Source organism: Papaver somniferum, chromosome 7 (assembly GCF_003573695.1).
Source record: "Papaver somniferum cultivar HN1 chromosome 7, ASM357369v1, whole genome shotgun sequence".
In the NCBI taxonomy this organism is placed as follows: domain Eukaryota; kingdom Viridiplantae; phylum Streptophyta; class Magnoliopsida; order Ranunculales; family Papaveraceae; genus Papaver; species Papaver somniferum.
Genome location: NC_039364.1, coordinates 167,946,940 through 168,019,028, shown reverse-complemented (window position 1 = coordinate 168,019,028; position 72,089 = coordinate 167,946,940). Strand labels below are relative to the sequence as shown.

Here is a 72,089-nt window from a genome sequence, read left to right as displayed (position 1 = left end):
ATAATAGATGAAGAAGCTCATGTCAAGATGAAGTGTTGTAATCACGGAGGATGCATCCATGAAAAGCAGACCCATCCAAATGTTGAAAACGTGTTTTGAAGCACTAATACTAAGATGGACCTCTGGGAGGACTTCCACGACCTCCTTGATCCTTACATATATGTGCAAGAGAATTCAGGTCATCTCAAGCCTTAGGTGCGCATGTAAAACGTGGATGGAGCTAAAAATAAAAAAAAAATGATTCTCCAGTTGCTCATTGTAGTCCCAAACATCGTGTTGTGGTCGTTGTAATTGTATTATGTCGAATATATCTTCCATCCAACGAAATTGATCAGAACATCTTAGAGAGAGTTGCAGAACTACAGAAACATGATTTCTATCTCTAATTCGAAAGAAAACATGATTCATATAAGAGAGAAAAAACCACCATTTCAATTTGATTACTTCTAGATTTGATTATTTTTAGTTAGTTTCATTATTCTTTTGATGTTAGATTTAATTATTTTAAATTTTATTTACTACTTTTAATATATATTAGCATTTTTAGGGTTTTTCTATTTTAATTACCTATATTTTATTATTTTATACTTTTTCTGTACAAAATATATCTAGGCCCGTGCAGAGCACGGGCGCAATAACTAGTCAATATTGATAACATTTTAGAAAACTTCCAAATGATTCAATCTTGGATTATCACTTGGTTCTCTTCATATGGTAACAACAATTCTATATTATGCTTGAGTGATGCAAATTATGTTTGCAGACTAATGTGTACAATGTGGTACATATGGAAGGATATGTGTTCACTAATCTTTCAAGGAACAAAACCTAATGTGCAAAGTTCTATTACTAGAATTCAAAATCTTATAAATATCTGCTCTAAATGCAATGTATCTTGAAAAAGGATTATTGTAATATTACGGTCTAAGAAATAAAATTCTTTTTAGTATCATATTAAGCTCTAAAAGACCAAGGTGATACTATTTGAGCTAAAAAAAACACTAGCCACATTATTTGGCACACATAAAAACCATATCGAGTAAAATTGAAACAAAAACCCCATTTTCATTTAAAATTTTTAAATTTAGTTCTTATTAATTTTTATAATCCCGATCATGCCATGCACTGTATATATCTTTCTTCTCATCTCGTTTCATAGTTTCATATCTTTTTTCTTCTCCCCTATCACCAGTAACTCCTCCGACCGTCGCATCACCACTAAACCACTATTTCTAGATCTGCCAGGAACACCTCGGTCTTTTCCTACTCATCCCTCACCAACACTTCCTTTTGTTTTTCCATATTACCATTTCAGATCGCCACCAACATCACCTCCGCCGCCACAAAACCCGCCAACACCTCAGTCTCTTCCTCTTCCTCCCCTACAATCATCACTAGAAGCATCTCATCTTTCTACTCTGATAGCACCACCAAATCCCCTACCATGCCCCGATCCTTTACCAACAACTGCTTTCTCCTGATTGCTCTCATGGAGGAGATGAACCATCGATGGCGATTGGGATTCAAGTTCATCTGCTTGTTTTGGGAGAAACAATGAATTCAAAAATGGTAATTTGAAGTTTTTAAGTATTATTTTTTTTATCATTTTACTAGTTTTTTAATTGAATTTGAAACCAGATCTCGTTTTGTTGGAAATTTTGTTGGTTTTGATTCTTGAGTATTTGATATTTTTAGGTTAGTTTACAAGTTATGGACAAAATTGGGGACAATATATTTATGTGGTTACCTTGGTAACATTGGGGTTATAAAACATTTGGGGAATTTGATGTGTTTAGGTTAGCTTACAAGTTATTTTTTGTCTTTTGCATGTGGATTTATGTTGCAGGATAAGGTATTGATGCAACGACTACGAGAGTGTGAACACAAATTGGGGCGTTTATTGCCACTAGATGACTCCAATGGTAGATCTCTCCGGCTTCAATCAAAGGTCAAATAATTAGAGAGGTAAATTATCTTAAACATCGGAATTTTGATGACAAAGGTCTTTTATGCATCTAGATAATGTAACAAGAAGGGTTGGCTTCTATTTACAGTGTTACAAACTGGAAAGGAAGTAAAGGTTTATGTGTATGCTTCTTTTATTGTTATTGTTAAAACATTTGCCCTAATATGATTATGTTAGTGTTTCATTTTGTTGAAACTAATTTTGGTTTCATCTAATTTTTGTTAGTTTTTGTCGACAAAACCAATCTTTTTGGTGAGATGATTATTTTGTTTTGCTGAAAGCAGATTTGGTTTCATCTATTTTTATTTCTTGCTTTCGAGTTTATGTCGATGAAACCAATCTTGTTGGTTATACTTCGAACACTACAATATTAACTTAGGAGTTATTTATGGGTATTTTTGTGAAACACTACAATATTAACTTAGGAGTTATTTATGAGTATTTATGAGTTATTTAACCAAAAAAATGGAACTGCCAAAGCTTAAGAAGTGTTAAATAATTCACCAGTTTTTGAAACACTCAAGAGTACATTTATGATGAAACCAATTTCGGTTTCATCTAATTTTGGTAGAAGCGATTTTGGTTTCATCTAATTCTGTTTTATATTTTTAAACACTTCACCCATATGTTGATATTTTGGTTTCATCTAATTTTGTTTTAATTTTTTCATCTAAGTACTGATACCACATTATGGTGGTGAATGATTGAGTGACTGGTGTAGGTGGTCAGTATTGAATGAGTATTGCAATTGGCGATCGAGTCGGTAAGTGGTGATGGTGGTGATTGGGTTATTTCATTCCTTCTTATCTTAGATTAGTTAAGTGCATTTTCAGCATTATATTGTACTTGATAATTTGCCCAATTTTATGTCTCAGTAGTTTTGAGTTTTCATTGTTGGCAGGTCAAAATTGCGGCTAGAGTTCGACATACACAACAAGTACACATCTATTTAGTGGAGATGATGAAGATTTATTTTCATGAAACCAATGTTGTAGAGAAACTAATCAAGTTCCCACAGTTGAAAGGACAACTATAGTGTTTCCAAAAATCCCTTGTTATTAACCCCGATACTCCGCCACAACCAGGTCTTCCAAGTAAGAAGAAGAGAATTTTTAATACATGTTCACTTCCCAAGAACAAGATGAGAACTTGTGGTAGCTTCCATCATGTTTTGACTACCCATAACCGAAGGACATGTCATGCTCGACATATGTGAAGCCATTTCGATTACAATTCTTCGAATTTCAGTTTTAGTTTAGTTTAGACTACATACAATATGTATTTAATCTACTTTTCAGATTTCGTTTTGATGTTTGTTTTATAGTTATTTTCATTTATTCTCTTGTCTATTCTTTCTATAGTTAAACATGTTAATTTATTGCAGGTGTGTTATGTTTGTTTCATTTTTAGATTAAGTTTGGCAGAGCTTGCGGGCTTTTACAATATGTTGGAACCAAAATAGGTTTCATCATATTTTTGCTGGAACCCTTTTTGGTTTCATCGTATTTTTTACTGCTATTTTTCTTTCACATCTTTCCCAACAAAAATAGACATCATATTTTTTAGACATAATCTGTAAGGGACTTCAAACTGAAATCAATTAAATCTTTTTTTGCAGAAACTGTAATTTGTCACCATTACAATTAGTCGATAACCATTTTACAAGTAGTTTAAAATTCAACAAAAACTGAATTTGCCAAAAGAACGGTACTTTTTTTAGGTACGACATGCTAGTATTGTTCTCTTTTTTCAAGGAGAATCTTACAGGCCAGCTTTGATCTCACATTCTGCATTTTTTCTTGTTGATCATCTTGACGGCTTTCGTCTTTTTCTTTCACTCGTATTCTTTCAATAGAATTTCATAGAAAGGTTTGAAAAAGCGCTAAAATGGAGATGAATAAATAGTCGCATATATTGTCCCTCATTTTTGTATCAAAGTCTTTATTGCAGATGCTTCCGCGCAAAAATGATGCAACGAGCACCTATATGGCTCTGTTTCTCTTTTTTTTCCTGTTGTGAAACCAAAAGTAAACAATAAGCACCAACAAAATGATGAAACCATAACTAAAAAATAATGAAACCATAACAAAAAATGGTGAAACCAAATCAGGTTATATCAAGCAAACATCCAACAGAAAACACACCCAACAGATATATGTAACCACAAGTGGAGATGGTGAAACCAAATATGGTTTGATCAAAAATATGAAGACAATATAACATGCCAACAGAAAATTGTCTTCAATTTTTTACTCAAATTCGACAAGGGAAAAATGATGAAACCAAAAATGGTTTCATCAAAACTACCAGAATTAATCAACACACCAACAGTTCTGGTGGAACCAAATTCGACAAATGAAAAATGATGAAACCAAAAACGGTTTCATCAAAACTACCATAATTAAATCAACATACCAACAGTTCAGGTAGAACCAAATTCGACAAGGGAAAAATGTCGAATCCAAAAATTGTTTCATCAAAATGACCAGAATCAACCAACAACATCGAACTAGTTCTAGTGGAATTAAATCTAACAGACGGGAAATGTAAGATTTGTTCATACCGACCATTAATGAACATTAAAATACGAACAATAATAAATAATGATCTTATTATTGATCAAGCAACATGAGACAAAAGATTCGATTTACCTTTTGGAGGATTTTTAATCGTCTTCTTGAGTTGTTCATCTTTCTTTCTCTCTTGTTGAGCATTCTTCTTCACCATTTTAACCAGTTTTTATGATATTTGTTTTACTATTTTGAATTTAGGTCATAACTTGTCTCAATCTATATTTCTAGTTTCTAACAATCCATATCTGGGAAGAAAAAACGAGGTTCCAGTAGAAGAAAATAGAATCGGAAGGGAAATGAGTTTCGCATATCTATTTTTTTTTCCTAAGTGATTAAGAAAGAGAATTAGACAAAGATACGGTGGGGGTGATTTTGCTGTTTGTTTCTGGGCTAAATAGATGGAGGGGTATTGTAGACAGTTCTGGAATTTGGGGTTTTTATTCCTCTTTTATTTTGGTGGAGTTATCTTCTACAGATGTTGACAGCCTTGGGGCTTGAACGTGCGCGTTATTTTAGTATCAAAAAAAAAACCCTATAGCGCCTTTTGCAACCGTTTCATCGTGACCTGGCGTGTGGCGAGTGGGTAAAGGTGTTCAAAATTTTAATGCAATAGAACGGTAAGTCAAACCGTTTTGACCCGAGTTAACGATTTTGATTCTTGAGATATTTTGTAAAAGGGTCGGATATTTTCAGTCATATTAGGGTCTGGGTCGTAAAACATGTCGTTGATGCAGTAGGGTCATAAACTGATTTTGACCGTCTGATATGATTACTAGAATACCCTTATGAAATAGTTGAATGACCTATTACCCTAACCCAGTTAAACACTCCGCTAAACTGAGCTTTGCGGCTACATTTTGGACAGAATTTGTGGTGGCAGTTGACAGGGAAGAATTTATGTATCGGCTTTCTTGGTGGTTGAATGAGATAAGACACGGATTTCAAAGTTAAATAAGAAATTGGAGTGAATATTACATTTTGGACAGAATTTGTGGCGCAGACCACGGAGGAACAAGCTGCTGCCAAGATTCTTACAACCAAATAATGATGGCTTTAAGTGATGGAAATTCTTTTTCTTGTTTGATGAATGATTATCGTTGCCATGGTGTCTAACGCAACTGATGCTACATGCATTGGGAAGAAAACTGAGATCATTAATGGGAGGAATTAGCTAATTAAGGCACACTGAAAGGTCTCAAAGCAGAGGAGGAAACAAATTCTTTTGAATCAGTACTATAAGTTCAAGTCTCAAGTACCAAAGAAGAGTATATCAATGTTCCAATAGAATATACTAAATCATGTGTGTACAATTTTCACCTACCAAATACTTTGACTTCGATCTTCAGGTTGAAGTTGAGGATTACCGGCGACTTGAAATCCTTGCTAAACCTCCCATTGCTCCGATTAGAGAGGCGAGCAGGTGGCTTCTGATGTTGGCCGGTCATAATGGTTGCTAGAGAATAGGACTTCTTAATCCCCAGCACATCATGTGTTCGCGAAAAGGCCTGAGCCGGAAAAGAAAAGATAAACGGAAGAGATATTTTTCCTCCGGAGTCCGGGTGGAAGGAGATGGAAAGGGAGTAGAGGGTTAAATATTTTAACAGTCCATGTCAGTCGGCTAATTGTCAAGGTTTTTGGCAAAATACAAAAGTTAATTAACGATTATTTAACGGTCTTCGGTCAGTCTACGACCCAAATACATCACCCATATGTTCTAAGACCCAGATACGTTCTAAGGCTCAGATCCTAATATGATAAAAAATATACGATCCTTTTATAAAATATCTCTTGATTCTTCACCTAACAATTCTATTAATAATTCCGCGTCCATATTTGAAATTCCCCACATTTTCCATGGTGCTGCAGCTGCTGTATCCGCATGTGTGGTGTAGCTCTAAGTCTTGCCAGGTCCAAAGAGCTGTAGTTATCATCAACATCTGAATCACTAACAACCAAGAAGAAGAAGATCTCTATACACTTGTACATTTGTGATGCATGACTAATAAGAAGACACTTGTAAAGAAGACTATAACAAACAACAAAACCATAAAGTCTTGCCCACTTAAAAAGAAGAATATCCTTTGTACTTGGTCATTTTTTTTTATCAAACTCAACAGTTAACATAACACCTAGGCCAATAAAATTCAAAGTGGGAACCAATTAAAAATCTTTCAAATACTTTGAACTCTTCAATGCAATTCAACTCTTTTGTGTTGCTTATCAGCAAAGTCTATTTCTTTGAAACTTCCTCTCCGTTTTCTTCAATCTTTATCTAATACCAACAAATCTTAACTCTTAAGTATCAAACTCATTGCCTTTGAAGAACCAATTTTTAAATCTCATTTCAATCATATACCCCATTTCTCAATTATTCATCAATACAATAGATATGGAGAACAACCATAATCAACAACAATCTTTCTGGCAGTTTAGCGATCAACTCAGGGTTCAGTCATCAAACTTTGCTAATCTATCTATAAATGATAATATTTGGGGGAATTCATCATCATTTGCTTCAAAAAGGCCTGAAGAAAGAAGGAATTTTGATATTAGAGTTGGTGGTGAAAGGGTTTTATCTAATCAAAATATTAATAATAATAATTACTTGAAGCCAAAAGGATCAGATTTTAATGGGGTTAATGAAGGTTGGAAGTCTGGGAATAATAACCCATTTGGTGGAGTTGTTGGAGGAAATCAGAAGAATTTGAATATTAATGGGTTTTATCCAAAAACTGGAATCAATTACAGTAACAACATCAACAAGAATAAGGAAGAGGATTTGGTGAGTAATACAGGGAAGAAAATTAATAACAACAACAAAAATAAAGATGAGAGTAATAAAAACAGTGTTGATAAGAGATTCAAAACTCTTCCAGCAACTGAATCTCTTCCTAGAAATGAAACTGTTGGTGGGTATATCTTCGTCTGTAACAATGATACCATGGAAGAAAACCTCAAAAGACAACTCTTTGGTATCATCTCTAACTGTCTCTTTCTTATCTGATGTTCGTTTCTGATTACTTCAAATTTTATTTTACTTAGTAAACGTTTAATTGGACTAACTTCTGTTTCATTAGGGGATTTCTATTAATTGGTTTCTCTGAATTGTGTGGTTTTGTTTTAATTTTGCTACTTTGATATGAATTTCTAGGACTTCCACCAAGATACAGAGATTCAGTGAGAGCAATAACACCAGGGTTACCCCTTTTTCTTTACAACTACTCCACTCATCAACTCCATGGAATTTTTGAGGTTTGTAATTCAGTTTTCTACTTATACAGTTAAGATAGGTTTCACAAAACTATAACTAAGAATTTGATTGAATTTCACTCACTAATGACGTCTTAAAGATGTGGAATAATGCCATATGGAATCCTTAAGTTCGTCCCATATCTTCATCAAGAGACTACAGTAAGTTGACTTCGTAAAACTTTTGCTATACATCGACAAGTATTACCGAATGTTTGAACTGTAAACTAGAATTCAGTTGTACCGAACATCATTCATTCTAAACTAATGGACTTGTAAATATCATTTGATTTGAAAGATTGTAAGTTGAAACGATGATATTGATATTCAAAAGAATCAAGACACACCTAGAAGTTACACTTATCATAGAAAGGACAAGGATGTTATTCTAATTGTGTTCTAGGAGGTTTGGATAATCACTAGTAGTTGTATATAAGTAAGTCCGTTCATTTTGGGATGGATCTATCCTGGAAGATCATCCAGTGGGTTAAAGGGCTAAAGATTGTTTTTCAGAAATGGACTTTTCTAGAAAAGTGTATTTTGCATGTTTCCAGGAGTATACTTAGCGGAAACAAAATTTACATGTTCTGGGACCATTGGGAGCAGATCTTGCATGTTACTAAACCAGTATTTATCTTTTTTATTATTGTTTAGGCGGCAAGTTTTGGAGGGACGAACATTGATCCATCAGCGTGGGAGGATAAGAAATGTCCGGGTGAATCCCGTTTTCCAGCTCAGGTACATACTCCATAAATGTTTAATCGCTTGCTGCGACTTGTTTAGTATGCTCGAGAATCTTGGATAATATACTGATAGTAGCACCAAACCTTATAAGCTTCTGGACTGAAGCCCATGATATCAGAAAGCTTTATGGACGTCTTAAACAATAATTCTTATGTTAATTGTCCACCTTAAGAAAACAGAACCAGTCAATGAACTGTGCTAGCAAAATGTTATGCAATCCAGAGGATTTCTCCTAATCTTTAGTCCAAATTGAGATTTGTGATAAAACTGCACTTTGGACATATTTCTGAAACCGTTCTACTCTTTTAAGTTGCAGTTACTGATTTTATTAGAGGTACTAATATAATTTCTCCCATGTTATAGGTACGAGTAGTTACACGCAAAATCTGTGAGCCATTAGAGGAGGACTCATTCAGGCCCGTACTGCACCACTATGATGGACCCAAGTTCAGGCTAGAATTGAACATACCAGAGGTAAAGTAATACCAACATTTTACCACTTCTTATGTGATACGACCTGAGATTGCCTTGCATGCGAGTTGTGACCATCTATATGCATGTTTGTTCTCTGTCTACAGGCACTTGCCCTTTTGGATATATATTCAGACGAGAGCTCATTGAAGGAGATCCTTTCTTGAAGAGAAAATGAGTAATTTTATATATGAAAAGATGAAGGGAAATTAGATAGGTAAGAAAGTGAGACATCACACACATACAAAAGAGAAAAAGAGAAGATTAGAGAATACAGATGACGTACTAATAATACTAAATAAAGTTTGTTGTTTATGGAGTTTCAAAAGAAACTCAATGGAGGGGAAAAAGTTCACCCCACCATTGTTTCTACAGATGTGTTCGTTTGATTTCAGACATTGCTGTTCGTGTTTATATTTTGTGTGTTTAACGAAATCTTTTAATCATGTAATGTGTCTGGTTGTGTATATCGTTTGAGTTTCTGGGTATATTATAAGAACCACAAAGAAAAGCTATTCCCATATGCCTACAAGATTGGACGTTGCTTGATTGTACCAGTTGAATCTTGCACCACATCTAGCACGCGTTTTCTGGAATCTAGCATGCATTTTTATTAAATTAATGTGAAATTACATGTGGAAATGTTATGTCCATAGAGTCTATTGTTACAATAAAACTTATAGGTGGGGGAATTATATTGTCCCACGATGTTGTTGCAAGCTTCCCTATAGAGTAATTGTCTGCTGCTCGATTTGCCAGATCGTCCGCTGCTTGATTTCCTTCTCCGTAGATGTGCCTGATAGTATATTGTTGAATTTGGGTAAACCTATACTTGATTTATGCAATCTGGTTAGAAATGTACCATGGAGCGTCGGCGTCCGAGATTAGAAATCTCGTTAAGTTCTCCGAGTCTGTTTCAAATTGAATTTTTGATCATCCTCGTTCCGTTGCCGTTCTAGAATCGATGAGCATGGCCCAAGTTTTTGGTGCAAGTGCAGTGGTGATACTGAGTGGTTGTGTTATTGCTAAGATTGTACCGGCCTCCTCGTTTCGGCATATAATACATGCTCTCGTTATTTCAGGATATCCCCTTGCTGCTCCGTCAGTGTTAATTTTGATCCAATCTAAGTGGGGTTTGAGTCATCCCACGAAGATGGTTGTTGTTGTTAGTGTTGTTTGCGCTGAGTTCGGATAAGGTTGCATCCCAGGTAGTACTGGCGATAGGTGGTTTTGAGCCCATGTATATTCATGCTGGGGTTTAATGGCCATCTGCATTATATTCGTTGGATTTGGCAGTTGCTGGTGATAGACTGCACCGTTTCTAGCTATCCATAAGGAGCAAAGAAGGAAGCAAAAAACTGTGGTGACTGGGGTAGGAGCTTTTGTTTTGAGGATTAGGGAGACTGTCGTCTGATGGGGCAGTGAGGTGGGTATGCTATGAGTAGGGTTTTGGTTGTTTGTGAGATGAGCTAGTAGGAGGTTCCAGGAATCAAAGGTTGTTTGACAATGAAGTAGAATGTGACTGGACGTTTCAGGACTAGAACTGCATTGAGGACATAGGTTGGAGTTGGTGAGTTGGATGCGGTTGAGAATGTTGAGGGTTGGTAGACCCTCATTAATTGCTTTCCACAAGAAAAGTTGTACTTTTGGGGGACACGGGAGTGTCCAAAGGAAGGTAGTTGGTGGGAGAGGGTTTTGATGGGTTTGTGCAGATTCGTTGATGAAACAGTTGTATCCTGATGCCGTCGTATATTTTCCGCTTTTGGTAAAAGTCCAAATGATCTTGTCTGGTTGGTTGTTCTGTGGGATGGGAATGCTGACGATTCGTTGAATTATGGGCTGGGGAAGTAGATTCAGCCTATCTTGATTCTAGTTCCTTGTTGAGGGGTCGATGATGTCAGCAACCGGTTGAATGTGATAGCATAGGGATGGGTTAATATTGTTATTAAATTGTGGAATGCAATTTGATTGGATAGGGGTGTTTAATCCATCTCCAATTTGATGGAAGAGATGATGTTTAAAGGTTGGTATGAGCGATGCTAGTTGTCTCCATTGTGGGATGGGAGATGATGGGATGGGACGGATGTTTTAGAAAATGGGTGTCTGTTTGAGGTATTTTGCATTATATAATGTGGCTAAAATGGAGGTAGGTTTTTCGTGAATGTTCCAGATTCATTTCGTGAGAAGTGCTTTGTTGTGATCCTTGATGCTTCTGACGCTTAAACCTCCCTGAGATTTGGGTTTGTATAGCTTGTCCCTTCCTAGTGGGTGGAGTTTTGTGATAGAAGAGTCATAGCCCCAGAAGAAATTTGTTGTAATACGATCTTTTTGTTTTTTATTTTTGTGGATGTGTGTAGGAAGGGTTTGTGTTTGCATGAGGTTATTGGTTGTAGGGGTAAGGGACGATTTTATGAGTGCGAATCTGCCAGCTTGGTTTAGGCATTTAGTCATCCAACCTTTTGCCTTTCGAGTTAGGCGCTGGAGGATTGGGGCAAATATATGGCTAGAAGATCCCCTCATGTTTAAATTGCACTCCTAGGGGGGAGGGTTGATGTTGTTGGCATATTGAAGGCTTATTTTAGTTCATCCAGTTGGTGTTGTTCTAGCTTGGGGTGATGGATGATTGTAGATTTTGATGTGTTGATGTGTTGACCCGCAGAATTTCCATAAGCTTGTAGCAGATGTTTGAGTTGATTTATGCCTTCCGGAGTTGCTCTATATGTTATCAATAAGTCATCCGCGTACATGAGATGTAGTATTGGCGGGGCCTTCTGGGAAATGCGAAGCCCTTCTATCTTTTTCTGATTTTCAAGGATTGCCAAATTTGTGGATAGTATTTTCGCGCATATAATAAATATATAGGATGAAAGAGGATCTCCTTTTCTTATTCCCCTAGTTGGGGTGATGTACCCATGAGGAGTGTCATTGATATTGATTGAGTAGGTTACTGTTGATATGCACAACATAATATAATCCACGAAGGTAGATGGGAAGCCTAACCTGGTGAAAGCTTGTTTGATAAAACCCCAGTCCAAGGAGTCATAGGTTTTTTGAATATCTAGCTTAAGAGCTATTTTGGGATCTTTAGTGCAATTTGTGGTTCTGATGTAGTGAAAAAGTTCGGCAGCGATGACTATGTTGCCGTGAATGGATCTTTGTGGCACAAAGACACTCTGATATGGGCTTATCAAAAATGGGAGTAAAGGTCGTATGCATTGATTAATATCTTTGAAATGATTTTATACGTGACATTACATAGCCCTATTGGCCTAAATTGGTTTGGTTTTTAGGGGTGATCAATCTTTGAGATTAACGTGAGATTAGTATGGTTCATGAGAGGGTGAATACTAAGGGAAATAAAGAAACTTCAGACCATATCAATAATATATGGTTGGTTTGTTTCCCAAAAACTTTGAAAACTTACTGGTATATCCATCCAGTCCTGGGGGACGTTCTGATCCTATTGAGAAGATCGTCTTTTTGATCTCCACAGGGGTCACTTTGGTTGTTAGCATATTACATTGTTGAGGGGATAGCCTTGGTGATACTGCTTCAAACAAGTTTCCGTCAATTACTGTATTGGGTACAATATACTGATCTGTGAAGTGCTCAATCATGAGCTCAATAATTTCTTCCTTATCTGTAATCCAGATGTTTTGATGATCATGGAGTTGATGTATGTTGTTAAAACTTCTATGAATTGTAGCCTTGGTATGAAAGAACGTTGTGTCGCGGTCTCCCGATTAAAGCCATTGGATTATGGATCTCTGCTTCCAGTAAGTTGCGTGGAAATCAAATAGATTTGGATGTTCCATTCGGAGTTTCTTTTCTTTTTGAATCCAATTTTCCAGTTCAGTACCAGTTTGCGTTGCACATTGATGTTGGCTTCTTTGATTTTCGCGGTCGATTTTTTAATCAATGTGAGAAGGTGGCCGAAGTTCATATTATTTCATTCTGTGAGGGCTTCACTGGTTGATATGTGTTTAAGCTTTAGGTTTAAGGGTGGATCCGTGTCATGTATCTTATTGTCACACTCCCATTTAATCGCCTAAAATTTTCATGGGACATGACCGGCAATGATTGTGGTTCAGTGAATCAGCTTCACCCAAAATCATTCAGCCTTGCATACTTACATCAAAGTACGCATCTGCCTTCACTCATAAGGCTTTGCACAACGAAAGTCTTTTCTTCTTTTTCTCTAACTCTTCATGCCCCCATAAGCATAAGAGGTTCTGCCATGTACTTAATCAATTCTCACACAACACTAGCAACATAATGAACACAAAGATTACTGCAACAAACCCATTTTATTGCACTAAAAGAAGATTACAAAACTCGTCCATCACATGGACCAAAAACAGGTCATTCACCCTCTTGGTGAATGTCTAACTCTCTGAAACATGAGACTAACTCTCTCTTATGTATCCTGCTGATTTTTCCCACTCCTTGGGACTATTTATACAACAAACTCACTAGCCAAAACCGTGCACAACACTTGCACACGCATGGAACAGCCATGTGTCCCATCAGGTAGTTTCCATAACCGCCAGCTTGCTTTTCCAACTGCCACCTTTTGTGTTGTCAAGCCAACAAATGCCACACATGTTCTTGGTGGTTATGAACACTCCACATGGTTATAAACTTCATTTATAAACGTTCTATATTGTCTCACTTCATTGGAATGCTCGCAAAGCCAATAACCAGCTCCTAATCGTCACTTGAGCCGTATTGCACACTTGTTATACCATACTGGATTCTGTCTTGCACCAACGTTCAGATCTCTTGGACCTGCATGTTTATCATTCCAAACTCATGCACGGACAATCCTTATGCTTCAAACATCGATGCCATCTCCTTAAACTCACTCTAGTTACTCATGCGTCATATATGCTTCACTTCGTCAATTAGCTTGACAACAACAATGCAACTCTTGCATTACCAACTTGTTTGCATTGTTCAAGCTTTGGCCAGCCTGGAACTAATTCCATAGACTAATCCTTAGTATATTCTACATGCTTGCATCGTCCTTGAGTTTGGGCCGACTCAATTCCACGGACATGCCAACATGCCACATCGCATGTTGCATGTTGCATCTTGCAACTTTGGCTTTGTCTTGCCTCCTACTTAATGAAGCTTCATTGTGTCGGACAATAGGTTCATTACTTAGCCAAATGCATTTACAATGTAGTGCCACCCTTGCACTTCATTGGCCCTGCGGGGTTATGCCATTCTTAGCACTTGACAATCTACACAGTGTCGCGCCATCCTGGCTGCACACTGACTTGGCTCGCAACTCTGTAACGCGTAATCATTATGCGCCACTTGCATGACCGTAACAAACCTCTCCCACATATTCCTTTCAATGCCCTCGTTGAACGCAACAAAGTATACTCGTTATACTTGTTCTCTGGCCTTGTACGCTTTTGAGCCCTTCTCAGAAATCAGCAAACTTTTCTTGGCCTTTAACCTTGACACAGCTTTTATGCCTAGTACCAAATTCCATCACTTAGATTAATGCCTTGCCATTGATCCTACTGACTTGCACTATTGTTGTCACGTTGGCCTACGCTTCAACTCCCACTACAATCGCATATCAATACCCAAATGCTTTTTGTGATATATTACGCCATGCATTTTCAGAACTCCTCTGAAATTCGACAGTACTAATCTTTTGGCTAACCCTAAACCAATGGTCCTCATTCGATTGCATCAGCATCATAAATCTTTTCTCCAATCCATTCCGTTCCTAAGTGTACACGCCAAAGAGCCAACATATCACCATGATATGCATAACTCAGCTTATTGCCTTCAATTTCGACTGATGTTGCACTCTTGCAATTCAACAGGCCTTACTGTAGACTAAGTGTTCTTCAATCGTATGCGCCTACGCCAAATCATGCCATGCCTTAAGGTATGCATGCTATGATTCCATACCACTCTGGTATGCACCACAATCCATAGCCTTTGCTGTCTTCAGCAATGCAACAAAACTTACACTAGATTTGGCCTCCAAATCATATTGTAAATTACGCCTCTTAGATTTGCACCATTTGTATGCCAAAGAACCAACACCTTGATGTTCTTTGCTTGCATTGTCGCTACACCTTGATTCAAATGCATGACTTTAGCCATGACTTAGGAAACCTGGGTTTTTACGGTTGTCTCACTGGACTAGGTTCCTCCTCACGTGCCTTTGAAACCATCACTTTAAGCATCACTTGCTCTTTCAAACTGCTACGCTTTAACGTGGCGGAAAAACAACATCATGTTCTTCCTAACAATGAGTTACTCTTAACTCAAATACTTGATGGACTTACATCTTCATTCTTGCTGCGTTACTCCATGCCTTCGCTTCCAAATGCCTTCGCACTTCCACATAACTCTCAACAACAAACTCGACTATGCCACCAACTCTTCTATTTGCTTCTTTCACTTTCAGCGTCTTCTATTGCATATTTTCGCTTAATATGCTATGTAGCATCTTCCACGAGAACTAGCTTTACTTTGAACGAAAGAGGCAAGATCTTTCACTTCAAATACCTTCATTCACTACTATCTTACATAGAAAGACTTCATTTCCAACACCAAGGTCCACTCGACCCAAACTGAAAGTATACTCAAACTTGAGAAAATACTCGCGCCAACTGATTGCAACTTGTAAGACCTAACAAGCCTTGCAATACTGACCTCAACTTCGCTTTCAAACAACAAAGGAAGCGAGACAACACCTATTGTCCCCAATGTAGCAATTCACTTTTCCACACGCACTCTCCCAACTATCAACGTTCTTATGCAACTCACATAACGAAGCACTATATAATTGACACTTAGTTGAATACTCCTTTTAGACTGATGCTATCATTTTTCTTTAGCTTTCATGAAGATTTCTTCAAAAATGACCTCATGCCATTCTTATGCATCACCACTACTTTGTCCTTCTTCTCCATGCATCTACAATTTTCCTAACTTGCATCTCCAACTGCATCATGCATCTTGGCCATGCCCAAATCTCATCTGGCGCATGCTACTGTTGCATACATGCTATGCCAATTAGCACCTAAATCTTGACACAAACTTGTGCACCTTTGCACAACTGGAACAGGCTTAACTTGGTGATTCTGAGCATCTCCATAGAGCTCAGCAAAGTCATATGACTCAATAACTTCCGTGGATAAACACTTTGGACAACCTCAATAAGGCCATAACCCTTGAAAATGAGGTGCCACTTCCTACGTTCCATGAAGCAAGAATGTCGTATTCTTCTTCAAACTTGGAACTCATTTTTACTGCCCATGCACAACTGGAAACTCTTGTCTTTCCCCTTCTCCAAAATCAACTTCAGTAGCAACAATTGTTGATTTGCAGTCGACAAGAACATCCGCTTGTGGTTATGATCAAATGCAGGTCTTTGGACACCCTTGTACAAGTATATTGATCCCACTCATAAACCAGGTGCAAACACACTCCTTGTGCGCATATAGCATCAACGAATAACTCTTTGCAAACGCATGACCGTGGTGTATAGGTTTTCCCCTAACTTGCGCTTATTTCTTCACCTTTCAACAAGCTTTATGCTAGATAATAATTGGCCATCCAATTCTTCTTTTATGGCATCACATTGCCACAAACATGTTGGTTCGCAACCAGACTTTGCATTACCACCAACGTACATGCATTCGAGAGAAATAACTATAATCTTCCATCAACTGGCTACGATGAAAACACCTTCAATCTATCACATAGACATATTCTTCATCTACTTTACCACTGAAAAGGCCAATAACTTCTTTGTATTCAGGAATTTCCCCTAAAATTCCCATTACAACACGTAATGTACTCGCTACTGATAATACCACAAAGATATGCATTCCAAATGCGTAATCTTTGCATACTTGTGAGAAACATGGACCTAAACACCTGACTTGCACCATAGAAGTCAACATACTCCTTGGTTTTGTCATGACATCACTTGAAAACCCGTTTTCAATGATTCTTGCGCGTTCGTCTAACACTTTGGGTAGGAATTTTGACACCTTTGTCATAAACTTTCATGGCCTGCTGCTACTTCAAGCTTCAAGTTCATTCCAATTGATCTTTCCACACAAGACCAACTTCTTCTAGTCTCCATACTAGTGAAACCCAAACAATTCACCACTGAATTTGACAAACAAATGACACCAACTTGAGTAAAAGAGAGAAAAATCAGCAATTGTGTCCCCTAACACAGCTCTGATACTGGCTATCACACGCCCATTTAATCGCCTAAAATTTTCATGGGACATGACCGGAAATGATTGTGGTTCAGTGAATTAGCTTCACCCAAAATCATTCAGCCTTGCATACTTGCATCAAAGTACGCATCTGCCTTCACTCATAAGGCTTTGCACGACGAAAGTCTTTTCTTCTTTCTCTCTAACTCTTCATGCCCCCATAAGCATAAGAGGTTCTGTCATGTACTTAATCAATTCTCATACAACACCAGTAACATAATGAACACAAAGATTACTGCAACAAACCCATTTTATTGCACTAAAGGAAGATTACAAAACTCGTCCATCACATGGACCAAAAACAGGCCATTCACCCTCTTGGTGAATGCCTAACTCTCTCAAACATGAGACTAACCCTCTCCTATGTAGCCTACTGATTTTTCCCACTCCTTAGGACTATTTCTACAACAAACTCACTAGCCAAAACCGTGCACAACACTTGTACACGCATGGAACAGCCATGTGTCCCATCAGGTAGTTTCCACAACCGCCAGCTTGCTTTTCCAACTGCCACCTTTTGTGTTGTCAAGCCAACAAATGCCACACATGTTCTTGGTGGTTATGAACACTCCACATGGTTATAAACTTCATTTATAAACGTTCTATATTGTCTCACTTCATTGGAATGCTCGCAAAGCCAATAACCAGCTCCTAACCGTCACTTGAGCCGTATTGCACACTTGTTATACCATACTGGATTCTGTCTTGCACCAACGTTCAGATCTCTTGGCCCTGCATGTTTATCATTCCAAACTCATGCACGGACAATCCTTATGCTTCAAACATCGATGCCATCTCCTTAAACTCACTCTAGTTACTCATGCGTCATATATGCTTCACTTCGTCAATTAGCTTGACAACAACAATGCAACTCTTGCATTACCAACTTGTTTGCATTTTTCAAGCTTTGGCCAGCCTGGAACTAATTCCATAGACTAATCCTTAGTATATTCTACATGCTTGCATCGTCCTTGAGTTTGGGCCGACTCAATTCCACGGACATGCCAACATGCCACATCGCATGTTGCATGTTGCATCTTGCAACTTTGGCTTTGTCTTGCCTCCTACTTAATGAAGCTTCATTGTGTCGGACAATAGGTTCATTACTTAGCCAAATGCATTTACAATGTAGTGCCACCCTTGCACTTCATTGGCCCTGCGGGGTTATGCCATTCTTAGCACTTGACAATCTACACAGTGTCGCGCCATCCTGGCTGCACACTGACTTGGCTCGCAACTCTGTAACGCGTAATCATTATGCGCCACTTGCATGACCGTAACAAACCTCTCCCACATATTCCTTTCAATGCCCTCGTTGAACGCAACAAAGTATACTCGTTATACTTGTTCTCTGGCCTTGTACGCTTTTGAGCCCTTCTCAGAAATCAGCAAACTTTTCTTGGCCTTTAACCTTGACACAGCTTTTATGCCTAGTACCAAATTCCATCACTTAGATTAATGCCTTGCCATTGATCCTACTGACTTGCACTATTGTTGTCACGTTGGCCTACGCTTCAACTCCCACTACAATCGCATATCAATACCCAAATGCTTTTTGTGATATATTACGCCATGCATTTTCAGAACTCCTCTGAAATTCGACAGTACTAATCTTTTGGCTAACCCTAAACCAATGGTCCTCATTCGATTGCATCAGCATCATAAATCTTTTCTCCAATCCATTCCGTTCCTAAGTGTACACGCCAAACAGCCAACATATCACCATGATATGCATAACTCAGCTTATTGCCTTCAATTTCGACTGATGTTGCACTCTTGCAATTCAACAGGCCTTACTGTAGACTAAGTGTTCTTCAATCGTATGCGCCTACGCCAAATCATGCCATGCCTTAAGGTATGCATGCTATGATTCCATACCACTCTGGTATGCACCACAATCCATAGCCTTTGCTGTCTTCAGCAATGCAACAAAACTTACACTAGATTTGGCCTCCAAATCATATTGTAAATTACGCCTCTTAGATTTGCACCATTTGTATGCCAAAGAACCAACACCTTGATGTTCTTTGCTTGCATTGTCGCTACACCTTGATTCAAATGCATGACTTTAGCCATGACTTAGGAAACCTGGGTTTTTACGGTTGTCTCACTGGACTAGGTTCCTCCTCACGTGCCTTTGAAACCATCACTTTAAGCATCACTTGCTCTTTCAAACTGATACGCTTTAACGTGGCGGAAAAACAACATCATGTTCTTCCTAACAATGAGTTACTCTTAACTCAAATACTTGATGGACTTACATCTTCATTCTTGCTGCGTTACTCCATGCCTTCGCTGCCAAATGCCTTCGCACTTCCACATAACTCTCAACAACAAACTCGACTATGCCACCAACTCTTCTATTTGCTTCTTTCACTTTCAGCGTCTTCTATTGCATATTTTCGCTTAATATGCTATGTAGCATCTTCCACGAGAACTAGCTTTACTTTGAACGAAAGAGGCAAGATCTTTCACTTCAAATACCTTCATTCACTACTATCTTACATAGAGAGACTTCATTTCCAACACCAAGGTCCACTCGACCCAAACTGAAAGTATACTCAAACTTGAGAAAATATTCGCGCCAACTGATTGCAACTTGTAAGACCTAACAAGCCTTGCAATACTGACCTCAACTTCGCTTTCAAACAACAAAGGAAGCGAGACAACACCTACTGTCCCCAATGTAGCAATTCACTTTTCCACACGCACTCTCCCAACTATCAACGTTCTTATGCAACTCACATAACGAAGCACTATATAATTGACACTTAGTTGAATACTCCTTTTAGACTGATGCTATCATTTTTCTTTAGCTTTCATGAAGATTTCTTCAAAAATGACCTTATGCCATTCTTATGCATCACCACTACTTTGTCCTTCTTCTCCATGCATCTACAATTTTCCTAACTTGCATCTCCAACTGCATCATGCATCTTGGCCATGCCCAAATCTCATCTGGCGCATGCTACTGTTGCATACATGCTATGCCAATTAGCACCTAAATCTTGACACAAACTTGTGCACCTTTGCACAACTGGAACAGGCTTAACTTGGTGATTCTGAGCATCTCCATAGAGCTCAGCAAAGTCATATGACTCAATAACTTCCGTGGATAAACACTTTGGACAACCTCAATAAGGCCATAACCCTTGAAAATGAGGTGCCACTTCCTACGTTCCATGAAGCAAGAATGCCGTATTCTTCTTCAAACTTGGAACTCATTTTTACTGCCCATGCACAACTGGAAACTCTTGTCTTTCCCCTTCTCCAAAATCAACTTCAGTAGCAACAATTGTTGATTTGCAGTCGCCAAGAACATCCGCTTGTGGTTATGATCAAATGCAGGTCTTTGGACACCCTTGTACAAGTATATTGATCCCACTCATAAACCAGGTGCAAACACACTCCTTGTGCGCATATAGCATCAACGAATAACTCTTTGCAAACGCATGACCGTGGTATATAGGTTTTCCCCTAACTTGCGCTTATTTCTTCACCTTTCAACAAGCTTTATGCTAGATAATAATTGGCCATCCAATTCTTCTTTTATGGCATCACATTGCCACAAACATGTTGGTTCGCAACCAGACTTTGCATTACCACCAACGTACATGCATTCGAGAGAAATAACTATAATCTTCCATCAACTGGCTACGATGAAAACACCTTCAATCTATCACATAGACATATTCTTCATCTACTTTACCACTGAAAAGGCCAATAACTTCTTTGTATTCAGGAATTTCCCCTAAAATTCCCATTACAACACGTAATGTACTCGCTACTGATAATACCACAAAGATATGCATTCCAAATGCGTAATCTTTGCATACTTGTGAGAAACATGGACCTAAACACCTGACTTGCACCATAGAAGTCAACATACTCCTTGGTTTTGTCATGACATCACTTGAAAACCCGTTTTCAATGATTCTTGCGCGTTCGTCTAACACTTTGGGTAGGAATTTTGACACCTTTGTCATAAACTTTCATGGCCTGCTGCTACTTCAAGCTTCAAGTTCATTCCAATTGATCTTTCCACACAAGACCAACTTCTTCTAGTCTCCATACTAGTGAAACCCAAACAATTCACCACTGAATTTGACAAACAAATGACACCAACTTGAGTAAAAGAGAGAAAAATCAGCAATTGTGTCCCCTAACACAGCTCTGATACTGGCTATCACACGCCCATTTAATCGCCTAAAATTTTCATGGGACATGACCGGAAATGATTGTGGTTCAGTGAATTAGCTTCACCCAAAATCATTCAGCCTTGCATACTTGCATCAAAGTACGCATCTGCCTTCACTCATAAGGCTTTGCACGACGGAAGTCTTTTCTTCTTTCTCTCTAACTCTTCATGCCCCCATAAGCATAAGAGGTTCTGTCATGTACTTAATCAATTCTCATACAACACCAGTAACATAATGAACACAAAGATTACTGCAACAAACCCATTTTATTGCACTAAAGGAAGATTACAAAACTCGTCCATCACATGGACCAAAAACAGGCCATTCACCCTCTTGGTGAATGCCTAACTCTCTCAAACATGAGACTAACCCTCTCCTATGTAGCCTACTGATTTTTCCCACTCCTTAGGACTATTTATACAACAAACTCACTAGCCAAAACCGTGCACAACACTTGCACACGCATGGAACAGCCATGTGTCCCATCAGGTAGTTTCCATAACCGCCAGCTTGCTTTTCCAACTGCCACCTTTTGTGTTGTCAAGCCAACATATGCCACACCTGTTCTTGGTGGTTATGAACACTCCACATGGTTATAAACTTCCTTTATAACCGTTCTATCTTGTCTCACTTCATTGGCATGCTCGCAAAGCCAATTACCAACTCCTAACCGTCACTTGAGACGTATTGCACACCTGCTGTTCCATACTGGATTCTGTCTTGCACCAACTTATGCTTTAAACATCGATTCCATCTCCTTAAACTCACTCTAGTTACTCATGCGTCATATATGCTTCACTTCGCCAATTAGCTTGACAACAACAATGCAACTCTTACATTACCAACTTGTTTGCATTGTTCAAGCTTTGGCAAGCCTTGAACTAATGCCATAGACTAATCCTTAGTATATTCTACATGCTTGCATCGTCCTTGATTTTGGGCCGACTCAATTCCACGGATATGCCAACATGCCACATGCCAACATGCCACCTCGCACGTTGCATGTTGCATCTTGCAACTTTGGATTTGTCTTGCCTCCTACTTAATGAAGCTTCATTGCTTCGGCCAATAGCTTCATTACTTAGCCAAATGAATTTAAAATGTAGTTCCACCCTTGCACTTCATTGGCCCTGCGGGGTTATTCCATTCTTAGCACTTGACAGTCTACATAGTGTCGCATCATCCTGGCTGCACACTGACTTGGCCTGCAACTCTGTAACGCGTAATCATTATGCGCCACTTTCATGACCGTAACACTTATCCCATGATAAGTTAACCACCTGATGAAGTTGCCAGTCTAAAACTTTTGTCTGAAGTAGGATATGACGCTATTCGCGGAAGATGAGTGACTCCAGCGTGAGGGTTGGCAGTTCTCCAGTATTGATTTGCTATTGCTCGATCGAGTCTTTCCTGAATGTTGTCTTGGCCTTGTTGATTGTTTGTCCATGTGAATGGGTTCCCTCTGAAACCAAGATCAATGTATCCATCTGATCCATTAAATTGAAAAAAAACTGCGTTTATGCATAGGTGACTGGCCTGCCACCTTTTTTCTCATATTGGTACATCACTTCATTGAAGTCTTCCAGGAGTAGCCAAGGTGTTGAAGTGTTGCGAAAAATTATTGAGAAGTCTTTTCAAAAGACTCTCCTTGGGTCTGGGTGTGGAGGCCCATACATACATGTGCAAAATCAAGGTTGGGCTGGAGCGGGGGTGTAACGAGTGCATGGATGTAGTTCTGGGACTTCAAGATGATTTGGACATTGACCTCGTCTTTCCAAAATAGCCATAATCCCCTCCTACTACCTATTTTAGGAACATAACAGTGGTTTTGAAATTGTAATGTTTGCCCGATGCGTTGCATTTGAATTTCGTTGGCCAATGTTTCCGAAAGGAACAAAATAGTTGGTTTATACATCAAGATAAGCCCACGAAGGTGTTGAATTGTTGTTGGTTGGTTTAAACTTAATCTGATTTGTCCATAGCATATTAATTTTAAATTTAATCTGAAATTACCAATACAGTATCCCGCTAATCTTGTGCGGTATGGGGTATGGTGAAATACGTAATTTACTTCCTTATTAAGAAAGAATTTAGAAAAGGGATAATTAGAGTTTAGTTCTCAGATTTGGACCAACACTAGGCTTTGGTCTAACATTTGTCCAACGTTAATGCTTGGTACCTGGACTGGACGTTGACTCGCATTGACTAGGTTACGTCCTAACTTCTGTTTGGTAATTATTAACAAATTGATATAAAATGTAATTATTTATTGAGATTATAATTATACCCTTTCACTCTTCAAATATTTACAGAATAACCATTTAATATTAACCCTAATTCTTTCACCTTCTCATCTTTCTCCAAAGTCCAAACCGTCGCCGCCAGAACTATCGAACCGGTTCCTTCCCCTGTCACAAAATTCATATTCAACAGAACCCATATTTCTCAAATCTCTATTGCAACAGAAACACCGACGTAACTACATCACCATTCATTCATACCCATTACAGCTCCATCAAGCCTTAGCAAATCATTCAATTTCCATATCGAGCAGCAACATCATCTCAAACCACTCCACCATTCTGCCATTCAAGTTCCATATCACCACCTTCTGTTTTTTTCAGTCTTAATATCTTACATGAACTCAAATCCATCTAACTCGTCTTTCCTCCGTCTGCATCGCACTGGTACTCTTGACTGAAACCCATATCAAATCAGTCATCAAAAACCCATAACTCAGCTTCACTATGGCAACAACAGCAAACCCTAACTCCATCAAAATTCATATCAACAGATAATTGAGTTCAACCTAATGATCAAAATTCAAACCCATTCTTCTATCTCAGTCACAAAATCAGTTAAAGCCCTTACTTTTAGATTCAATTCTCAACTGAATTTCTTGCTTGATTTCGTTCTTAAAACACTCTTCATTGTTGCAAGTCGTGTATGAATTTCGTACGGAATAGAAATAATTCGATAATTAGTATGTTGTCGTTGGGTTTTTAACTTGTTGTAAAGGGTTTTGATCTCATTTGCTTTGTGATTCTCATACACATACAGGGGAAGAAGAAGATGGATTGGAAGAAGAAGATGTCGGCTGTGAAAATTGGGGTTTGATTTGATCCGGAAATTGGGGTTTTGATATGATGGCAGAGAAGGAGCAGTTGTAGATGATGTTGTTGGACGAGATGAGAAATTGAGATAGAAATTAGGGTTTCTGAACTTTTGTAGAAGAATTAAAGGGAGTGATTCATGATGAGATACAAGAAACTGATGGTGGAATTGAGATGGGTTTTAACTGAATTTGATGGGGATGACTTTGGTTGTTATACATGCAGTTGAAGATTGAGTTGTTGGTATAGTGAAGATGGAGGAATTGGTGGGTGTTGTGCAGAAGAAGAAGATTGAGGTGATAATGGAGGCGGAGGAGAAAATGTTAGAATTAGGTTTAATTGGTCTACATACATCTGAGCCGTAAATTTTCTTTTTCTTTTCCAACCGTTGGATCTTAGATCCAGGGATAAACTTGTAATCTCAGTATTTTTACAGTGTTTTATTTTACCAAATTAATTAAAATCAGGTGATAGACGGTCAACTATAATCAACATCTAGTCCCGATACGAAAGCCTAACGTTGGACAAATATTAGACCAAAACCTAGTATTGGTCTAAGCCTGAGTACCAAATTCCAGTTATCCCTTTAGAAAATTGGTATGCTGAAATACGTAATTTCTTTCCTTTTCAAGAATTTGGAACATTGCTCCCGCAAACAAAACTTTATCTTGATTTTAACTTTCAAATTTTAAGATTTTTTCTTCCCATATACAAGATTGTAAGTATACTTGAATTTCTTTTTTGAGAATAAATGGATTTACATTAAAATATTCTTTTTTTGAGAATAAATTGGTATACATTTAAATAAATTGGTTAAGTAATTTGCACTAGCTCATTAAAGGTTGCCATATATTAGAACACCACTGTCACGGTGGGGAGGGCCGACCGAAGACAAATGAAACACCGCTGATTGCATAACGCGTTATACATCATTTTTTTGTTGGAATGTTATTTTTGAGGCATATATATCGTTTTAGATTAGTGGATGCATGAACCTAAATACGACTGTATAAACTGTTATGCATCCTTTATGGTGGCTCCATAATTCGTTATGCATCTTCTTCTTTTTGTTGGAATGGTATCTTTAGGCATATACATCGTTTTATTAGTTGCAACAGAGAATTAGTTGATGCATAAACCAGAATACAGCTATGCATTCAATTTTTGAAAATTATGCCTAAAAGGATAAACACCTCCGAATTTTTTGTAAAAGATCTAAATCTGATATTGTTGTTTGTACTCATTGTGTAGATTTCTTTAAAATCTTTCCAACGAGATAAACTTTGTAAAATTCCAATGCACGGATTTTTAGATATGTTATATTCTAATTTGCTTACCAGTTATACCCTTAAAAAGATAGGATGCATAATAACTAGACTAAAAGGGAGAGGCATTTTCGGTTTTTTAATAGTACTTATTTCCAATCTTTTTATCAAATTGCACATTTGCATTAGACTTTATTTTACAAAATAGTGGCTATAAAAGGGACTCCCTAGCTTCCTTTGGTCGTCCCAACAAGGATATGCTTCCAATGTGATCCCAGATCACCAGCTTCATAAGAAATACATAAGGAAAAAAGAATAAAGAAAAAAAAAATGGCGCGCATTTGTTACCTCGTTAAACACCTTTCCAAGGAAAATTCATAGTGGTAAACCCTTGATGAAGGAAAAGAGTGCGATGTGAGATGTCTGTGAAAACTCCCCAAAAAAATAAAATTACATTTATAATTCTTCAAAATCATATAAATTCTTCGCTCCATTGGTATCCATTCTTATGCTGGCAGTATAAGCATCTTCACTCGTGATAAAAACTATCAATTTGTTTCTGAACCCTTTTATCAATAGAAAGACTAATAGGAGTGTCACAATAGCTTGTACATGATATGAAAATATCCTCTTGGTGGTTGAGAATGGCGGTTTAACCTTATCTACAATCCAGAATTTGTAAAATGAGAAATGTATCTCCGAAAAAATATAACTAGACTCTGTTCTGTGCGTGATCGATCATAAGTTGGAATCAAGTTTGTTATTGTGCAAGTACAAAAGACTATTAAAGATTTGAAGACAATAAGTTCTTATTGGTTTCGTATCTTTGTGATTGCTTCGTGCACAAACTTGATCGGATGGGATCCGATTATATATGTTATCCTTTGATAGACTTGTTATTGCTAGTCGTATTTAGATCGACAAGCTATCATTTCGTGGTACTCTTCAGTATCTGAATCTGGTAGTTATGTTTGACTTGATCTGGTTAACTTGTTAATCCATATCTGGGAATACCTAACCCGACAAAGGGGTTTATTAATTTAAAAGAAAAATCCTTCGTTAGTCTCAACACATATCTCTCATTAACTTCTTGAGATAAGAAGAGTGGTAACCAAACAGATTAGTCCTTTACTGTTTGGAAAACAGTCTAAAGGGTTGAGTGTTAAAGTCTTCAGATGGATTGAAGCAACTTAAGATAGTGGACTCTATCTTAGGATTCATGTGCGCTAGCCAGATTAGTTGTAAGCGCAGGGATACTGAGGAAACTAGGTAACTGGGGGTAGTTTACTTGGTCTTAACTATACGAAGTTGATAGTGTCTTTATCTAACGGCTTAATTCTTGGACTATTCAAAACTGGACTAGGTCCCGAGGTTTTTCTGCATTTGTGGTTTCTTCGTTAACAAAATCTTGTTGTGTGCTTTTACTTTACTTTCCGCATTATAATTTGTTTAAGTTATAATTGAAGTAATTGCACTTGTACGTTAATCCCAAGCACTTGATCCCTATAGTTTAAGGCTCGGATTCAAACTTATACTATATACCAAGTATATTCCTTGTGGTTGCTATCTACTTGATAGTCTCTGTCTATATTAGATCATCCAAGGTATCATACTTATAGGTTGATATCAAAAATATTGTGGTGTACTTGGTACTCTCGTCATTTCAATGGGTATTATAGTTGTAATTTGGTAAAATTGAGGTGAATAATTTGATGGAATTTAGTGATAAAGAAGCAGAAAGGGTTGCGTCAAATGAAGTTAATATTAAATTGCAACAGCGTGTGTCTTTGGTCACGTTGTGCGTTTTTTGTTGCACCATTATGGTAAAACATTGATTGTGATGCGCCATCATGGCGCGTTAAAGCATTTGGCATGCGCAAAGGCTTTGGCCTTGTGCCGTTCAGCTAGTCAGATGACAGTCTGGTTTGACTTACCTTTGACTCAGCTAGCCTAGTCAACTAACTGACTTATCTGACTCAGTTCGTCTGACTGAGTTGAATCAGTATAACTCAAACTTGACTCACCGATTTACAGATTTGACTCGTTTGGCCAGAATAGTTAACCTTTCATCGTACTTTGACAGTTAGTTGACCTTTAGTTCGACAGTCAGTTGAACGAACGTTGACCTTTAGTTTGACAGTCAGTTGATCGACCGTTGACCATTAGTTGACCGGTGACTTGAGGATCTCCTGGTCACCTGTGATGTTTTCCGGCGATTTTCCGACCACTTTTTATATCCCTTTAATGACCACTTTGGATATACAACTATCAATGAAAACTTAATAAAGAAAGAGATAATGGAAGGCTAGAAAGAACATTTAGATAGAACCAAGGATATCGAATGGATTCTGAAAACCATTTTTGTATCATTGTAATGTTGATTCAGATGGTAATTACACGTTCAAGAGGATGATGAATGGTATTATAGACTTGTAAATGATATTTCTTGAAGTAGGCATGGTTTGCCATCAAAACATGTGGGAACTCTTGTAACCTTTTAGTAATCATTAAGGTTATTTTATCTGCGAGCATGATGAATCCTTGTTATCTATGCATGTTTCTGTGTAATTTGATGGATATGTTGTATGATATGCTTTGTGTGGTTTCCCCGCAAGGTGTGTCTATGATTTCCGCATAGCTCATTGCTAAGTTAAGTAGAACATCGGTATATTGTTTGAATATTCAGTAGGCCGGGGTAAGCCACTTTAAAAAATTATTTAATTTTTTGTCTTAAGATAGTAGGGCAGCGCTATACTGTTTAAAATATTATTTAGTAAGATGATGCCACACCGAATGAATATTATATATATTATTTTATTTTGGAGAAATAACTCGTATGCATATTATGCTTGATTGTAAAACCTTTTAGACTTTAGATGGTAGTTTCTTGAATCATGGGGTGAATGGGCATCTCGTGTGGATGGTGCTATTATTTTATACTGGAATCCAGCGTCGTCTTCTCCAATGAGTTTGGCTAGGTAGGTAACATATTTTTGGTTTGTTCTAGCGTTATTTCTGTGGATATTGTTATTATGGTCGCAATATCTGACAAAGTGAAGTTAGAATCTCTTTCCTTTTATGAGTGTTGGGTGTAAAAGGTGCCAACCGTTTTCCTTTAATTGTTGTGCTTTATTTATTATCTTTTAGAACTGTGGATTATGTTAGTGATTACTTGAAAGTTATATGTTTCCACTAAACACCCCTTTGAGATGATGGGCTAACTCGTTTCCACTTCAGTTTTTCAGTTATCAGAAGAGATGGTGTACGTGAAAACTTGCGTTCTCATAGTTAAATTCTCAGCGAATTAACGTCATTTATGTATATATATATATATATATATATATATTCTTTGTTATATGTAAAACAACACATTGTTATAATCCCCTTTGACGGATTCATTATGTTTAATACCCCCTCCTACTTTAGATGAGGATCTAGGGCTATTTTTTTGTTCCACATTACTTGATAGTTTCCATATTTTCGCATAAACAAACATGATCATGTTTCACTCCTCTTTTTAGTCTTTGGAGTTGATTATTCTTACGACCATAGAAAACCTGGGTCTTACCCTCCTTGGACCCTAGGGTCATAAAAATAATTACGCATTTTTTTTTCTCATGGTCCTGAAATAATCCTAAATGTGGGATGACCAAAATAACCTTCTAGTAATGGATATTTCCTGCACAGTTTCTAGTGGTGGATATTTCCTGCGTATATTCTTGTTATGGATATATTTTGCACAACTTAAAATTAATGTGTTTATTCATCTCTAAAAAACGGTTTTCTAAATTCACTTTCTTGAGTTCACTAATTGTGCATAATTTATGTACATATCTATTTGTGTATATATGTTGCAAAAATTATGAAATCAAAAGAGAGTTTAAAGAACTGAAAGAGAGTTTTTTTGCTCAAAACTAGTGACAAAACCCCTAGGTGAACAAACTAGTGATAAGAAAAAACCGGTCATATTATTTTTAATAAATAAAAACCGTTTCAAACAAAACTGGGACAAAAACCCCAAGTCAAATAATAATGTATAAATTTTGTTTTTGTTACTTTTAAAAAAGCCAAACATACCCTTCGACCTTTTCTTCTTCTTCTCTGATTTCTTCTTTCTTCTGTCTCCTTCTCCCACCACCATCATCACCATCAGCAACAATGGAACTGCACCAGAAGAACGGCGCTGATTCGAGAGATGAAGAATTCGAGAGACGTTTTCTCTTATTCATTTCCCTAAAACTGAGAAAAGAAGAAGCAGCAGTTGCCGCTGTTTTATCACCTGAAATTGAGAGTAAATATCGTTGTTGTTGATCGAGAAATAGATCGAGAATTGGGAGATGAGAAAAGGGTAAGATAGAGATGATGGACTTTGGTAAGATTCAAGATGGGTTGAATCTGAGATTGCAAGAAATTGGATCTGCATCTCGCCTGGGGTTGATTCATAAATTGAGACTCAGAGTTGAGTTAGATTGAGAAGATGTGAAGATGGGTTCTGCTAGCTTCTGTTGAATTCAGTTGTGGAGTTTTTGATGAACTGAAATGGGGATCTGGAGAAATTGAGGGTTTGTGTTGGTGCTCTTGAAGAAAAAATTAGGTATTTTCTGTCAATTCGAGAAATGAATGAGGTCGTTGGTGTTGAGGATGGATCTGAAGAATGATGGTGGTGGAATTATGAAACAGAGATGAGAAGAAATCGAAGATGAGCTGATGTGACTGCTGGTGATAATGAAATCAGTTAAGCGGAAATGGAACTGTAGATGATCGAAATGATGCATTAATGAACTTGGCAAACTACGATTCGATTTGAGATGGGTTCTGGAGTCGCACGATGTTGTTGCTGGGCATATTCAAATGAGAAAAGAATGAGAAGAAGATGAATGGAGTTTTTGGTGTTGTGTGTTGACTGAATTGATGCCTCAGCTGCTATTGAAATTGCAGGTGACGATGGATTGGTGGAACTACAGTTCAGTGAGGTGGTCATGGAAGTGAAGAGAAGGAATTGAATACGAAGTGCAAGTTGTGTTGAGAACTGGTGTTTAAGAAGATGTAATGTTGATGCTGCTGTTGTTACTGTGGTCTGATGACAGAGATGTAGGTGCAGTTGTCTGGTGGTGTTAGCTCTAGCGCAAGGACTGGAATTGCAGGTTAAGCCATGGATTGCTGGTAGGATTTAAACCAGTTGAAGACTTGTGTTGGTTGGTATGCAGGATAAAGAATATAATGGCATTGGCTTGTGAACTGAAATGATGCAGGTGGAGGTTATGGAGCTGTGAATGGGTTAAGAAGCTATGTGTCGCAGTGGTGGAATATGGAGCTGTAGATGACAAGGAAATGGTGGTTGCTGCCATGGTTCAGCTGGAGCAGTGGAAATCTAAACTTCAAGCACATTATAAACTTCAAGCACATTATAAACTTCAACTGGAGCAGTGGAAATCTAATAAGAAGAGGATGACAGACAATGCTGAAGATGTAGATTATATGGCCGTCGCTAGTATGGCAGAAGGGATGGTAGGAGCTTAGCTAGCAAATATTATTGAGGTTGTTGCCATTAATATGATGCGTGACCAAAGAACTGAGGTATATATAACCTGCTTTTTTATTTTAATCCATTTGTTTGAGTATATAGAATTGGTGATCTCGTAATTGTCTTAGTTATGAAGAAACTGTAGGATTCTTATTTTGTCTAGGTCACACAAGTTAATGAATGGTAGATGTTTTAGCATTCTTAGTGTACGTTGGCATAGGTTTCAAGTATCTGAGGTGCACATCAATGGAACCCGCAGTATGTTACGAATATTGATACTCTAGAATAGAGCCAGTTACTTGCATATCCTTAAAACACAAACAAAGTTATCTTGTATCTGCTTATCTCTTTTTATTCTTCTCTGACTGAAAAATAGTTGTAGGTCTATATTTTCAAGCACGAGTTTCAGAAGTTTCTTAAGTTTGATTAACTAATGAAGCTATCATTTAATGTACCTTAACCAACAGACGATTTAGTCAAATTAGAAGGATCTCTGATGAGTTAAAAAGAGGGATTTGATTTTAAGTTGAAATGGTCAATGAAGCAGATGGTGCTGTTGTGGATAGACGGAGGATGAAAGTAGAGCTGAGTTACCGCAGATGATGATGTAAACTAGAGAAGAAATGAAGCTTAAATGAAGTGCAGCTACTGATGAATTCTGATGAAACCAATTATGGTTTCATCTTATTTATGATGAAACCATAATCAGTTTCATCGTATTTATGATGAAACCAAAATTGGTTTCATCTAATTTTTGGTCAGTGGTGGTGGTCGTCGGCGGGTGTTGGCGATGTTGGTGGTTTTAGTTGGTGGTGGTTGGCGGTGGTCGACAATGGTGGTCCTGGCAGTTGATAATATGTGTTGTAGCATAGAGCATAGATCTGTGTTGCTGTAATGTTGCTGTATAGAGCATGGATCTGTGTTGTTGTGATGTTGAGAGAAAGATGGAGACATTAAGGACTGCTCTTGGGATGAATAAAGTTGATGAAACTTCTTTACTACAGGAAGAAGGGAAACAGGAAACTGTTCTGGAAACAATGGAATCTGATTCTGAAATTAGGTGAAGGAGAGGGTCCAAAAGAAGGTTTAATAGAGAAAAATGATGGCTAGAATTGAAATGGGAAGCAATTGCAGGTGGTGAATTGGATTGTGGAGTTGAGTAGAGTCAGCTAGGAGATGTTGCTGCCGCTGCTTTCAGATTGGCAGTGTGCAAGTGTAGCTGCTGGTATTGTTGATATGGTTATTGCAGTGATGGGTTTGATATGGTTATTGCAGTGACAGGGTCTTGTGACGAGTTTCATTTGATGCTGCTAGTAAGCTCCGGTTGCAGCTGAAGTTAATATTATAGAGAAGGTGGTACTGGTGTTGGCTTTGAGTTGGTTCTCTATGAAGAATGGTTTGAGCTGATGCTTGAGAATGGTTTTTAAGTACAGTTGCAGGTTGAGAGTGTAGAGAAGAACTGAGATGCCTATGTTGGTGGTGATTATGAACTGCAGCTGGTGATAATCAGAAACCATGGAGGAACTGGTGTTGCTCTGGTCGAATTAATATGGATATTGCAGGTCCAGTTGAAGATCAAACTGAGCCTGAGATGGAGCATTTGTGGTGTTCAGGTATGAGCTTGAACTGAAATGGAAGGCAGTAATGCAGTGGGTATGGGATTTGAAGTGAATTTGTAGTTGCAGGTGCAATGAAGTGCTGCAATACAATGAGGAATTGCCTGTAAACCTAGATGGAAAGATATACCACCTCCCAAAAAATTTCTTGCAGGTGATTTCTCACGAAACCAAGATGAAACCAAAATCGATTTCATCGTATTTATGATGAAACCAAAATTGGTTTCATCGTATTTTTGGGAGGTGGTGGTGGTGGGCGGTCGTGGTGCTGGTTTTGGTCGACGGTGGTCGACAGTGGTGGTGCTGGATGGTAGGGTGGCTGGTATTGGTGGTGCAATTACGTAGTATCGGTGGTGGTGGTGGTGGTGGTGGTGGTCGGAGGTGGTGGCGGTGGTGGTCGACAATGGTGGTGCTGGATGGTAGGGTGGCTGACAGTGGTGGTGCAATTGCGCAGTATCGGTGGCGGTGGCGGGCGGCGGCGACGGAGCGGTGGTGGTCGGTGGTGGAGCGGTGGTGGTCGGTGGCGGTGGTGGCGGTACGGCGGTGGTGGTCGTGGTGGTGGTCGGTGGTGGCGCGGTGGTGGTCGGTGGTGGGGCGGCGGGCGGCGGCGGCATAGCGGTGGCGGCGGCGACGGTACTGGTCAGTGGCGGTGGAGGAGGTTGTGGTCGGAGGTGGCGGCGGTGGTCGGTGGCGGCGGTGGCGTTGGCGGTGGTCGGAGGTGGTGGCGGTGGTTATCGGTGGCGGCAGTGATTATTGGTGGTTGTTTATTTCTTGTTGGGGGTGACAATATAATAAGAATTAAAGTGTGGTTGATTTTTATTTTTGTTGGGGTGATTTAAACTAGAAGGGCAATATAGACAGTCTATATTAAATTGGGTTTTTGTGAACAATTTGTTTTGTTGGAATTTTTGTATATGGATAGTGACACCTTTGGGGTTATAACTCGCGGACCGTTTTTTGCTCCTATAAAGATGTACGTACCATGGTATAAACAATTAAGGAAGGTTTATTAACATTAAGAATAGTAATTGCACGCAAAAAAAAACATTGTGGATAATAGTTACACACTAAAGAATACTATTAGTTGTACTCTAAAAAAATACGAAGAAAATTAAGAAAATCATTTAGAGAATAAAAAAAATGTATAAAACCTAAAATTTGATATTCTTATTTACCATGAGTATGATTTGTCAAATTTATCAAAAAGTTTTCCGAATTTATAACAATTTGTCAAATTTCTACGTATGATTTGTGAGACATGTTAAAGACAATTTGAGTCAGGACGAGTGAGGAGAGGGCTAAACACTTACCTCCCACTAAAGCATAGGTTCATAAAACTTTATCGTCACTCTCCGACCATGGCCCTTACTGTGTCAAACGACACCATCTGGATGTATCTTTTTGGGATGTCAAACTACAGATCATCTAAAGGATTGGGGTGCGGCTCTGCCTTTTGGTAATCACCAGAACAACCAAAGAACGGACACTTCAGAATAACTAATCACCAGAACTGACAAAGTCTCAAATCTGACAGAATTCTAGTCTTGGATGTTACTCTTTAACAGAAGAAACAAAGGTCTGTTAAATTTTAAAATGACCGAGGAACACTAGCTATCTTATATTTGAATAGAAAAGGAAATACTGTTTTCTAAAAGGCCAGAATCATACATGTAACTTTCGCTAATGCTGTCCTATTATAACTCTATATGCGAATAATGGTTCATTTGGTGTCAAAAGGAAGACTGGAAGTTGCCAATAATAGGTAAAGCTCATCTGATATAAGGTGGATCGGCAAATGCCCATTCAAAAACTTCTTCATACTGCACAGCTGCGTTATCCCAAGTATAATCTTGGGCCATTCCTCTCTTCATTATTCCCTTCCAAGATGACTCATGTTCTTTATAAGTTCCAATTGCCGTTCTAAGTGCCTGTCCATCAACAAAAAACTTGTAAAAACATGTTACTTTATCAAGCAAAGCTTGAAAGATCATGCGTCAGTTCAATGGTAGAACACGACAACTTACCTCCAACATACACTCTTTTGTTAATGGTGAAAATGTCCATCTGCCAAGTATGATCAATAAAGAAAACCCAGTGAGAACATGAAAAACGAAAGCAAAAACTTGATTTGGAGTAGTTGTAAATTTGTTATGCATTTGGTTATTAAAGGTAAAACAGTTTTCATATGCTTTTCTATGCATACACAAGAAAATTTAAGTTTCTCAATCATGTTTTGCTAATTTCCCTTGACTCTACTTTTTATCAAAGACGCAATCCAAATCCTGAAAAGAACATTTTCCTTTTTCTACAGCTCGTTTTAAGCTTTTCTGAGTATCGTTTATGTGTGTCCAATAATACATAACATAACTAAAGATAACCACAAAAACACTTGAGAAGGGTTCAGAAGAAGATACGTACCCAGTGCCCTGACCACTGCCTTCTTGAGCATAAGGATTAAAACTCTCAACTGTATCCTGCACACATATTTAGAAACATATATAACAGGAGCAAATTTTAATGCACATTATCAACATACGAGACCACGTTATAAGATCCTACGAGTTTAACTTACCCTAAGACCCCCAGTACAGTGCACCACTGGAATGGTTCCATATCTCATGGCATACAGCTGATTTAGACCACAAGGTTCAAACCTTGAGGGCATCAATAATATATCGCAGCTGCATATTACAAAAACAATTTTAACAAATCAATAATCTAAGAGTAAATATCGAACATATATTTAAAATCTACTCAACCTTACCCTGCAGTTATCCGGTGAGAAATAGGAACGTTAAATCCAACCCAACCAATAAATTTGTCTCTGTTAGCAGTCTCAGTTTTCCTCATCCAGTCTTCAGTTTGTTTATCTCCTGACCCAAGCATCACCTGAAACACACTATTTGAGTTTACCATCTTGGATTCTGATAGACATACATACATGTGAAGTTAGCAACTAGGTGGTAGAAAATGTGAGACTGTTGTTCCATTGTCGTTATGCTTTCAAAAGGTTACCAAAGTAATTTTATCCATGGGATGTTTAACATGTACTGGAGGGTAGTTCTCTTTATCATTATCTCTAATAAAAAAACAGATTTCACTTACAAATTGAACATCATCTTGCAAAAGCTCTGGCATTGCTGCTCTAATTAGATCAATTCCTTTCTGGTAGTCTAGTCTTCCTATGAACCCAATCTGACAATGTCATCCAAACAACATTCATAAAAAAAAAGTAGAAGCAACTATATAAGCAAATCAAACTTGAGGTCTTCTTGTTTTACCATGGGACATTCAGGTCTGATAGGGAGACTCAATTCCTTCTGCAAAGCTGCCTTGCATTCAGCCTGTAATTTCTAGTCCTTTAGTACAATGCAGCTACAAAAATTAGCGATATTAATAGACACTGAAGTGCAAGTTTAATTTACCTTTCCAGAAAGGTCATCCATAGTGTAATGGAAATCAATATGCTCATCCGTTGATGGATCCCACTCATTCACATCAATTCCATTCGCAATCCCTGGTTTAGAGGTTAAAAGTTCAGGTTGAATAAATTTTGAACATATTCGTTGTTGACATGTCGATTTTCTTTACCATTTAAAACACTTCTCCGACTGCTTATGAGCTCGTGAAGACCATATCCACCTTCAACTGTTGTTATTTCCCATGCATAACCCTATATGTTAAAGTAAATATAAATACAAGAAATATGGTTGTCGAACTACAGGAGGGAGGGGGGAGGGAGAATCATAACCGAATGTTCATTACCTGGCTCACTGTCATTATTCTGTCAGCCGTCACAATCGCACCCTTCAAGATATTGACAGCTTCACCTGTGTCAAGAGCATGGGTCCTCGCCCAAGTTGGAAATACCCATTCCAAAGCACCGTACCAGTCCGCTAGCAATCCCAGATTCTTAAAAGTAATTGCTGGCTCCACTCCCTTGCGTGAACAGACACAAAGACACTCAGAATTATTAATTTTTCTGAATTTGTAATTTACTATATCAACTACTAAAATAATGTAGAGATAGTTTTTTCAGACTTGGACTATAAATTGCATCAATTAGCCCGAAGGAAATAAAAAAGTTTTCTCCCGTGTTGCTCAATTTTCCTTTTATAAGCTCCGGGAACAATTAACATAAGCGCAATCACTTGGTTCACAAAAACGGTGATGAGGCAAAAAATGGTCTACCTACCTGATGTGCGAGGTTATGTATCACAATGATACTGCGAGCATCCTTATAAACTCCATGTGAGCGATATTTGGCACCTAAAAGACTAAAAACAAAGGTATGCATTAGAAACTTTGTTGCACAATAGACCAGCCTAACTACATAATACCCAGGGTAGAAATGAACACCAACTACATACACTGGAACAAGGCCTGCGTGCCAGTCGTTAGCCAGGAACAAGCATTTCTCACCGTAAGTAAACCCGCCTAATGGAAGTACCAGTGGTGCCTCGCATGCGGCGTGGCAAAGTAACGCAAACCGAAACTGACACGAACATTAGAAAAACTTTCAGATATGAACAAGATCATGTTAGAATCCCTAAATGCTATTACAGTGAATTTTTATTCTTTAAAAGAATAATGACAACCAGACCTGATTGTCACCGTAAGCACCATGAACGTCCCCATATGGATTTCCTGGTCTATGATATGCAGGGTGATCCACAAATACCTATGATATAAGGAGTGAGTAAACCGTCGGTATATATGTTAAGTTCAACTAACCCATTTTTCTTTTTATCATTTTGAAACAAATCGAACATCTGAAAAAGCGGATAAATGGTGGTCAAATTTGTTGGAAAACGGATGAACTTACCCAATCAACGCCTGCTTTATACTCATGGTAGAACTGAACTTCTTGTGTACTACCAAAGCAAGAAATCTTGACTTTACACTCAGTATCAACTGCTCCATCGAAATTCCTATCTGCCGGAGTTCCGTTCAGATACCTTGGAGAAATCACCATCACACGATGCCCACGACTAGCAAGTGTGATAGGCAAGGAGCCACATACATCTCCTAAACCACCTGTTTTTGAATATGGTGCCACTTCTGCGGTAACAAATACAATGCTACGCGTTACTTTGGTATGATGCTTCTCCTCTTCCTCTGCATCCATGGCTCCTTCTGTTCTTTCATTCATTATATTGGTAATTGATTCCACAAATTCCTTGCTCCCTGCTTACCGTACGACATCAATATTTATAAGTTCATATTTAATTGGAGTGAACTAGATGAACATCAAAACCTTCATAGTGCCGTCTTTTTGGCCAAACTTAAAATAATATCATTACTATAAGTTTCCTTATGAGTTAAACGTGTACTCAAATTCATATGGCCTTTTCTCTTTCTAAGTAGCGCTTGATGAGATTCAAGAGTAGATAACTCATTTGAAGCACTAAACATTACTAACATATATACCTACTCTCACTAATTAGCATTGAACTATGCATAAACATGAAGAAAACAAATGTAAAAAAAGATTGATGGGTACTTTGAACATGACTGCTTTAAGGGAACAAAACAAGCTAAATCATGATATAAGAGCTAGCCTCTGAAAAGAAACCCCCATAAAATGTGCAGTACTATGTAGAACAAGCACATCATTGGCATCCAGTACACTGTTATGCAATCTCTTAATCTGCCATGAAAAAAATGACAATATATGTTTCGACAATATTTGATCGTATAGCTTCATCTGTAACCATGTTTTGAGATAGCAAAATCATGTCAAAGCTCATATTGTTTACCGCACTTAATTTCAATGATAAAAAATTCAAATAAATTTCGATATATCATCCATTACACAAATATACGAAAACAGATATGTACAACTTGAATTTCAATGTTAACAGATATCTGTTAACAAAACATACCAGATTGCGATTCCTTTTCCATTGACTGATCAATTTGTTTCTCAAAAATGACTTCCACGTCATTTTTATCTTCAAAAGATCTTAAAATTTCATCTTGAAAATTATTAAATCCCCCACTACCTTTACTCTTCTCGTTAACAGATCTTCTCATTGACCCAAATCGGCCACCACCATTATTAATTCTTGCTCTAAAAACTGGGAACAAGCTCGAATTCTTACCCTTAACACTACCAAGATTTCTAGAAATTTTAGCTAAATGACTACTAAAAAATAATGACTTTGATGTGAAAATTCTACTAATTTGTTGAGCCTCCATCGACGAAGACCCAAGTAAAGAAATAAAATTGAAAAAAAAAGAAGAAGAAAAAGATCGAAAGTCTCCAAAATCAGTCAGATTGATAAATTATAGAGAAACGAGGGTTAATGGAGATCTGGAAAAAGAGGGAATTTTTTCAGTTGAGTGAGAAATGGAAGTTGTGTCTCTCCAGTCTCCACAAAAGAAAGGTGACACACATGGCCATCAAATTACATCTGGGCACGTGTCATGAAAAAGGGGATCCATGTGTAAAGTAAACGATTTGTCAAGAAATTCGCGCCAAAAAGAGCAGAGGTAGAGTTAATCGCAAGGATCCAGTCTTCTTTCAGTTTAGTCACGTGAAGGTGTCTTGTCTCTGTTCGTAGTTCGGATTTTGAGTCAGATATACTGACTTGATTCCGAACCAGTTTAGGTGCTCAGGCCGGTTTCTAGAGACAAGGATAAAATTTTCGATTTGACATGATAAGTGGCGTGGCAAATCCGCTCCGTCATTACAAGAAAAGGCCTTAGGGATATGGTTGATCGCCGGCGGTATAAACTCTACAGCTCAGTAGAGATTTTATCTCCAACGGCTACTTTCATCAACGACTCCAATCCCTTATATCCTAGCTTAATTGGGGGCCAAACATTTTAATTGGGGGCCTTGCACTAGAGTACAAAAAAGGTCACCCAATCCTAATTTGGGTCACCATTTAAAAAAATATTTTTTAAATGACTAAAATGCCCCTAAATAATTAGTGATAATCTGATTTAATTAGAGTTTAATTTTATTTTATTTTTGTCTGCAATTTTGTGTCTGATCTTTTTCTTTTTTTTTTTGCCCAGATCTGTATGAAAAGTCGTCATGGTATTGAAAATTTTCAGTGACGACCCCAAACAGTCGTTAATTTTTCGACTGTTTCAGTGACGACTCTAAACTGTCGAAGATTCATTAATGGCGGAAATGTACGACAGTTTTGTGTCGTCATAAACATAATCAATTCCCTGACGACCCTTTGGAAGAGTCGTTATTGTTTTAATTATGTATATGACGACTATAAACAGTCGTTAATGTTTTAGAAGTGTCGTTAAAAACAATCGTTAGTCTCTAAAAAGAGTCGTTATCTTCATCGTTAATGGCGGAAATGTACGACAGTTTAGAATCGTCATATACATAATCAATTCCCTGACGACCCTTTGGAAGAGTCGCTATTGTTTTAGTTATGTATATGACGACTTTAACTGTCGTTAATGTCTATGAAGGGTCGTCATTTGAAGAAAAAAAATAGTCAAGGATAAAACAATATATTCACAGTCAAATTAATACGCCCTTGAAAATTTTGGGGTGCAAATAAAATGTCATGGCCCGCAATTAGTTTCTTTGGCCCCCAATCAAACGAGGCCTTATATATACACCTGTCAGTACCTAAAATTTACTTATACGCAAAAAAATGTATAGCTAAGGTATCTTCTTTAGGTTCGAAAATCAAAATCGTCCAAGGCAAGCCTAAACCAAGAAAATTGCAGTTTCGTCTTGTTTCGGTCACAAAGAGAGAAGATGGGTTGATCTTAGGGGAGGCAAATGGAGAAAGTTTAGGAATCACAATGGTGATGAACTGTGTGTAAAGTTGTTGAACCGGCCAGAAGTCTGACTCTCAAGTAGGAGGTCAGCGGATCGAGTCTCCGTTCACGAGTTTGGAGATCTCATGAAATACTCATCTTATGTAAATCTAGTTTAAGTTCTTAATGTGCGTATCTTATTTCCTATTTAAAAAAAAAGGTTGTCGAACTATGAAAAGACAAAGCTTCTAAATGATCAACTTCTTTTTATTGAATGGTAGACGAAAGAGTCTATTTATAGTTGTTATGGATACACACTGTTTTTCTCGTAAGTACTAGAGGTATTGAAGGGGTGGAGAGATGGAGATCATGGAAATAATGGTATAGCCACGCACGTTATGCTTGTGAAGTTCCTGGAAACTTCTAGACCATTACTCCATCATCTTTACAAACGTTGTTAACCGTCACCGTTCGTTACTTTTTCATCATGGGTATTGCTATGCCGTTGTTGATGGTGAAATTTTGACAAGGGAGAAAATCATAATATTGCTTATGCCCGGGTACAGAAGCATGAAATAAATATGTATGAACTCCGCATCGGAATTATAGATTCGTACTTCTACATTATATTCTGCAAGAGAATTGAGAATGTATATCCAGCTAATGACTACATTAACCTTGTAGCTCTCATGCCTCCAAAATTTCAGAGCTTCGCTCGGTTGAACTCTTTTTTTTAATGTACGGCCATACAAAGCATCATGTATTTATCATAACACACTGCTAATACGAATTATATTCAAAATGAGCTTCTATGTTATTCTTGGACGAAAGTACTATTAGATGTACTATTTAGTACAAATTTGTATTTAACATCACTTCGAGCCGCAAAAATTATACGATTGAATTCCTCGAACATATGATACCAACATGAGATATATGCAATGAGAAACTCTAGGCATGCCATGTCCAAGGTGCTAAAAAAATGCCAGCACCAGCAACACATGGCCATGACCATGGCACCGCCAAGCTGCTCGGCCAAGTTTCTAAGCCAACTTGGCCAGTGCCACCAGCGCCAATGCTTGTTGCGTCCCCAGAAGGCCGTATTGACCTTCCCGTTAACAGGATAACTTGGTCGTTCCTGTTGTTCCCGCCAGCGGGCCATATTGGTCGTTCCCATAAGCCAACTTGGTCGTTCCTGCCAAAAGACCATATTGGTCGTTCCCGCTAGCAGACCATATTAGTCGTTCCCGCTAGCACGCCAACTTGGTCGCCTCCTCCAGTAGGTCAACTTGGTCGTTCCCGCCAGCAGGCCGACTTGGCGCGTTCCCATTAGCAGCTTACTTGGCAGTTCCTGTCAGCAGCAATGTTTGGACAAACTTGTCATCCTAGCTATCTTTATCTCCCAGCCTTAACCAACCTTGTCCAAGCTATCTTAGGATGTAGTACCTTGGCCAGCTATCAATTCGATCACGACCAAGCTATAACCTAGCTACCGTGGACCACAACATATTGGCCATAATGAAGTTGTGACTTTCCAAAACAAGAAGTAGTCCATGACTAAACTAATTTCTACGAGAAATGAAAACATGTTAGATGGGAGGATTCTTCATGGGGTACTGGTCTGGTGGATTACAGCCACATGCGGCGTGCCAACACCCAATGATGAGAAAGTAACGAGTAGTGGTGACAGTTTAGAGCAGTTGAAGAGATAATGGAGTGGTAGTCTATAAGCCTCCCTAGTAAAACGATTATGACTTTACCATTACATCTACGATCTCCACATATATATTCCTCCACTACCTTCACTACTTACGAGGAAACAGTATGTGACCCTTGCAACTGTAAATAGACACCTCTATCTATTCAGAAGAACTGAACAAGCTTACAACTCTCAAGATTTGATCTTTCATAGTTCGACGACCTTACAACTCTCAAGATATGATCTTTCATAGTTCGACAACTTTACACACAACAATTCGATTACCACTGATTTCCTCAACTTTCTCTACTTTCCCTCCCCTAAGATCAACCCATCTTCTCTCTTTGCAACCGAAGCAGAACGTGAACGACCATCGTATTGGTTTATCCTAAATAAAGTACTTCGACAGTACATTATTTATCCTAAAACAAAATTTTAGGTACAGAAGTATCTGCAAAAGCCAGTCCAACTTAAATACTAATAATTTTGCATTATTATATACATGCAATTAGTCAATAAATCTTCTAGTTTATCTTTATAAACTTAAATATAAATATATATGTATACATTTTTTTTACTTACCTATTAATTAATGTAAGAGATATGCACACATATTCTCATAAGAGCCAAATCATTAAATTTCCAAAATAGTGCAAATCTTCAATTTTCAATTTTCTTATGTATTTAAAATCCATGCTACAATTGTCTAGCTAAAAATAGTATATAAAACATTAATAAAAATGTCTAAAATTAAGTACATGTAACTGCCAATCAATGCACCTATTTTTGTCATAACTAGTTAAATCCTAATTAATTAATCAATCAACATTAAAAAATAATTTATATTTATTATCTTTATTTTTATCATGGAAACCATAATATATTCTTTACAGATTAAGTTTTAGATTAAAAATCCGAATGAATAATATGGATAAGGTTTTAGAGTAAAAATCATATTAAGAAAATTACGGGGTTTACATTTTGACTATACATCGTGCTGGGGATTGGCTAGAACCCTATATTAAATACTTCCGAGATAAAGTATTGCCTCGAGAAAAGCGAGAAGCGGCACGTTTAATTCAAAATGCCAAAAGATTCTTCTTCCACGAAGGCGTGTTATATCGAAAAAAATTCGGTGGAGAATTGCTGCGATGCTTAGCCGAAACGATACTCAGACCGTCTTGAAGGAAATGCATGAAGGAGAACACCTGGAAAGAGGAAGTTATTTCTTCAGATCCATGAGAAATATTACTGGCCAACCATGGAAGAAGGTGCGGCTTCATTTGATCAAAGATGCCATCAATGTCATATCCATGACAACCTTATTCATACTCATTGTATCCCTCTCCACTCGGTGAGCATCCCTTGGACATTTTACAGTTGGGAACTGGATCTTATCGGCAAAATCAATCCAGCTTCATCGAAACAGCACGAGTACTTCCACAAAGTATTTCACTGATGTGAATGAGATAGTGGTAAGAAAGTTCGTTCAAGACTTGTGAAGATTTTTGATTTTAAACCTAAAATTTTAAAACTAAAAATAACGAAATACTTAATTTAAAATTGATTTCAAGATTTAAAAATAACCTAGACACTTGATTCCACTATTTCACATGATTGAATTATGTTATAAATATTTCAAAACCCTAGTTACCTTCTAAGTCCTTTTATTTCTTAATTCACAAATAATCAGGCATATTCTCAAATAATAATTGTATTCCCTATGCATAGATTATCAATTGATTAAACAAAGTATAACCTATCAAATTGAATCATAAGTAATTAGGAATTATGCAAACAATTAACACTTTACCAAAGCAGTGGTTAAGTGAATTATAAATTAAAACTACGTAAATAACTTCCTCCATTTCCTTGGTTACGCGGGAATTAGCTCATCATGGTGTAAACTCACTCAAAATATTGATTCATACTAAAAAATTATTTACAAATATGAAATCGAGAGAAAATAATGAAAACCGAAAATTTGCAATGTTTATATTCGTTGCAAACTCACTGTTACATAAAATAACAAAAGCTATATGTTTCAGTTTGGACTGTTGTTGAACCAACAGTCTTAACACTGAGAAAAGGCCACGGTTTATTAACGACTGTCTTGAGCAAGTCTTGTTCTTTGTGTTCTTCCTCTTGCAGAAGAAGAAAAATATCTCTGCAACTCTCAATTCTTATTTTTATTCTCTCTGAAAACTCTTTGTAATCCCTCTGTGATCGTTGTCGTATGCGTCAAAAATAATTAGCTTTCTCACTCAACAAAATATTAATTTAGTACTCCCTCCGTCCCTATTATATAGGAAGAGAAGTCAAATTCTCTTAGAATAATAAATTTCTTTGTTTTCATAAATATGTATTCTCTTTCCAGTTTTATCCTTTATCATATTTCCAATGCTAGAAACATCAATTTGACTATGATAATGCTTATGCATCATAAATAAGGGTAATATGTGGAAAACCCATCTTAATATTAGAGTTTCGCCTATCTAACGGGACTACTAAAATCTAAAACTTCGCCTATATATGTGGTACGGAGGGAGTATAAGATAAGAAAGAATCGTTCCCACAGAGAGGTCTTGGATTGTCAAGTAGTTTCGGTTTCCTATGCAAAACAATAGGGGGAATTTATGAAAATAAAACTAAACATGCAAATAAAATGCTAATAAAGAAATAAAGCACGCAAATAAGGTGAAAATATTGGTGAAGGATTTCATCTTCATTCACAAACATGTTCTTGTCATAATACTCCCTCCGTCCCCTATATAAAGGCGGAGTTTTGAATTTTGATTGTCCCCTTGGATAGGCGGATATCCATATCTGATAGACGCATTTATGTGTCTATTTTGATCTCTTTTATGTATTTTATTAGTACCCATTTGTTCTCATTATGGTGTTTTTATGTTTGTTTAGGTGTTTTTGGAGAAAATACCCTTGTATGGAAAGAGTTGCTCAAAAAGTGATGATTTACACCCCGGAGAAAAGTACTAAAGGCACCCCAGAAATGTCCTGGAGGCACCCCAGAAATGTACCGGAAACGTCCCAGAAATGTCCCGGAGGAAACCAGGAAAATTACTATTTCAACCCAAGAATTACTATTTCAGCCCAAATTACTAAAAGGACACCAGAACTGGATTAGGGGGAGATCAGTTTTCTTCCCAAAAATTTGAATGAAAAATTTGGCGGGAAAATATTTTTTCTTCATGGCAGATTTTCCAATCGAATTTTGAAGGAGTTTCAGGCCGATTCAATGGATAAAACTCATTGGGTATCTTCTTATGGGCTAGAAAGGATGGTTATGGGTCTTTACATCGCTCAAATTTGGCTAAATAACTCACAAGAAGAAATCAGGGCAGCACGAGCATAATAAGAACAATTCACGGGATTACGTGATTTGGAGAAGATTTTTAGCGTGTTAAGTGCATGATTGATGTACCGAGCAGTAGGAAGGAGTGTGTAGTTGTTAAACAAGGAAATAAATACAGCTTATAACGCGTGGAGAATCATTTCAGAGAAGAAAATATTCGGAAGATATTTTCTTTAAACACCGAGTAATGAATATTATATGGAGTAATTGAGGGAGATTCGACGAGCTGTAGGTGTATAAATATGTTCCCTGGGAGTACTAGAGAGGGTGTCGAGAGTTGGGAGGAGAGAAGGAACGCTGTAGAATCGAGAACCATGATTTCTCTCTACTACTGCTGCTCCCATTGATGAAGATGAAGAACACGAAGAACGGACCCGCAGAAGCAGTCGTTTACCAACAGTGAAAGAGACTCAAAGGCGTGGGTCGTAGGTGTGGGTCTTAGGGATTCAGTAACAATAGCACCTGTTCTGTGTCGTTAATTTTGGACGCCTTCTGTGGGTCGCAGAATTCTGTTTAATACTATTTACTTATCTTTCTCTTCATTGTAAAACACTTTTGAGCATCAATGAAATTCTTAGAGAGCATTTTTACTATGATGAGTTAAACCCCAACACCGGGGCGACGGAGGAGGCCGAGCTTCATACATGGGTAATTTTATTAATTCTTTTTAAGACTTTTGCATTAAAAATTAATTGAAATATGATTTGATTAAATTGGGTGTTATTTGATTAGATGGGTCATGCTTAGCTTAGGTGATTTGATGTTCCATGCTTAACATTTACAACCAATGTTTTGAGAATCGACTTTGGCAAAATAAGAGTCCATATATGTTTTGAGCGATTATTGTTGAGAATAAATCATTAAGCCTTATGTTATGAAGATTGGCCGAATCATTAGTCCCAGTACCTCTCTACCAATTTGTCAATATTTTTGTATATTTTTTATTTTGAAATCTTTACAAGTCCGAGCAACGGACTTTTACTACCACTTTCAAAACTAGAATAATATCCAAGATAAAAAATTCCCTATATACCCCTACTTATTATGCATAGGTATTATAACAAATAAATTTATGTTCCTTATCTTGGGAATGCTATTAAGGGTAATATAAGAAAAGTAATGGATATTTATAAAATGCATGTTTTTTCTTATTCTAAAAGAGAATTGGTTAATTCCGCCTATACACAGGGTACGAAGGGAGTAATTAGAATTGATATTTAATTTCACTATCATCAAAAGCCCTAGGATACCTTGATCGCAAGAATATCCCGCTATTTTGCTCTTGTCATCAATAAACACATTAAAAGATGCGAATATGAATTCTACCAAGGAAACAACCTAACATGTAAAAGCACTAATCAAGTTTAATTCCCTAGGAGCAATAAGATTGGTGAAATAAGGATAATCAATACAGTCGAACGTGGAAAGCACAATAATTCAATTTAACAAAGGTCATGATTCACATATGATCATAAGGATATATCACTACAAGTTATAATCATATTTGTGCTACTCGTATTCAAGGATTATCACTTTTACGTATAATAAACCTAAACTAGTGTTAGATGTGATTGCGAGTTCTTCCAATTTGCTACTTGACAAAACAAACAACCAACAAACAACCAATCATGCATGTGATATTTGTAGTGAATCATAATCGGTAATACAGAGACAAATCTAATATATCAATCAAAGAAACACATATAGTAAAATCAAACTATTCCATAACCAATAATAAATATCTAGCTCATGTTCATGGAGTTCATAACAAAAATAAAAAGAAAGGTTTTCATGTTTTCTAAACCTTAAAACAAAAGTATAAGAAGAGATATCTCCCAGATTTAGAGAAAGAATTCTCTTTTTATATGTTTCACCCACAATTAGGTCGTAGCCTACCAAAACCCTAACAGCCGACCTCCTTAACTACTCCCTCTTAAAATTCAGTCCAAGCCCAATAACAATCAAAACCCACTCAGTTCACATTAACTCACTAAGCCTGTCAGTTTCGTGGAACCGACAAGCTAGTTTACCCTGTTCTAGCTTCACCAGGACCACGACATAGCTCAACTTCTTCCCTGCATTTTACATTCACATTTATTCATTCACATTACTGACATAACCATCAACACCATTATCAACCAGCAGCAGTGCAGTTCAGCTCACTGTCATAGCTCAGCTGCAACCATTCAACTGCATCATAACCACTTTCAAGGACAGCTGCAATCTCATTGAATAGCACCACCATTCTCAGCACTATCTTCTTGGCAGCATACCCCAGATGCTAGCACCAACCAGTTTCCTCCACATCCTGTGAAACCCATAATTCGCAGTACCACAGACTCAAACACCTCAGGCATCCATCATCACTGCAATCCCTAAGCATTCATCTATTCCATCCGCATCATCCAGTGTCATATCCACACACACCTGCAGCAGCAACCTCCAAAGCATCACAACAATTCGACATGCTTCTTTCTAAACCCTTCAAACACAGCTGCATCAATACGTCTTTCTCGATCTCTGCTCAGTTCCAAGTTCCAGCAGACAATCACCACCACAGCTCTGTTAACTCACATTGCTGCTCCATCTCACCAGTTTCATCTCCTTCTGTAACACATCACATGACAGGGACGGAGGAAACCCACGACAGCGGCGCCAAAAATGTGATGTGTTTTCAAAGTTGTTGTAGATAGTGATAAAAGGGTTGTTTTAAGACTTGTGAAGGAAATGGAATTTTTAGATTTAAAAAAAAAATATATACAAAAATATTAACAATGGGCGAGAGGTACTGGGACTAAGGATTTGGCCGAATTCACTACACAGGGTTCATTTATAAATTCTTTGACAATTTAAAACTCAATAAAATTAACATGGACTCTGATTTTGCCAAGATAGATTCTCAAAACATCGATTGTAAGTCCTAAGCATGATATATCAAAACACCTAAGCTAAGCATACATCATCAAATTAAATAACAACCAATTAATTCAAATCATATTTCAATTTTAAATTAATGAAAAAGTCATAAAAAATAATAAAATAAATTTACCCGTGTATGAAATTCACCCTCCTCCATCGTCCCAGTGTTGGCTTTAGCTCATCATGATAAAAACACGCTCAAAATATTTATTTATTGCTCAAATGGTGTTTACAATGAAGAGAAGAAGAGAAAATGGTGTAAAACTGTAATCTGCGACGCACAAAAAGCGTCACAGAATGAACGATAAAAAACAAGTGTTGCTGTTGTTTAGACTGCACTGCGACCCACGGATGTGCGTCTTAGACACCGTTGATAAACCACTGTCCTTGCGAGTCTGTTCTTCGTGTTCTTGGTGTTCTTCATCAGCAGCAGCAGCAGAAACAAAGTTTCATCAACTCTTGATTTCTGCTTCTCTGGACCTTCTCTGGACCCCAAACTCTCGGCACCTCTACTGTGATACCCAAGCACCTTATATACACAACAGGACACGTAAATCCCGAGAATATCTTTGTAATAACTCCCTTTTCTTCTCTGCAAGTCACCAGAGATTTTATTCTCCATGTTTCCTTTTGCACGCCTTTGTTTCCTTTCAAACTCTTCTAATTAACATATCTGAATCTTCATGGAGATATTCTTCATCATCTACTCCACGTAATTCCCGAAAAACAACAGCCGAGTATTATTCCTTCCCTGTTTTAGCTCAAAGTGGCGTAACTTTCATTTTCTTCACTTCTCTACGCGTCTTTGTAATTGCTGAAAGTATCCGAAACATATCCGAACTCGGAAGGCTGAATCTTAGCCGTCAATATATCCCTAGCTTCACGTAACTGCCTAATATAGATCATACCCATGATATTCTATGTACGCTGTTTAGTTGAGGAAAATAGGTTAACTTCCTTTTTCTTACGATTTGTAAACACCTCTCAACCCTGTTTTATCTCAACAGGCCCAATCCAACTCGTATCCATGAAGAGAATCCAACATAACTCGTCCAGTATTCACCGCAACAAACCAGCTTGATTTCCCGCCATTTTTCTCTTTAAAACGTGAAGAAGGTGGAGTCCCCCTAATCAATTGATGGGTGCCTTTAGCACTTGGGTGTCTCAGTGTGTAAATAGCAAGTGGCTGCCCCTTAGTAATTGAGTACCCCTTATCCAAATTGAGAGTCCGTATTGTAATTTTCTCCCACGAGCGCAAAAACTATTTTTTTACCCAATTTCGTCGCAAAAGCTTATTTCTCCAAAAATACCTACAGGGACATAAAAAGCCATAATAAATATAAAATCGAGCACTAATAATATATACAATTGAGATTATATAAGACACAAAAATGTGCCTATCAAATACCCCCAAACTAATTATTTGCTAGTCCTCGAGCAAATCAAATAGAAAATAAAATCCTAACTCACTGTCGCAGGCATCGTCCATTGCATTTAGCGTATGCAATAAGCCTTTAAACCCCTAGGTGTCCCTAGTGGCGGAGTGTTGTCTCCAGAGGACTTACTAGAGATATACCCACAAAATCTTAATACTCCAGACCCTATCTATCTACGCAGAACCTTGGAAGGCACTAAAGAATCTCCTTGGTTGGCATACTTATTGACTACAGGAGGAAGTACCCTGATGCGAAATTCCAATTGTTGTACACGAGTTTGCACTCAAGCATACTAAAATTCATATAAAGTGACAGAGCTCTACTCAGATAGTTGCACTATGGACATCATATTCGGAGTCAAACTAATCACATGGAAAGATTAAGAGATGGATATAGAAAAACATAGATGGTGTTGATGTTGACCAAATGATCGATGTTTCACATATCTGTCTGAAGGCCACTGCTAAAATGAACCTATCCTAATGGACTGAGATACCGGTCTGACTAATATCGACACTGCTGGCATATACAAGGGAACAAGCGGCCGATAACCTAAATCTAGATCAACAAACTGGCATATACAAGGGAACCAGTGGTTGACAACATAGAATAATAACCCTTTTTCTCGATTTTCTCTTCTTTTTTTTTAACGACATGAATAGATCTTTTGGATCCAAGTGCATGCTTCTTGTCAGCAAATTACACGATAGTTCCCACGGGTCCTGCATTCCACGCTTGTTTAGGCGACGGAGACAGGGAGAACACACACATATTGCTATCCAAGTGTTAATATTTATTCCGATTGGTCTAATTGGTCCGGTCTCAACTTTTTTTTTTTTTTTTTTATATAGTAACTCAATCACTCTAATTCACCCTAGCAGTGGTAACAACTTGAATCGTGTACCCCACCTAATCACTTAGAGAAACATAGTTTAAAATGAAAAAATAAAAATAGAAGTGAAAAGGACTCAACGAAATATGGTGAAACTATCATGTTATTTCTAACACCTGAGCTCTGTGCTTTTATGAATAGACTCTTTAGATGTTCCATCTATTAGTACATATTTAAGCCCAAATCAGAAATATTTAATATTTTTGCCTACCCTGAAAAAGCCCAAGTCCAATGCTATCCTACATAAAATTTAAAAAAAAAAAACTGAATGTGCCTCTATTTCCTTCTGATCTCTCCGTCCCCTTTGCTTCTGCCATGAACAAAAAACATCTAAAAATTACTTTGAAGAATTACGAGGTGTAGAGCTCGAATCGAACTAAAATCGCTGCTATTGTTAAGTCATATCTTCTGCTGATCGTTAGAAAAATATAATATAAGTTGTATCAAAAGTATTTCTTCTCTCAATTTGATTTTAGAATTTGTATCTACTGTAAAGATGCTTTAGTTTTATTCGAAGTTCATGATACTTAGTATAGAAACCCTTAAGGTTATTTTAGGGGGAAAATACTGCATTTAAGATTTTTTGGAGGCTTTTGTGAATATTAAAATATTTCTACATTATTCGTAATTATGTAAAATTGTAGAACAAATATATGATCGAAGAAGAAAAAATAATAATAATAAATAAATAAATAAAATATATATATTAACTAGCCAACTTGTATCTTGTTGTGTATGTATATTTTGTTGTTATCAAACGCTATTAGGTGTTGTAATGCGATTTTCATGCGCAACGAATTTTTTTTTGGCCATTTGGTGCTTGCCTACCCTCTCTTGAATTCCTGGCTCCGCCACTGGCATATGAGTCTCCGCCATTGAACAACATCAACACCAGATGCCAGGCCATTATCCAGAACTACAACTTTACCCATTCCTTCCATCGTCACCTTACAGATCCAACACCATCTCTTGACAGCAAACCCATTCAAGCTCAACCATCTGCAAACCATTCACAGACTGCAATCAATCTCATCTATTCTTCTACAATTTCAGCTCAGCCATCAGTTCATAACCCAAGTTTCCTAAGTCTCAATTGCTTCAAATCTTCATCACATAGCTTCAATTTCTCATCAACCTCAAGCAGTAACCATATCCTTTTCTTCTGCATATCACCACCGTCGTCAATCGAACCCAATGTCATTTTATAACCAACAAGTAGAGTGCACGTGCGTTGCATGTCGACCGCTGAGTTTGAAATACGTCTTCGTCCCGGTTTAGACCATTTGCTCAGCATGATATCTGCCAATTGCAACACAAATGACAATAAATTTTACAATTCAGATCAAATTAGCAGAATTCTAATCAAGAATTGGTAGAGAAGTCATAGAACAACCCACCAACAACAAATAATAAACATCTCAACTTGGGCACAATACAAATAAGAAACAGAACATGATTTGCTAATGGATGGAAAGTACGGGTCAGTATACGCACATGCCTGCAATAGAGGTAATTACCAAATGACTGGTAATCAGTAACGCCACCTACGACATGGAAAAATAAGACAAATAATAAGACCTTTTAATCAAGACAGATAATAAGAGATTTTAATCAACGTAAAAATGGGGAAATCTGTATACCAAGATCATTTATAAGGTCTGCAACTAAGAACTTCTTCTTCCGACTGCTTTAAAATCTGGTCGCCTTCCCAAACACCACAAACACGGCAGAACTGCATAGCCAGGTGACGAACACGCAAAGAGTTGAATTGTTTTACTTCTACAGGGTTGCACTTCCATGATAGTTTGATATGATTGCAATCTTTCATACTTATAACAAATTAAGCAAGTAATATTAGTTAGAAAAACGGATTCCACCCTCTAAACAAAGTCAGACGCAATTTATGGGACACATAAGGTTGCCGATGTCTCACCCATTTCACTGTTGTAATTTCATTTTTGATAAGGAGCTCATAATTTGATCCGGAGAACCGATTCTATGGCCTATGACTAAGGAGAGATGTAATGCTAAAGCAGCCCTACACGTACGAAGCCAATGTCATTCATGCTACCATAGGCTAGTTTATGAGTCCATTCAAGACTTAGCATAAACTCATGACTGTTGAGAGTCTTTAGACCGACCCTGATAGTGCTAACAAAATTACATTGCAAATTTTAGGATAAACTCTTATTAACAATATTTTAACAGCACAGTATCTCGAATTCTTTAACAAAATTTACTCGGCATGAATTATATGCAAAGTTCCAATTGTGGAAATGCTAATTTAAAATCCATAATATTGTAGCATAATGCCATAATCTCCATTTGTCAAAGTCTACATAGATGCAGTTGCCCACCTTACAGTCAGGTAATAAAAATTAAGATGGACCCCTTATCTTCTTTACAGGAATCCAAATTGGACTTATAGTCTGTAAAGGAACTTCCAAAACATCAACCTGGTGAAATCATTTAGAGACAACTGAATAGAAAATTAAGAGGAAGTAATGAAAAACATTTTGTTCAAAACAACCTACACACCAACTCACTTAGCACTTCCTAACACCCAGAGAAATATCTTCTTTTTAGAACCAACATTCACAATCATATCATCAATGTTGAGAAACAAAGACACCATAAACATATTAAAATGAACATTGGTGCGAACGGCAGCAAAACAAAATGGATAATGTTGCCAGTTCTTCTCGGACTCTCCTAAGCTACCAGGCAACTTCTAATCCTTACAGAAACAAAAGACTACCATCAGCTAATTCCCATATCAATACAACAACGCTATCAAAATTAACTCAACCTAAACCAACTTTCCCAATCCGTGATAAAATTTACACAAAACGTCAATATTTTTAACCAATTAATATTGTCTAACAGGAATCAATAAGAAAATGTGATCATCTTAGAATCAATAGTATGAATTTTGTATGCACGGAATCGAAAATTGCCGATAAAAGTTCAAATACCACAAAAAAATCAATTAAAATTGATAAGTTTACTTACTGAATTGCAAAGACATGGAGCAAAAAAGTTCTGGATTCACCCTATGAAACAACAGTAGACTAAATCAATCCAAATGCAAATATCATCATCAAAATAGTAGTGCATAATTTGGTGTTCTGCATGCATAATTAACAAAATGTATTGCTGCACTAAATAAATTGGAAAATTTGGATGTAAATTAACAATCCCAGTTCAACTAATTTATACACAACAAAATGTATTGTTTAGCTTCACAACCCCTGTTCAACTAAATTTAGGGACAACTAAAATGATAATGCTAAACTAAATGTTGATATTATGGACAGAACCCCAATGAAACACTAAATATCAACATTGTTTCCTACATGTATAAATCAAATGAAACCCCTAAAATCGAACAGAACCCTAGAATTACAGATTAATCGTTTGTGTTTCATAAAAACAAAAATTAAGCAAAACCCCTAAACTTTACAAACCCTAGAATTCCAAATTAAAACACAGAATGATTTCTTTCATAAAATCACAAATATGCAAAACCCAAAATAGTTACGAACCCTAGAATTCGAAATTACAATACAGAATGATTTCAGAATCACATACCTATCGAAGTAATTGCATGAAAACCGAGAAGAAACTTGAGGGAAGGTTACATTATTGTCAATCGATCGAAGAATGGTTTCAATGGAATGATAGAAGAAATTTGTTGCGGGAATTGAAAACTGAGAAAGGAACTAAGTCGAACTTGGGAAGAAGCTTGTTATTCAAAAGGGTATTTCAGTCCTGTGACGAAAAAAGCACCTGTGACGGGAATCTTTAGAGAATATTCGATTATTTAACGGCCCAGATTTTAAAAAATAGATATCCAACGGCTGCTTTTAGAATTTTGATTAGTCTGCTCTCATTAAAGGGGGGGAGATGTAATCCCCAAATTTGCTCAATCCCTAATTCTGAAGCTTCATGTCTTCTTCACTCTGGTTCAACAACAACTACAGCTCTTTAATCATCACCAACACTCCATTCTTCTCCGATTCTCCCATCTAATCCAATTCGAAAACCCATCTCGAAATTAAACCCAACTTCCTCTCAAATTCCAGCTGCAGATCTGATTGCTTACGTATTTCCCTGTTTCCTGATTATTCCGACACATCCATCATATTGAGCCTTCATTTCTCACGAGTATAACCTTGAATCAGCACCCATGACTTGCCGAAGTGAACTCTTGCCAGTAAAACTGTGAAGGCCGTAACAAAAACTGAAGAGGGGACTTGAAGAAGAAATTGGTTTGTTTTATTCTCGACCCAGGGCTAGGGTTTATTGATTGGCATGGAAGATATTAAGGCGCCCATCCTATCTGATATGTGCTGGCCTTTAGTTACTTTCAACTGTCAGTCTTGGAAGACTGACAATACAATTCCTTGCCTCAAGTTCAGTCCCCATAAGTCTCATCCTTCAAACTTCAAGTCTGTCGATTGTCATTGTCTCCAAGTGATGAATTGAGTATATATTTCTCTTCTTTTTCGCCATATGACTTCATAACACCTATAAAATTCAAAAGTAATTATAGGATACATAATTTACAAGAAAAATAACAAAGAAAGCATAAACTATAGATATAAAATAAGGTGTTTAGGATACCTATCACTCTGCCATACCCAAACACCTTATATATACTTCCCAGGCTCTCCAACTCTCTGTAATAACTCCAAATAATCCGCAATAATTACATTGTTCTCTTCTGCCAGTTATGAGAAATAATTCCCTTTTATAGCTTATCATATGTTAATCTTGCAACAAACACACTCCACCACGCTGACGTTGGACATGCTCTAGACTCGTGCAAACCTTTCAAACATATAGAAAATCCCGAGAATATCTTACGAGAATATATCGGCCCTGTTTCTTCCATTGGTGATTATCCAGCCAACTCTAAACGAACCAACACCCATACCAAGTCTGTTTAGCCCATTCGAGAAAACCCAATCTGATTCAACCATTTAATCTCTCCAAAACATCTCCAAAAGTCGAACCCTAATTCTGCAACTTTTTTTTTTCGTCGAAAAACATATTTAAATTAGAGAAGATGATGGAGTCCCCTATCCATTTGTGGAGTCCATTTAGCATTTATCCAACAGTGGGGTTCCCTTAGTAAATTTTGAGGGTGCTCTGAGTAACTTTATGGGTGCATTTAACACTTTTTCTAGGGTGCCTTTAGTAGTTTTCTCCAGGGGGCTGAAAAAGCGGGGGTCTAACAACCACACCAAATATTTCGTTCGACAATCTGTATGGGATAACTGCAATTTAATTCCTAGGGAATCAACTAGACAGTCAGACTCAATCAGGGGAATTGATAGACACATTTTTGTGTCTAATTTGATCTTAATACCGTATATTGTTGGCACTCGATTTTTGTACTAATATTGTGTTTTTATGTACTTTTAGGTATTTTTGGAAATAAACATTTTTGGAAAAATAGGCTCGAAAAGTTGTCTAAAGCACCGGGAGGAACGTGTTATTCGGACTCTCACTTTTGGATAAGGGGCACCTCAATTACTAAGGGGCACATTCTTTACTATTTGCACCCCATGGCGCCAGCTGCTGTTCGCACCCCCATCTCTGTTAGGGGGAGGTCATCATCTTCATTCAAATTCCATTTTTGGCGGGAAGTTTTGTCAAGGTGAAGAACAGAATTAGGGTTCGTGTTTCGGAAGAGATTTAAGCAGACTCAATGGCTGAAATTGCATGGGACGACTTGATTAAGTTTGGAAGGCATAGCATGATCAATGGTTCGGGTTAAAATTGGCTGGAGCATCAGATGGAATAATCCAGGGAGTTGCGTGTTTTATTAACCCGATATTGCTGTTTTGGTTTTGGACGAATTCTAGTGAGATTGAAACGCTACAATCAGTTGGACTGGGCCTGTTGCAGCTAAACATGACAGCTAATTGCATCAAATTCGAAGAAATCGGGTTGGAGAATCATATTTGAGAAAAACAGGGAGGATATATCTTCTCGGGTTTATTTCCGGGAAGTGTGTGTTGTAATTGGAGGTTTGCGTGTGGAAACTGGGGTTTCTGTGACTTTTGGAACGTGTTTGTAGCATGACATCTAAGGAATAATGCGTGGGTTGATAAATCAGGGAAGAAAATCTGTGACCGGCAGTGAAGAATACTATCGAGTAATGAAAGAATATATGGAATTATGACGCTTGATTTCGGTGCATGAAGGAGTATATAAGGGTGTGGTGTAGTAATAGAGAGGTGATGGAGAGTTTGGGATAGTTTAGAACACTACAGAGACGCCAAAAATCAGAGTTGCAGAGGTTAGTTTGCTGCTGGTGAAGAACAAACGAATAACATAAGACGCACATTTAGCTGCAGTTTAGAACAGTCGTAATTGCTACACTGCCTACGACATCTAGCTTTTATCGTTCTCTGTTGAGTTTGTAACAAATATAAGTGTTACAAACCCGGTTTTTATTATTTCATCTCCATCTTCATCTTTGTAAACACCCTTTGAGCAATAAAAATGAATTTTGAGCGTGTTTTCACCATGTGGATCTAGAACCCATCACTGGGACGACGGAGGAAGCTGTATTTCATCCTTGGGGTAATTTAATAAATTTTTTATTTACTTTTTGCACAAATTTTAAATGATTTATAATTTTTATTAATCAATTGTTATCTTGTTAGATAGTGTATGCTTAGTCTTAGATGCTTTAGATACACTATGCTTGTAATTTACAATTGATGTTTTACGAAATCTACTTTGGCAAAGAATAGAGTTATTGTTTCTTTTGTTTTGAGCTATAAATGTCTAAGATTAATTTATGAACCCCATGAACATGAAAAGCAGTGGAATCCCGAGTCCCGGTCTCTCTTCATCCTGTGACAAAATTTGTATATATATTTTTCTTTTATTTTGGTTTATTATTTTTTAAAAAACAATCTCATTAAGTCCGAGACGACAACTCTATATACCACTATTAAAATTCGATCAATTTTTGGCGCTGTCGACGCGGATTTGTTTTTAGGTTTTATTTTATTTGTTCTTTTTTACGCGTTTTGGTACTTTTGTTTGCTTTCAGATTTGGAGCTAAGTTTAAGAAAAAGAGAAAGTGCTGAAAAGAAAGGAAAATTCCAAAAAGGAAAGAAAAGAGAAATCTAAAAGGAGTGAAGAAGAAGATTTTGTAAATATTTTTTTTTTAGAAACTATAATTAGGGTTATATTTTTGTAATATTTTTTTTTGGACCTGTTTTTTTTCTTTTTGGACTTTATTTTTGGACATTGGACTTTATTCTATTTTTAAAAACCCTAAGGAAGGGTAGTTTTAAATAAACTGTTTGCAGAGAAGGACGGCGATTACGATATCGCCTCGGCCCCTCGGGTTCGTACATGACATAGGAGTCGTGACCCGAGTCGACTTCAACGGTTCATCCCTCGTCTGGAACGGGAGGTAAGAATTCTAAACACCCGCGAATCCCCTGTCAGCGGGTTTACTGGATGATTTTTTATGCATATATGTTGAGGACCTGAAATCGGATTTAATTTTCTAGTAAAGGCCTGGCCAAATCAAGATAAGGACTCGGGTTTCATCACCGTTTCCTTCTTGCCCACCTTAGGAACACGTAACCTACGCGAAACTAAGCTTAAAATACTGACTAGAACGAGACCGATAGGGTAACGAGCTTAATAGGAAAGTCATTCGAAAAATATTGGTTACTCTTTTAAGCATACTTCGAAGTTCATGATGGTTTCTGTGAGTTGAATGCGTGACTGCGCTGCCTTGTAATACCTGTGAGGCTTTGGGTATCAAATCTCCACCGATCTTTCCTCGCCTCTATTCAACTTACTTCGACTCGGATTGATTCCAGAGGGGTTTGCTTAAATTGTAACGAATTCCCTTTCGAAGGATTAGAAGATGGTCTAGAAACAATATAAGTGGAGCCTTCATGCTTTTTGTTTTCTAGATAAAATAGGCTTGTTGTGGTCGAGTCAGCCTTCTTTGTGTTTGTTTAGAATTCCCTTGCAGTTAGGATGTCGAACTGGTATTATAATAGCCAATACAATGAGTATCCGACTGAGCAGCTTGGACATTATCCTTTTTATGACCATAGTGTGAATAGTGATTGGGAACGCGAAACTTTTGAAGGTTATGGTCCATACCATTGTGAGCCCAATTACTATCCACATACCCACCGGTCATACGAGCAAAATTCTGATAATTCCTCTTTACTAGAGTCAACACGTAAGTTAGCCGAGTCGACACATAAGTTAGCAGAAACAAATAACTTAGTCATGGATGAAAGCAATGCAACATGTGAACCTTCTTTCCTAGATAAAATCAGGAAGTCATGTGAGTCGACTCAGAAAATTTTGTTAGAGGCCCAGAAAAGAACTGCTCGAAATAATCTTAATTTCCAATATGGTTTTTCCGGTAGTACCCTTGAACATGAAGATAGATATTCACATAATCAAGATGACGAGGTTATAATTGGTAACACTACTTGTTTAGATAAGGTTCAACCATTTTCATGTTATTATAATGATGATTATGATGATGATAGTGTTGATGAAGAATCGGACACATATAGGCATAGTGATCAGGAATTTGTTACTCCAATTGAGCTTTATAACGATAATATTATTTCTAGTTCAAATCCAAATAATTTTAATAATTATTCACATATTCAAAAGGACGAGGATTTGACTAGAGATACCCCCGTTTTAGATGATGTAGTATTTCCTTTTGATTACGATGCTAATAATGGTTTAGGGGAACGAGTTTCTTTTGAGAATATTATTTTAGAGTCTAGCGATTTAGAAACATTAGTCTTAGACAAAGAAAATGAACTCGTAGAGATGAGTGAGGATGAACCAGACTTAGAAAAATCAATTGGCCATTTTCAGGAATCTAATGACCTTGAAATTAGGAAAGTTGTGACTAGTCTTTCTAGAGACACTGAAAACTCTAAGTTTGGGGGTGATTATCATTCTCCATATGCTTTAACTCTTAGAAAGGTCCCTCACTTGGGACTTGATATATGTGCCTTAACCATTGTGCCAGATTACCTTCATGCTAGCTCTCTCGAACCTAATAATGTCCAGGAAGAAGTTCAGTTGCTAGAAACCCATCCTCTGGTTGATGTGGTTAGCCCAGGATATGATACCAAGATCGACTTTGTTTTCCCACCAAAAACTTTTCTTCCAATTGTGGGAACATACGATTTTCAAATGTGTCGGTTATTAAGTTTTGAGACTAAACCTAATTACTTTAGGAGATTAGGGTAGACACATTTGTTTAAGGAAGACCACTACTTTCATCGTGGTCAACTGATTGACTTAAAGGATCCGCAATTATTTAGGTTATTATTATGTGCTTCCAAGTTTTTACTTGAGTTTTTACAGACTCTAATACCTGAATCGGACCTTAGCTACGAGGAAATGCAGTCCATGAAAATATTTTATCTAGACCCAGTTATAGAACCTAAGCCTGAACCACAGCTAGATGTAGTTGTCTTAATCAGGAAACTAGACAAGGGCGTGCTTTATCCGTTAATTTTCTTGGCATGTTGCAGATTCCTTTTACTTGTGATAGCCCTATTTGGTTTTGGTGATCCGCAGTTATTCCGGCTATTACTCTATGATTCAATAAGGTGACTAATCCTTTCTTAGTATGGATGAAGACTTTAAACTTAGCACTTCTTGGGAGGTAACCCAATATTCATGCGACACGGTAATATCTTTCCTTATCTCTTTTGCTTCTATTGGTAACAGTTTCTCCTTGTTCATGCTTTTAATTTCATCTTTAGAACATGAGGACAATGTTAGATTTAAGTTTGGGGGTAAGGGAGAAACTTCTAGTGTCACATAGTATCCGGTTAGCTAAGTTTACATACTGTTTCTCACCGAAAAGATAGAAATTGGAATGCTAAAGATAACAATCTTTTGAGACATTAGAGAAAAAGACATTGAGATCTTTGAAATTCAGGAGAGAACTTGTTCCTTTTAGAGGGTAACCGTGATGGACCTAACCATCCATGATGGGAAGGCAAGTAGGTCAGGAAATGCCAGAAAGACAAAGCAACCTCACAATGTAGTCTTAGTTACTGGATTACGACTCTCTCTCAGTAGAAACTTATCATCATCAACAAGCGGAGCGACATCAAAATCTATGAAGAAAGTTGAAGACGTTTAAGGTTTAGAAGCAACAATAGAAAAGAATAATTCAAAAATCAAAGTTGAAGACTTAGTTACAAGAAGTTATAAGAGAAACTGATATAATTTGTTGGAATTCATGATACCAAGACATCACAAGTTGCGAAGATCCAAGTCCTTCTCTGATGGCCATGTAAATTTTTGTCTTGTAATTTTTGTGTCAAAAAAAAAATGAAAAATGAAAAAAATGAAAAAAAAAAACGAAAAAAAAAAGTCATCATTACGTTATTTTTGTTCTTTGTTCAATAAGGCCATAAGGAAGTAGAAATTTGTAAGTCAAGCAAGAAATTGAAGAGAAGAGTTAAGGTTCTATGAGGTTCGATAGTTTATCATCAACTGTTGATGACCGAAGAAGACGTCATTTCTACTGAGCACTATGAGAGAGTCGAAGAAATATACATTTGGTTGCTTTGTTAGTCCGCTTTCAATCTGGCACAAGATCTTTCCAGCACTGGTTCAACTCATCACACGTAATTAGTCCAGCTGTGTAGCAGATGTCCTCAATTGAGAGTAGTTTCTCAATTGATGAGTTGATGATCTCGTGTTGTCGATGAGAAGTGAGATTGATGATACTGTTGATGCTTCTTCAATCATGATTCAGAGACTTATTTATATTGCTGGAATTGTAGACACCATGATTCCATGAAGTGTGACAGTTGATGGAATCAAGGAGTGGGGAGGTGGAGATCGTGTTTGAAACCAGTTTCTCAACGTGTGGAGACTTGGTCTATTTTCCACCCACTACCTCGTGAATTCCTTCAACTGATTGCACGACTTGCTCACATTCCATCGTGTGTTTGAACACACGTACCGTGGACCGCAAGACCAAAACCCTAAGTGATGTCCCCCCAAGTGACACGATTGACGTCTCGTGGTTTGTTAGTCAATTGATGACTTCGTGGTTTGATGGGACGATGAGTCCATGTAGTCGTTGAGTTGAACATGATGTTCTGAAAATCGTGAATTGAACATGTCATGAGACAGAGGTATAGTTCTTACGATGAAGTGAGCAAGTATTGCTCATTCGATGGATCGTTGAATATTGATTGTTGAACCAATATTCCTTGGTTTGAACAAATATTTGTCATCTGAGCAAGTGTTGCTCATGTGATGAATTGTTGAATATATGGTCGTCTGAGCATGTGTTGCTCGTCTGATGGATTATTGGCAGCGTACCAAAAATATTAATTAGAATATTGGTCGTTCAACCGAGCATAATTAATAAAATTAATGACCATGAGGTCGTCATAAAATTATTAAGGTTAGAATCTGGAATGATGATCCTTGGATTCAGAAACCCTAATTTGATCAATTGATGATCAATTCATGGTTCGTCAGAATTTCAACCATGGGACGAAGGAAGGAGCGATTACATGGGACCGTGGATCAACCATGTAGTGTTCATATGCTCACGTGAGAAAATACGAAGAACTCCTGAAGAGTTGACGATTTGTTGGTGAAAGAATGATTAAATGCTGGCTTAATCATTTATTCAAAAATACTCGTCTGAGCCTTATGTGAGAAAACCTAATTAATTAAGAGGGAGTGAGGGACCGACCACGGGGTCATGAAACCAGCCCTAGGTAGTCCCGTGACCGCATGACGATCACTTCATGAAAATTCAAAGTGTTTGGAAGAGTCTTGGACCTAATACGTGCAATTGTGCAAATTAGGTCAAAACTGTGAAACTCGATGGGACCGGCTTCTGTAAGCCAAAGAGCCAATCTTGGTCGGTCAAGATAGCGCGCTCGTGTCCCCAAGGCATCCACGTCTCAGTCCTGAGAATTTTGATAATTTCTGGCGTGCAATTGAGCATCCATTCGAGAAAATATGCCAAAATTAGGGTTTCGACGAAACTAAGGAAAACACCATGAGATGATGAAAAATAATTATAAAATAAGGAGTGAGGAGGCGTGGGACCGCCGTGGTCAAGGCATGGTCGGCCGGTCGTGACCACGGTCCCGTGGTGCCTTTTCCTTAATTTTATAATATTTTGATGATTTTATGAAAAAATCATGAATTTTGAGAAATTTGATGAATTTAGGGAGTTTCCATGAATTAAAGGAGTTTTCATGAGTTCAGGGAAACAAAAATTATTAAAATAATAATAAAAACAAGGGCGTGTGGGACCTTGGAGGCGCGGCCGGCCGGCTAGGGCCCGGTCCCACGAATTTCCCTAATTTTTATGTATTTTTAATGTATTTTTCCATGATTTGAAGGGATTTTCCTAATTTGAGAGAAATACCATGAAATCAAGGAGTTTCATGGGATGAAGGAAATCCTAAAAATAATAATAATAAAAGACATGGGCGTGTGGGACAGGCTGAGGCATGGCCGGCCGGCTGGGGCCCGGTCCCACGTGTTTTCCTAATTTTATATTATTATTTTTTAATGTATTTTCCATGATTTGAAGGGATTTTCCTAATTTGAGAGAAATACCATGAAATCAAGGAGTTTCATGGGATGAAGAAAATCCTAAGAATAATAATAATAAAATACATGGGCGTGTGGGACCGGCTGAGGCATGGCCGGCCGGCTGGGGCCCGGTCCCACGTGTTTCCCTAATTTTATATATTATTTTTTATGTATTTTGAAAGTACCATGATTTGAAGGAATTTTCATGAAATCAGGGAAATAATAATAATAATAATAATAATAATAATAATAATAATAATAATAAAATAATGAGGAACCATAAGGTGTGGGGCCGGCTGGGACCTAGGCATGGCCGGTTGGCCAATGGTCACGCCCCACACTATTTTTCCTTAATTTTATATTATTTTCATGGGTTTATGAAAACACCATGAAGCCGAGGAGTTTCCTCGAGACGAAGGAGATTTGATAAAACGAGAGAATTTTTATCAAATCATGGAAAATAATAAAAAATGCATTAAAATATAAAACTGGTGTGGGATTGACCACGACACGGTCGGTTGGTCTTGTGTCCGTGCTCCCATCACCCTGGTCGATATTTTTAATTATTTATTATTTTCTTCCCTATCTTGCATAGGTTCATCGTTTCGTTGTATTTTGAAATACTCGTTCGTGCGGTGACTGTTAGTGTATCGTCGTTGGATACACATTCACCATTTGAATCGGGGTTTACTTAGAGGTAGCTCAGACGCCCGGTTGTTGATTATTTATTACTAATTGTGGAATCCAGTGGTGAATAATTCACAAAACTGAGTAATAAAATGTTTATTATTAATTCATAGGATCAGCTGAGGAATCGACTATGAATTCAGAATAATAAAGTGAGCATTACCATTCTATGGGATCGTAGATTCGACCATAGAACCGGAGTAATTAAGATTTATCTATTACCATTTATGAGACCAGTTGTGGATTCGATCATGAAATCATAGTAATGAGATAATATAGTTACTGCTATTCTATGAGATCAAGTCGTGGATTCGATCATAGAATCAGAAAAATTGTTATTGCCATTCCAGGGGACCAGTCGTGGATTCGACCATGGAATAGGAGTAATTGTTATTGCCATTCCATGGGACCAGTCGTGGATTCGACCATGGAATATGAGCAATAATAGATTATTCTGAGAATTCAGTAGTGAATGTCACGACAGAATCAATCTTAATTAGGAATAATTAACTTTGTGGCTCTATACTAGCAGAGCAAGTTGTCTAGGAGCATTAATTATCCCGATATGAGCTTGTCGGTAAGTCATATCCTTTATATAGTCAGGGTAAACTCGTTGTTTGTTCCTGAAGATGTTATCGCTCTATACTAGCAGAGCAAGCTGTCTAGGAGCTGTCCATCTCGTGATGCTATATAGAAATAATCACTGAAAGTATTCAGTATTCATGAGATATGCCGTTGTCCAGTCGTGAGACTACATATCTACATGTACTCTGAGAGAAAGTACTCTCCGTTGAGAATTCGATGAGAGACTCGTGTCTCGATACTCACGTCCGATTGTTGAATCAGAGTTTCGTATAATTATGAGTTTATGAATTTAGCCTTTGTCGAAAATCCACCATCTACATTAAGTCCCCTGCTTACTGAGGAAAGCTGTGTTCCTCAGTCAGCATTAAATGGTGATTTTCCGGCCATAAATAATAATACCAGTAATTGAACTTAGTCGTAAGTTGAGACGTTACCGGATTTAGAGAGCATGAGCAAACCACGACTTGATGAAGGCTTCAATGTCATGATTGGAGCATCGTTTGATGAGCATAAATTGGTGTTGAACCGCTGGTTTGGATGACGAGTCCGTGGTCGGTTAGGATTCGCGGGTCGGGCCCAATAAGGAAATCCTTAGAAAATTAGATTTTGGAAATAAAAGGGATTAATCCTTTTTTTTTCTCACAACCGAACAGCGCTTCTTAACCTCTCCACCACCTTTACGCTAGCAGCAGGAGGAAGAAATTTTTTTCCGGCGCTCCACTGTCCGCCGCCGTCCGATCACCGACCGACCAGATTCCGGCCGGCTCCGACCAGGTAAGCTCCGATTTTTTTTCCAGATGTTATGACCTTCATGAGTTGTTCATGTTTTGATCATGGTGAAGTTATATACATGTGTGTATATTAGTGTGAGTTTTATGAAAAAACCCTCGTTTTTTGAAAACGTATGTTCGTTCGATCGTCAGTTTTGCAAACTAACTATAATCGCTGATTTATGAGAGATCTTTTTTTTAGTATATGAACCTAGGTTCAGTGATAAAACTTAGTTTATGAGCTTTCATGTGTACCAAGGTTCTATCACAAAAGAAGTGAATTTTCATGAAATCGGAATAATCCTTCGTTTTAAAGACAAATAACGATGACACGAAGGAAAATATGTATGATGAACTTGTGTACAGTGATAAAATTTTGCTTATGATATTTCATGTAGATACAAAACTTTATCATATGTATGAGATGTGAGCTTTCACAATACTTTTTGAAATAAACCTTCGTTTTAAAGACAAATAATGACGATACGAAGGAAAAATAGTTTTTTTTATATATTTATATGCAGCCGTGACATATATTGTGCAAAATATGATGATATATTTTATTTTCATGAGTTTGTTTTTATTAAATAAAATCCCTGAGAGTTTATGTATGCAAGTTGCATTAATTGCTGCTTTTTTCGAAAAATCAAAGCGTGGGTTTTGAGGAACCTTCGAAGATAGACAATATATTTATGATGAAATATTTTATTGTTGTAAACTTCATAGGTCAGTTGTGTGAATGTTCACATTATGAAAATGGTGTCCGTGATTTCATGAAAAATCAGTTTCAAAAGTTAAAATAAAGTTTTGTTCGTTTTTGCAGTTTTCGAAGAGACGAACGATTTTGGGGTGTTAAATATAGCATTACTATCACTATTGTTAGTGGAAGTATAAAAGGTAAGAGTTAAGAGTTACCATTTTTGCTTGTATTTCCTTGATTTATATCTGGACGGCATACTGAAGTAGAATGTAGTGTGAACCTTTTCAGCTACTTAGAAAAGATGTCCAATTCCCAAGCAGACGACGCCTCGAGGGAAGAAATGTGGGTTGATGATGGTATCTCCAGAGATGAGACATGCATGGATGAAACTTCCGTTGGGGGAGACCAAGACAAAATCCCTGGGATTAAGAATGTCCCGAACATAGATGATGCATTCTTTGAAAAAGATATTCCAGGAGCTGAGCAACATTTGAAATCCCCAGTGTATCGTATTTTGATAAATCTCAGAACTATTACTGAAAAGAAATTGGTGACTCCTAAGACAGTGATTCGATTTTGTCTTGAACGAGGGGTGTTCGCCTCATCAATCATAGAGTTTAAGCTTTCTCGACGACCTTTGGAGAAATTTGCCGGCTGGGCGAGGCATATGTTGGGTTTTCCCCATGTGAGGACTATGCTCGGCCAGGCGCAGGTGACGAGAGCTATTCAAGCTTCTGGAGAGTTGTTCATTTATCATGACGCAAGTGGTATTGTGGCTCTGTTTGCTAGCTGGTGCATTCCCACTCACACTTCATATGTAGATGGGGAGAGTTTACCATTACCTTGGAAGACGTGGCGGCTCTGATGCATCTCCCAATCACGGGAAATCTTTCTGGGGATCTTTCAGATGAGGAGACCGCCGTTTCTCATGTCTTGACAGCTGCAATGGAGAAAGCGAATAAGGCTGGTAGTAAAGGATGCTATGCTTCCTGGTTGACACACTGGTGGCCCAAAGACGAGGTTTCTGATAAACCCATCGACGGTATGTTACCCATTGCTGCTTTCTTATGTTTATGGTTGTCAAGAGACATTTTTGAAGACAGTGGAAACTTGTTGAAGCCTTTTGTGATTCCCTTTTCTATTAAGATGGCTCAAGATGAGAAACTTCCGGTAGGTAGTTTATTCTTAGGCTCCTTGTATTACAACCTGGACTCCTTGATTATAGACTCCAGTGTGTCGAACGTCTCTATGAAGATTGAGTGTTATGCCAACACGATGTTTCTTCAAGCTTTGATGTGGGAGCATTTTAAGAATTATGCACCTACTCCACGTAATGTTCTGCAAGGACCGAATACTGATGCGCGCCATACTTTCCCTGAGAAAGATAATGATAGGATCATGCGTTGGTCCACCAAGCAGCCTCGTTCTAAAATACGTTTTATTGATGTGTTAGATGAAGAATCTGAGTTCAATTTTTGCCCGTGGGTGTCAGTCCCTGATTATGTTTCTCAGCCGATGACTTTCAATGCTGGAGAAGGCACGAGTTTGACGTCTGGTGCGCATCTGAGTGATGGCGAAAGTTCTTTCATGTTGAGTTGCACCCATGGTCATTTGCTATCAGTCACGTTTGGAGAGCCTTCAGTGGAGGAGTATAACATTGATAGAGCAGCTCGATAAATGGGTATGGGTCAGTGTGTTCCAACCATACGGAGAAGGAATCCATCGGTTGAGAAACTCAAGGCTCATTTGGATCACACTCACGTGGATGAGAGTAGCTACTGGTTTCCTGGTTCTGATAGATTCGCCTATCTAACCCCAGGTTATGTAGAATTCTAGGATCAACAACTTGGGCGTTTGCGTGGCTTTTTAAGATTTCCCAGACCTTTATTCAAGGATCTTCCTTCGGCTGAGATGATTTCCAGTCGACCAAGATTGAAGTATCTTTATGGTGATAAACGAAAGTCGTCTCCAGGATGCTCTCAGGTATGTTTCTTCATATAATCTTCACGAAATTATAAGAACTGTATTCTGATTATATTACTGGATTTCATCACATAACGGTCGTAATATACGACCTCGAACCGGTGTAGATTTCTCAGAGACTGAGGCGGTTATTCATGGTGGAGAAGGCAGGCATAAAGGTTATAAGCTGTTACCCAATACCGTAAAGTCCCCAGTTGGTGCTTTGGTGAGTTCCCAATATTCCTCACCGTGACTTTCATTGCTATTAACATTAGAATCATGAAGGCAATGTTATTAATTTTATTGCAGAATTTTACTCCATCAAGTCTTGAAGGTCTTCAATTTTCTGCTACTGAACAAGCAATCGCTGATTTGAGTGACGAAGAAACTGTAAGTATTTCTTCACATGTTCAAATGTGGTGCTTCATGGATGAAAGTATTGATTGTAAAGGACGTGTACAGGAGGATGTCTTCATGGAGATGGAGAATTCTGGAACTCAATCATCCTCTGGGAAGGGGAATGAAGGTAATTCCCAAGATTCGGAGCCGGATGGAAGTGATTTTCCTCTTGTCGTTGATGTGGACAATTCCAACCCCTTGGACACTTTGGAGACTTCTAAAGTAAGTATATATCCTGTATATTCTTCATAAAAGTATAAAAGTGATGACTTGTGAATGAATGAATGAGAACCCATGTGAATATATGAAAACTTAGTCGAATTCGTCGTCAGAAAATTCAGAACCCAGCTTTTAGTAAAACGCTGTAGAATCTTCGTCCGGAGTCGGATTTTGATGATCTGCATGTGCAAATTCAAGCCCGGAAAATTTCCAAGCTTTAAAAAGCTTTTTAAGTTTTGAGCACGTTCAGAGCCTGAAAAAGGCGAAATAGTAAACTTCCAGGAGACTTCCAGAACTTTTTCAGATTGCGCATCACTTGATATTTTGGCCACATCTACTCTCGTTCATCGGATTGTCATGAAATTTTGACATGTCATAGAGGACATCCATACGAAGAGAATGGAATGACCCATCCTCAGATTCCTTGTAGATTGCTCCCAGTTCGTCTCTAGTACAGGAAGTTCAGTTTCTTCAGACGGACTCATCGTAAAAGTGTTTTCATGACTTTCATGTTATTTGCTCGTGCTTGAATGTAGTATGATGAACCTTGATGATTTGCCTTGCGGTATACTGTGTTTCATAATCTCCTTTGGTTCGTGACTCTAACCTCATGTAATCTTCGTATTAGGTGCTAAATACCGAAGTTGAGGATACTGGAGCCAACGATGATAACTCTAACCCTTCCGAGTTATTGATGAAGAGACATCCCTGCATTTCAGGCCATGAGAAGGTCGCTGCTGATGTTATGGAAAACCAGATGGTTGTTGCCTCAGTGATAGAAGAAACCGAGATAGCAGCGGAGAATACCGAAGGAACTGTTGCTTTGGTCGTGGAGCCGCTCCAGTGACCGAGAACCGTATAATAGTGTATGAATATCCAACTGCAGGGGTTGCTTTCGATCCTCCCTTTAACACTTCACTCCCGTATCATGAACTGGTCGGTGGATTCAGCGTTCCCATTGGATATGCACGCTTGTACGAGACGATATGGAAGAAGTTCGGCCACATGATCGTTGACAGGAACCCTGGGCGTGCTTATGCTTTAACCATGCAAGTAGGCGTTATCTTGCGTGTCGTGAGTGATATGCATACGAGACCCAGGAATACCGTGACTCCAGATATACTCTTTGATTGGGAGTTTAACTTGGAGAATTCAGAAAGACTTGGCCTCAACGTGAAATGGCTTCGTAAGCAAATAAACGTTATCAAGGATTCATGTGAGAAGAACATACCCTTTCCAAACGATGTGTGAAGGAGAAGGAGGACAAGATTGCCAAGCTGACCGAGGAGTTGAACAAGGAGAGGGCGGCTTTGCAAATCTTGAAGGATGCTGATGAGCGAAAGCCTTTTCTTGCTGATCTCTTGAACTTCTGAACTTCTGAGAGATGTGAGGTTTATACTTGGGTTTTGATATTTAGATGGTTTTGGATTGACTGATGGTTAGGATTTTCTTGTAGATTTGATAGAGATTTTCTTTTACGAAATATGAACTGAATTTTGATAAATTGCTGAATTCAAATACTGATTGCAAGTATTGCAAATGTTTTGGAGGAATTGAAATACAAATGAAAGAAAATCCTAAATGTTAAATCCCAACGCCATGAGTGCTTCAAACGCCCAATACCTTAAATGTCCAATAATTTCAGATAAACGCCTTGAGCCAATTTTCGTGAATTACTGGTAGGGTTCTGCCATCTGTGTTGGTCAATTTGTAGTATCCTCCGGCCACGGATCAGCGACCATGAATGGTCCTTCCCAATTGGAGTTCCTTGTAGAATGAAGACCGCGCTGAACTGCTTTGAGAACCAGGTCCCCTTCATGAAACTTGTTGGCTTGGTCGATCGTGCCTTGAATATCTTCCGCTGATTCGGAATTCCCTGTTTGATGGAATTCCTCGATTGTGGCCCGTATGGACACTCGCGCGGAAGAGAGTATCCAGCATAGTGTTGATCATGCTTAGCCAAGTCTTCAGCAATAAACCTCTCGATGGAGTGACCGATTTGAAGAAGTTCTGAACCCAACCATTGAGTGTAATATTGCTGAGGTGAAGTTACCCACTCGTAGCTTTTGATGACTGCTAAATTATTCATGGGGAGAAGTCCTGGACCATAGTAGCGTATTTGAACATTGGTAATATTGGAGCAAGAGGAGGAATAAGACTTGCCTGAGCTCGAAACCTTCTGACAAAGGTGTGCGGATTTCTCCAAGTTCCTGCGTAAGTCCCATCAGAGTTTTACTTCTTCCAGATGCTCAAACGGTGGTGCGTCCTCTCTTCGTCTTCCGACTCGGAATCCTTGTCGATGACAGGATGTGTTGAAGGCATCGTTGTCCTTTCAGCATGAATCCAAGTTCTCCCAAGGACCATGTCGTATCCAGGGTCTTCCCGGATTATGAAAAACTTGGCCTCAGTGCAGATCATCTTTCCGTAACTTTGAGAGTGATGAAGCCGTATGCGTTTCTGGAGATTCCTTCGTGGTCCCTGATTGCTATGGGAGCGTGGGTGGCTTCCCGTCGAGTAATACCAGCAGCTCTGAGAGTTTTCAAAGGGATGATGTTGACGGCGGTACCAACATCGATGAACGCCCTCTTGAACTCATTTCCTTTAATGTGCACTGTGGTGAGCAGTCCCCAGTCATACATTTCTGTGTCGGTGGCTGAAGGTCCGGTGGTAGTCTCTTGGATCAGCGGACGTCTTCCGGACACGATGTGGTTCAGTGCAGCAAACATGTCTTTCCTTGAGCTTTCGAAAGATACAACAGCTCGCAGACATGTTCGATCAGAGATTGGACCGTTTCCTTGACAGGAGGTTCAGAGATGGTAAAAGTTCTGACTGGGAGGGGGTTTTTGTGCCCCCTCAGTCCCCAGGTTGAGCTCTCCTGATTCGACCTTTTTTTGAATATGCGCTTCAAAATTTTGCAATCACTCGGGATGGCTGACGTATCTATGGAAGCGACAATACCGAGGATTTTCCATGGCCTCTTCAGTTGGTTCCTTCTTGACATAAGGCAATTTGATTGCGCCGTTGAATCCAGGCATCGAGTAGTTCATTAACTTCTTCCATTGAACAGGGAAAATCAGGTGCTTCTGGATCTTCCGTA

At 37.9% G+C, this 72,089-nt stretch overlaps 2 protein-coding genes across 2 annotated transcripts; one reads left to right on the top strand and one right to left on the bottom strand.

Annotated features, from left to right (window-relative positions):
• Window positions 1-6,651: 6,651 nt before the first annotated feature.
• On the top strand, window positions 6,652-9,533 carry LOC113299018 (B2 protein-like). The gene is made up of 5 exons (XM_026547944.1): window positions 6,652-7,511; window positions 7,691-7,791; window positions 8,443-8,526; window positions 8,896-9,006; window positions 9,111-9,533. The coding sequence occupies exons 1-5, from the start codon at window positions 6,929-6,931 to the stop codon at window positions 9,168-9,170; spliced, it is 939 nt and encodes a 312-aa protein (XP_026403729.1). The 5' UTR covers window positions 6,652-6,928; the 3' UTR covers window positions 9,171-9,533.
• Window positions 9,534-34,480: 24,947 nt separating this feature from the next.
• LOC113299017 (soluble starch synthase 1, chloroplastic/amyloplastic-like) lies at window positions 34,481-39,331 on the bottom strand. Its single transcript, XM_026547943.1, has 15 exons — window positions 38,876-39,331; window positions 37,816-38,177; window positions 37,594-37,671; window positions 37,361-37,485; window positions 37,186-37,267; window positions 36,756-36,929; window positions 36,582-36,663; window positions 36,416-36,507; window positions 36,272-36,334; window positions 36,096-36,185; window positions 35,755-35,879; window positions 35,563-35,671; window positions 35,409-35,464; window positions 35,015-35,054; window positions 34,481-34,918 (listed from the first exon to the last, which is right to left on the bottom strand). The coding sequence occupies exons 1-15, from the start codon at window positions 39,189-39,191 to the stop codon at window positions 34,760-34,762; spliced, it is 1,953 nt and encodes a 650-aa protein (XP_026403728.1). The 5' UTR covers window positions 39,192-39,331; the 3' UTR covers window positions 34,481-34,759.
• Between the last annotated feature and the right edge of the window lie 32,758 nt (window positions 39,332-72,089).

Coding starts and splice junctions, on each gene's coding strand:
- LOC113299018 (XM_026547944.1), top strand. CDS start 6,929: ATGGAGAACAACCATAATCAACAACAATCTTTCTGGCAGTTTAGCGAT. Junction 8,527..8,895: donor AATCCCGTTTTCCAGCTCAG/GTACATACTCCA, acceptor CCCATGTTATAG/GTACGAGTAGTTACACGCAA. Junction 9,007..9,110: donor TAGAATTGAACATACCAGAG/GTAAAGTAATAC, acceptor CTCTGTCTACAG/GCACTTGCCCTTTTGGATAT.
- LOC113299017 (XM_026547943.1), bottom strand. CDS start 39,191: ATGGAGGCTCAACAAATTAGTAGAATTTTCACATCAAAGTCATTATTT. Junction 37,672..37,815: donor ATAAAGCAGGCGTTGATTGG/GTAAGTTCATCC, acceptor CTTATATCATAG/GTATTTGTGGATCACCCTGC. Junction 35,465..35,562: donor ACTGTACTGGGGGTCTTAGG/GTAAGTTAAACT, acceptor ATATGTGTGCAG/GATACAGTTGAGAGTTTTAA.